We start from the raw sequence: 71,031 nt of genomic DNA on the forward strand, positions 1-71,031 counted from the left end.
ATCAGCTGTAGCCTCACCTGGTTGCACTCGGATCCACCTTCCTCCAAGCCACTTGAACACAAGGCTTGCGAGACTCACTCCAGAGTCCTGCTGACCCCACACTCACATGTTTCCCCTTCATGGCCAGAGAGCCCCAGCTGTTGCCCTGGTAGCTGACCAGGTTGTCTGCATTGTCGACTCCACACACCCTTCCAGCACCAGCATCTATCTGCTTCAGACTGCCAGGCACAGCCCGACACTGCAGGGCTCTAGCCACAGACACTGGGGAGGAGAGGACGCCACTGGATCAATGACCACCAGCCAGATCAGGAAGAAGTAGCCTGGGCTCTTAGTGATCACACATAGGGGAATACTAACAAGGTCTTGCAGAACTTCTATAGTACATGGAAACATCTAAGGCATGGATTTAACACTCAGTCCAGGTATCTTTTAAGCAACATCTATACTCAAGACCCAACCAGATACAAAGAAACCCATAACTATTAGCAGCATGCAATTACTACATCTCCATCTGTCCTTCCCCTACTACTTTGGCTTAAATCAGTATATCCAAACCTTACCTAGAAGGCATCCCACAAGCAAACACCCTCTCCCTTCCATGTTGATAAGTGATCCCACAAACCTCATGCATACTATTAGCACCAGCAGTGGCCTTTATATAGTCAAGACTGCTGAGCTTCAGCTCCTACACACACCTGTCTAACCAGGTGTTAAATTGAACCATAATGAGCTGCTGATTGAATCACTCAAGTTTCAATTATAGAAGACATGAATTACATTCGTCCACAGAGCTCATCCTCAGGGTGTAGTAATCGTGGCGACAGAAAACGTTGTAATTGTTGAATGCAAAAAATAACTGAATTAGATAATTAGTTGTATCAAGACTTCCTCTGAAACATATTGCAAAGCTGAATATCTTGTTACAGACCTCTGCAGTCTTTGTCCTCTAACATTTTTTTCATCTGATTCAATTTTTCTGAGCACTCAGAGGATAATACCTGGGCCCTGATTTGAAATCTTCCAGATCCTGTCTTGTTTTCTCAATTAATCTGATACAAGTAAGGGATAAATGATAACAAACATTTATGAAAGCACAAGTTCCTGCATTCAGAATGGGGAATTAATGATATTGTAGCTCTTACAGCTCCTAATTCACGAGTGACCATTTAGACAGCACAGTGGTGTGGATTGAGGACTGCTGCCTCACAGTTCCTGGGGTTGATGTCCAGCTGGATTTCCTGCTGTGTGGAGCTTGCATGTCTTCCATGTGGATTTTCTCTGTGGGACCAGATTGCTCCCACTTTAGAAAGGCTTGTGTGTGAATTCCATAAATCACAGCCGCTGGTCGTTTCTTGACTGCAGATTGGAGGGTGTTTGTCTGTGAGGATATTAAAGACAAGGTAGATGTCATTACTACATACATTTTTGTGTTGAAATGTGATTCCATCTAAACAGATACAAAGGAAATGATATATAATGGAGGAAAGTGATTCAAAGGAAGACACAGAAAGAATTAAAACAGCTGAAGATACAAGATGTGAAGAAGGGGTTAACTGATTCCTTTCTGCGTGAGGACTGGACTTCTAAGTATCAGACTTGAGTTATGGCAGGAAAGGGGGATAACTGATAAGGATTCCAGATGCCAGCTATGAAACCCCCCAGGGACGGAAAACTAACACTGACCATTTGGCCAAAGTCTGTAAACTGTCCAAACACCGTGACCTCCCCCCCTTTACCATAGTAATGAGCTATGTCAGAAGCGGCAGGAAAGGGCTATATAACCCGAAAGCTTTGTACCAGCACTTTGAACAATCCTTCGGTTTTGTTGTTCCTTGCGGGAACAAGACTTTGGTTCTACTGTTCCTTGCATGTGTAGTGATTCATAGCCGTTCAGGGACGCCAAATATGTAATGTAGTGGCTCTCTGAAGGCACCAGTTCTGTAGGGTTTGGGCATTTACTGAGACAATTATTAATTGTAGCAGTAAATCACAAAGTTGATTCTTTTGATGGCTTTAGAATCCAACCATGCGACATAACTCAAACAACGCACACACGCAGGTACTAATACACGAGGATACATTTATTAATACATAGAATATCCATATAAACCTAACAGATCTTATCGAGAGGGTTATCAGAATACAAAATGTATATATTCAATCAGTTACAAAGTGTTACACATATCAAGAGGACATACGTTCAGTATATCATTCATTTAGACCGTTTCATAAATGAACTTGGTTATAACTTCTACATTAGATACTCGAAACAAGTACATAACTCTTAGGAATTAAATTGATATCAACTGGTTGGGATAACAATTGAATTCTCGAGCTGTAATGCATTGAAGTTGAATACTCTTCCAATTTCTGGGGATTCAGATCTCCTGCGGGCACAAAGAAACAGTTGCAGGCTTGTTGCTGTCCAATCCGCGCTCTCTGGCTCGGTGCCAGGCTGTGCTGTGCGGCTTGCGACGGTGCGCTGCTGATGCTCACTGGCCTGCTAGTTAGTGTTGGCTTTAACTAGCAAAGTTTGCGCACAGGAGAAAAGATGACTGTGGGTCCCAGCAAGTCAGGAAGAGGACCGGTTCGTTCCTGATGAAGAGCTAGTTCTGAATAGTGATTCAGCTGTCCACAGTTCCGACCTGTTCACGAGGCCTGCTGCTGGTGCTAACCTCGGGTGGATCCTCTAGTTACTCTCTGGCAACCTCCGCTCTAGACTCTTAGAACAAAAGAAAGTTCTGGCACTCGGACACACTGGCCGTTCTGTGGTTGTCCGGGCTGAGTCTCAGGATGGTCAGGAGGCGCGCTGCGAGAATGTCCTGCCCTTGGGAGCCTTCTGCTCCTGGGCCGTCCTGGCCTGGAATTCTCCTTTGAATTCCCTTAAGTATTGTCCACAGAATTCTCCTGAATCCCTTCTGAATCTCTCAGGCTCTCTGTGTTGCCTGTTTTTACCTGGAGGAACTTCAGCTCATTGATTGGCTGAAAGTTCCATGGGCATCAGAGTCCCATGTGGGTTACTCGGCCCTACCAGTCCCTGATTGGTTGATCAAGGTGAGATATGAGTCAATTACTCCTGACACTTAGTAATGCAGTCCAGATGTCCAACTGGCACTCCCTAGACAGATAGGTGCCAATGGATGACCATTGATCATGATAGCCAGGCTTAGCTAATTGCATCCCCCTTTGGGAGCTGTCTTTTATCAAAGGAACCCTAAATCAGCCTGCATGGTTTCTCTGTGGCTGCACCACAGAGATGAACAGAGAAATGAGGCCTAATTTGGGAAAGCTCAGAAACACTTGATTCTGCCTTATTAATAAGCCTCGCCGCTACACATGCAATAAACTCATCTGTTTAACTTCATTTCGGGATCCAGAACTTTATTCTTTCTGTTACAACACAGCCTAAAAGAGATGAGAAATCCCAGGTGGAGAAATTGATGAATGGAAACAGGACCAGGCCAGACGGCCAAGTCCTCCACAGTAACAGCTTGCTTGAGCCTCACACCTTGGGCCACCATGTAAATGAACTGAATTCTTTCTTAGCTCAGTTTGAGAGCAGTGAACCAGCAGAGGCCATTTTTAACACTGGAATTGGGCCCACTGGTGTCTCTCCCTTGACCAACTCAGTCCTGTATTCTGTAACCTGTTTCAGAAGTCACTTCCCACTCTTACAGGTCTAGGTTTGTGGAAAATAAGTGTTCTCCTGATTTTATTACTGTTTTATTCATTCATAATAATTTCGTACACTTAGATACACTTTTCTGGACACTTCACTCAAAGCAGGGTAAGCACCACCTACTGCTCCTACTAACACCTCTCCTCTCAGCTGCGATTCTGCCCTGGAGGTAAAATGCTCGTCAGTTATGAAAAGGCACGCCCCCTGCTGGGAAGATATTGAAGTGGTCACTGAAATAACATAAATAAAAAATCTTATTTTGTAACACTGTATGTCATCCTCTGTTGGCGTTTTTGTTATAGTGCACAAAGACTGAGTATTTTATGTTGTATTTCTATCACATTGCAAATTAATTAAAGCCCATCAGACTGAGTCTTTTCTCTTTATAAACTACATGTATAAGCTCATTTATGAGTTGAGCAAACTACCCGTTAAGCATCTCCAATCCTGGTCCTGAAGGGCCAGTGTACCTGCGGGTTTTCAGGTGTCTTCAGAAATGGGAGCTGTTCAACTACTGATGAGCTCATTTATGTTAAGAGTCGATCTGGGATAAAACCTGCAGATACACTGACCTTCAGGAACCAGGATTAGTAACCACTGCTACACTGCTACATCATCTTGTCAGGGTTGTGAATGATTTACTGGCTGCATCTGACTCAGGGGCTCTCAGTATTCTTATGCACCTTGATATTAGTGGCCCCTTTAAACACAGTATCATTCATTGTTTCTCAAATGCTTGCAGACATTCATGTCTATTAGTTGTGCTGTTTTTAACTGGTTCCTCTTACATTTGACGGGCAGGCAGCATTTTGTTTCTCATGGTCCTCATAAATCCCTCATGGCCCCAGTCAGTCAAGGTGTGCCTCACGGTTCAGTCTTGGGCCCATTGCTCTCCATTATCTGTATGCCCCTTCCCACTCAGATCATACGCAAATATGGTCTTCAGATTCATTGTTCGGCAGAAGATACGTTTTGCAGATTTACTTTTAAACCTCTTCCCCCTCTGATCTTTCACCTTCATCGCTTATCTCTTGACTATATAGCATGAAGCTCTTGCTGACATCAAATTCCTTGAAACTAAATAGTGACAAAACAGAAATTTAACTGGTTTGCAGCAAATGTCAGCTGGGAACACTTTGGGGAGCTTCACAGTAATGGTGGATGGCTTCTCCATGAAGGCATCAGATAGAGGCAGAAATCTGGAACTCACACTTAATCCTCTTCTTTCTTTTGAGCACCATGTGAAAAACTTGATTCCAGATCTATTTTTTCACCTGAGAAACGTTCCCATATTAGGCAATTTCAATCAATGTCTGATGCCGAGTGCATTCATTGATAACATCGAGGTCTGGTTTCTGCAGCTCCGTGCTCTATAGCACCCCTAATATTCGTCTCAGTAAGTTACAATATGTGCACATTTCTGAGACTAGGACTTCTATCTCACACCAGAACAGGGCAGCGTATCCCTCCTACGCTTAAAGCTATACATTGCATGAAGTCATATTCAATATAAGATCTTATTGACTTTTAATGCTCTAAGGAACCAAACAGAACTGTATTTGCTTCATTTCCATGGAATGCCCTACCTCACACTCTACAAGAGACAAGTTTTCTGAATCTGAACTTTAGCTCAACAAATACCAGGGGAATGTCAGATAGTCTTACAACATACCATAATGCTCTTGTTTAGTTTTATTTTCCTTTGTAAGAATTACATACAGTGTCCTTCCATTTTTAAAAGTGTTTTGTAAATAATTTCAGTATTTTGTGTCATAAAACATTCATGAATCAAAACTGGAACATTCTGGCTTCTCAGTAGGGCTTGGGTAGATTGTAAATGTAACTAAAACATTTTGTATTTTAATTGAAATTGGAACAGTTTGATGTAAACATGCTGTACAAACAGCATAATTAACTACTCCTACTGTGAGGCATGGCGGAGACAGTATTGTCACTGTTCTGCTTCTCATTGCTGCTCAGCAAGCACTGGGTGTGTTGTCAAATAGAGGGCAAAATGGATGAAGCAAAATCCAGGAAAGTAGCAGAGAAATAATCTCAGTTCAAAGCAACACTGGAATGGCATCAGATGAAGAAGTGCAGATCCTTCTGTACACATGTGCACCATTACTACAGAGACTTGCAGCTGTAATTGCTAGGAAAGGAGCTCCTAGCTATCTGAATATGTACAGTCTATATTTTTTTCATTCGTATGAGCTTAACATGCAGAGGTTACATAGTTATATTGTCACAGTCAGGTGCCTCAGCCAGTCGCGGCTGGCATCATCCGAATCGGTCAAGCTGCCGGGGCATCTGAAGCGAGGGCAGGAGTATAGGATGTGGTCGGCCTTCTGCTCCTTGCCATCGCGCGCATTCGCAAATTGGGTCATCAGTGAGACCCCACTTGTGTAGGGTGGCCCGGAAACGGCCACGTCCGGTTCTTAGTCGGTTCAGCTTGACCCAGGCTTGTCTGGGTAGGTCATTTCCAGCGGGTTTGTTAGATACTTTGTCAATAAATTGTTTCAGTCTGTGGTTGTTATTATTCCACGCGTCTTGCCACTTTTTGTTAGCCCAGTTGGTGCCATTGTCGTTGTTTGCTTCTTTCATGAGGCGCCTCATTGTGTTAGAAGGTGAGTGCCGGTTTTCTAGTCGGAGGATCGCGGTGTTCCGGTTGCAGATGGCATCGTGCAGCAGAAGGTTGGAGTCCTCCGAGGCTTTCAGTGCAAGGTTGATGCAACTTGCTTCTCTGCAAAGATTAGGTGGACAGATGCCACTGAGAATCGGTAGCAATTCAGTGGGCGAAGGTCTAATGCACCCGGTGATAATGCGCATACGGTTGTTCAGGGCTGTGTCTACCTTCTTCGTGTGGCTGCTGTTGTGCCGGGCAGGAGAGCAGTACTCAGCTACCGAGAAGGCTAGAGAAAGCACAGAGGTGTGTTAGACGGTGAAATTTGCATCCCAGCTAGTGCCAGCTAGTCTTTGCAGGAGGTTGTTCCTTGCTTGGATTTTTGCTGCTGTTTGTTCGAGATGTTGCTTGAAGGTCAGTGAGCGGTCAAGGACAACTCCTAAATATTTCGGGCTTTTCTCAAATGGAATAGTTTTGTCTTTGCACTTGACGTTGATTGTTATGTTAGCAAGGCGATTGGCGAGGTGGAAAATGCTGCTCACTGTCTTGGTGATGCTAAGTTTTAACCTCCAGAAGTAGCAGTTCAGCTTGTTCAGGTCAATCGATAGTGTAGTTTCTATTGCTTTAATGTCTGTGGAGCAATGCATAATAGTGATGGCGTCTGCATCTATGTACTTTTTGGCAGCTGTACATGGCAGGTCAGCTGTGTAGATGTTAAACAGCATTGGCACCAGCACCAAGCCTTGTGGGACACCCTTCTTAAGGTAAAATTTCCTGGAGCTGTCATTGCCTAGTGTTAAGCTAAATGATCTTCTAGAGATTAGGTCTTGGATAAAAGGGACCATTTTCATGTTTGGGATGATTCGAAGCAGCTTGAGGATGAGTCCTTTATGCCAGACGGTGGCATAAGATACTCTTACGTCCACAAGAACAGCACCCGCTTTCTTTTTTCTTGGAGGCATTGTTCGATATCCTCGACCATACAGCAGACCTGGTCGGTTGTTGATCTATTCGGCCTGAAACCTGCTTGTTCATTTGGAGCTGTGGGTCTATGATAGAGCTTATTCTGTTGTATATTAGCCTTTCCATAAGCTTGAAGGTGATGCGGAGGAGGCTGATTGGCCGGTAGCTTTTTGGGGCCTCAGGTGATTTGTTTGGTTTAAGAACAGCAATGACTTATTCTGTTAATAATAATAGCTTACACTTATATAGCGCTTTTCTGGACAGTCCACTCAAAGCGCTTTACAGGTAATGGGGACTCCCCTCCACCACCACCAATGTGCAGCATCCACCTGGATGATGCGACGGCAGCCATAGTGTGCCAGAACGCTCACCACACATCAGCAATCAGTGGGGAGGAGAGCAGAGTAATGAACCCAATTCATAGAGGGGGATTGTTAGGAGGCCATGATTGATAAAGGCCAATGGGAAATTTGGCCAGGACGCCGGGGTACACCCCTACTCTTTTTGAGAAACGCCCTGGGATTTTGAATGACCACAGAGAGTCAGGACCTCAGTTTCACATCTCATCTGAAGGACGGCCCCTGTTTACAGTATAGTGTCCCCGTCACTACACTGGGGCATTAGGACCCACATGAGCGGCAGGGTGAGCGCCCCCTGCTGGCCCCACTAACCTCCGTTTTTCCCCAGGAGGTCTCCCATCCAGGTACTGACCAGGCTCACAGCTGCTTAGCTTCAGTGGGTTGCCAGTTCTGTTCTCCAGATCTTACACATTTTGTTTAGTAAAAGGCAACTGTTGAAAAATGCTAGTAGCCATTCTAAGGCAAGTAGAGAGAGATGGGTAAGCTGTTCAGGATGCAGGTGGTCAGGTCCTGGAGCTTTCCCTGTCTTGAGGGTGGAAGTTGCTGCAATCAGTTCAGGATGGGTGAAGCTGCTGTGACTGTTATCATCTGCTGAGCTGGCTCACCAACTGTCATGAATAATCTTGTTTAACTTTCCTGGCAAACTGCTTGTCTATGTGGCTTGGCACTGTCAATAAGCACTTACCATGTACAGTATATAAAACATACAGAAACACAATTTCTACTGTCAGAAAACGTAGAAGCACTAACTTGTTATCCTTAGTTCTTGAATTGTAGCAAAAGAGAAACATGAGCAGGAAGAAGCATGGAACAACACTGAGGCTTTCATTGGCACTTTTATTTGGCTCAGAAGACACTTCCACTGCTCTCCTCCCAGGACCAGGCCACACAGGCTGCTCAGACCTGGCACCTCTGGACTCGGCCATCTTTGCACACAACCCAGAGGATCCCTCGGTCATAGGACACATGCCTGGCCACACCAGCTGCCCTTAGAGCCCACCACCTCCTGCCAAAGGCGTTACAGGCATCAATACCAACCCTGCAAGGAAGAAGCACAGGGTTAGAGCAGCCCAGAATTAGAGAATCACGCACCCATGTGTTATCCCTTCCCCCAGTCACCCCCAGCTCACCTCTTGAAGACCACTCCATTCCTGTTCACCCCATACACACTGCCATCTGAGCCCACCTCCACCAGGGACAGGGAGCCCTGAATGGGGTACCACCTGTCGGAGCCTCTGCAGGAATCCCCACTCACATCCAGCTTGACAAAGATCTGGTCCAGCCTGTTCACTCCCCAGCAACCAAAAGGTCCACAGGAATAGTACTTGAGGGAGCCCACAACAGGAATCCAGGGGATGTTGCCCTGGCCAACATACTGCAGCACAGGCCCGCTGTTCAGGCAGAAGATGGAATTGGCAGCATTGACACCAACCACAAACTTGTCTCCACCAGCATCAATCTGGATGAGGGAGCCTGCAGAGGAGAGCAAGAAATACAGCTGTTCTCAGCAGGGGGCAGTGCAGTGCTCATCCCTCAGTTACAAGGGAGTGAAATAGCTGCCTTCAGCCAGAAAACGCATTGACAGGTGGCCTGGCAGAGCCTGGTAGATTCATGGAGAAATCTGAAAGCTACCAGTTCCAACCTCTCTAGATCAGCTGTAGCCTCACCTGGTTGCACTCGGATCCACCTTCCTCCAAGCCACTTGAACACAAGGCTTGCGAGACTCACACTCCAGAGTCCTGCTGACCCCACACTCACATGTTTCCCCTTCATGGCCAGAGAGCCCCAGCTGTTGCCCTGGTAGCTGACCAGGTTGTCTGCATTGTCGACTCCACACACCCTTCCAGCACCAGCATCTATCTGCTTCAGACTGCCAGGCACAGCCCGACACTGCAGGGCTCCAGCCACAGACACTGGGGAGGAGAGGACGCCACTGGATCAATGACCACCAGCCAGATCAGGAAGAAGTAGCCTGGGCTCTTAGTGATCACACATAGGGGAATACTAACAAGGTCTTGCAGAACTTCTATAGTACATGGAAACATCTAAGGCATGGATTTAACACTCAGTCCAGGTATCTTTTAAGCAACATCTATACTCAAGACCCAACCAGATACACTGAAACCCATAACTATTAGCAGCATGCAATTACTACATCTCCATCTGTCCTTCCCCTACTACTTTTGCTTAAATCAGTATATCCAAACCTTACCTAGAAGGCATCCCACAAGCAAACACAACAAACACCCTCTCCCTTCCATGTTGATAAGTGATCCCACAAACCTCATGCATACTATTAGCCCCAGCAGTGGCCTTTATATAGTCAAGACTGCTGAGCTTCAGCTCCTACACACACCTGTCTAACCAGGTGTTAAATTGAACCATAACGAGCTGCTGATTGAATCACTCAAGTTTCAATTATAGAAGACATGAATTACATTCGTCCACAGAGCTCATCCTCAGGGTGTAGTAATCGTGGCGACAGAAAACGTTGTAATTGTTGAATGCAAAAAATAACTGAATTAGATAATTAGTTGTATCAAGACTTCCTCTGAAACATATTGCAAAGCTGAATATCTTGTTACAGACCTCTGCAGTCTTTGTCCTCAAACATTTTTTTCATCTGATTCAATTTTTCTGAGCACTCAGAGGATAATACCTGGGCCCTGATTTGAAATCTTCCAGATCCTGTCTTGTTTTCTCAATTAATCTGATACAAGTAAGGGATAAATGATAACTAACATTTATGAAAGCACAAGTTCCTGCATTCAGAATGGGGAATTAATGATATTGTAGCTCTTACAGCTCCTAATTCACGAGTGACCATTTAGACAGCACAGTGGTGTGGATTGAGGACTGCTGCCTCACAGTTCCTGGGGTTGATGTCCAGCTGGATTTCCTGCTGTGTGGAGCTTGCATGTCTTCCATGTGGATTTTCTCTGTGGGACCAGATTGCTCCCACTTTAGAAAGGCGACCGGGCTTGTGTGTGAATTCCATAAATCCTCCCCTTGTGCTTGTGTTCACAGCCGCTGGTCGTTTCTTGACTGCAGATTGGAGGGTGTTTGTCTGTGAGGATATTAAAGACAAGGTAGATGTCATTACTACGTACATTTTTGTGTTGAAATGTGATTCCATCTAAACAGATACAAAGGAAATGATATATAATGGAGGAAAGTGATTCAAAGGAAGACACAGAAAGAATTAAAACAGCTGAAGAAAGATACAAGATGTGAAGAAGGGGTTAACTGTGAAGTAAGAGACAAGATGTTAAAAGGGTTAATAACTTAAGTCAGTTCTGCCTGAAAATTAGACTTCTAAGCAACAGGGGTTTATGGCAGGAAAGGGGGTTAACTGATAAGGATTCCAGATGCGAGCAGGGAACCCCCTGGGGGCATAATCTTAAACTGACCATTTGGCCAGGGCCTTTTAACTGGCCAAATACCATGACCCCCCCGCCCTTACCATAACATCGAATGACGTCTGAAGCAGCAAGCAAGGACTATATAACCTAAAAGTTTGTACCGGCACATCAAACAATACTTCGGTTTTGTTGTTTCTTGCGGGAAACAAAACTTCGGCTTTATTGTTCCTTGCATGCAATAAACTCATCTGTTTTACTTCATCTCGGGATCAAGAACCTTATTCCTTCTGTTACAACAAATTTGGCGTAGTCGGCGGATGCTCCAGAAGGCGCAGAACTTCCCATCGGCAGGAGAGACGGTCAGCGCTCACATTACTAAGAGGTAAGGACTCCTCTTTTTTTAAAAAAAGTCCCGACTCTCTCTGACCGATTGGGAAGTCTCTGCTCCCTGCGAGAATCGCCCGAGATGACAGAGTAAACATGAGTTCCCGAATTCCTCTGGTCCAGGGAAGACACCGGTGTATGTAATGGGTTGTTTGCTGTAAGCCCAGAATTTGGTCTGGCAGACGGTCCGCGGTATTGTGTACAGGCGTTCGAAGCTGGTGTATGCCTTAATTGCACGTGGAGTTTTTGAACGGGTTTTGGACCTTTACCGCGAAGTTCAGGACTGGTGTGGGCCTTAATTGCGCCCGGAGTTCTGAAGGTCAGAACTAGTTTGGGCCTTAATTGCGCCCGGAGTTCTGAGGCTCAGGATCGGTGTGGGCCTTAATTGCGCCCGGGGTTCTAGAGCAAGTGGTGCATTAAATGCATGTAGTTCAGGACTGGTGTGGGCCTTAATTGCGCCCGGAGTTCTGAGGCTCATGATCGTTGTGGGCCTTTATTGCGCCCGGGGTTCTGGAGCTGAGTGGTACATTAAATGCACGTATAATCCAGGATTGGTGTGGGCCTAAATTGCGCCCGGGGTCCTGAGATTAGCTACACCTTGATCGTGCACGGATTGGCGTGGCGTGGTTTTTTGTTTTAAAGGAAACAGAAGTAGGATATATATATATATGTTTTTGGTGTTTTCCTTGTTTGTGAAATACATATACATACACACGCACGACACTAACATAAACACACCTCATAATAAAAGAGCAAAGCATTAAGTAGCAGGATTTAAAGGACGTTGAGACCCGAGAATCGTCCTTGCCACCCCGGGGCAAAAGCAGCGATGCTGGCGTTCTGGGGATGGTGAATTACTGATCAAGAAAGGGGGTTTTCGAGGTCTCGTTCCTTACCTGTGAACAGTGAGGTGTAAGTCCTCTCTAAAGTCTCTGAGAGGCATTTAGATCTGGAGGTAACAGACGCCCTTGGCTGAATGAGTGCAGGAATGCACAGGTTTGTCAAGTGAAAGCATCTCCTTACTGTATGAGCTGTTACCTCACACACGACAAAAGTAAAAGAGACCGAACATGTGTACTAACTGATGGTTTGAGAAAGTGGTGGAAGGGTCCGTTTATATATTGGAAAAGTGTAAGTTGACGGAATAGAAGGAGAAAAATATGGGAAAAGCTGAGTTTGTCAGAGGGAGTTTGGGGCAAAGACGCCTGTAAAGAAAGCATATGTGTATTGATTGGCAAAAGCACAAGCATTTAGCTCCCACCCTGGTGCACGGCCGGCACCAGTGGTGGCAGATACATGAGAGAAAAAAAAAGAAATTGGGATGTGACTTCAAAGTGTGTTTATGGGGAAAACAAAAACCCGGAAGAAAAGATACTTTACTCGCTACGAAAGAGTATAAACAAAAGCGAAAAGAGGCAGTGCAGGAGAATCAGAAACTAAAAGAAGAATTAGTTCCTGGTCGCACTGCACTAGTTAATGTGTTATATCCTGCTCTCCCATAGGGGAACAGAAAGGCAGGAAATGAAAATAATTGGGATCAATTCCCACAGTGACCATATGGAGACGGGGGGTCTGAGTGGGATGACACCTGGTACGAGTGTGATAGAGACGGAACAGGAACTCCCTTCTTAAACAGAGGGCGCCCGCAGACCTGTACTCTCACCCTAAGTGGGAGAGGGCCTGATGTAGCGGGGGCTGGCGCTGTTGATGACAGCGTCACTCTAAGTGTCTCGCACCCCGTCGAGGGGGTCTGCACTCGCACCTACCTTCCCTGATTCCCCCATACGATCAAATCCAAAACCGGAAGATATTGACCGGTGGGTTAAAGTACCGCACCCGAAATTAGGAACGCAGCGAACCCGGAGTGCGCTTCAGGAATTAAAAGGATTCATGTAGAAGTAAAACAAGAATACAGCACATTGTAGTACGAAGAGAAAAATATATTCTCGATGTGTATGTGTGTTTTATGAATTTGTGTGCCGGCATGTATGTGTGTAACTGTGAGTTTTTGTATACTAAATGACGGTGTGAGTGTGTTTAGCCAGCGGGACTGGCTAGAGACGTAACTAAAGAGACTTGAGGAAAATCAACTTAAGGAGATTGGAAAATATAAGAGCGTCTGAAACTTATAAGTACAGTACAGGTGGACGTCAAAGTAGTTAGATAAACAGTTTTTGTATTTTTTATACAATTAGTTGCAATAGTGGAAACAATTTGGGTTTATTCGAATGTCTCGAAACCAGACATGCTGAAACGCTGTAGGTTTAGAATCGAGACTGGGGAGACTAACGTCTTGTGAGAAGATCTGTTTACCTAACGATTAGATCCTGTAAATCCCTTGTAGCCTCCCTAAGTCTGTCCCAGTCCAGTGGATAAAAATGTACTGTTAATGGTGTGTTGGTTTCTCTGTTAGGGGATACTGGAGCACTACTGTCATGCTTGTTTCACTCCTCTGTTCAACAGTGTGCTGTAGAGTAATGTATATGGGGAGACGGCAGGAAGCCACAGGAGTATTGGGGCAGCAAGTTTTACTTGCCGAGTACCAGATTTTAATGGGTGGTTTTATCCCAGATCTATTGGGTTGGAATATTATGCATTACAAAGAATGACGATCCAGAACAGGGTATCACGTGGCTTCAACTGACTGTGATCACTCAGTATGTTGATGGTATTCTGAGTGCTTCCCCTGACGAGGAAACCCACAAGTCTGAGTTGCTTCAGCTTTAGAGCGTCTAATAGAAGCAGTTATGATAAGGCCCTTTTGAGTCTAGCATTGTGAAATTTTAACAGGGCCTGGGTGAAATGTTTTTACGGGGTAAACTTTTAACAGATCTGCTTAAGGGGGGAGTGCAGTACAAGGACAAGATTGCCTTGGTTCCAGCAGCAAAAGCCGCCTGTAATAATGTGAAACAAGCTCTCTTACAGGTGCTGAGACTGGGGTTTCCTCAGATGGATCAACCATTCTTTGTATTTACAGTAGGCCACAATTCTGGATGGCTATGGAGAAATAGGATTCTCTCACAACGGCAGGGACTCCAGTTAAGAATACCGGGCTTGTCTCTGAACTGATTTGTAGTTTTACAGCTACCGACAGAAGCAGCTTGAGTAAGGTGTAAATACCACAATAAATAAAGAATTCCAGTAACTCAAGGTAACAACCATGCAGATGCAGATGCCAGACGAGCGGCACTGGGAGAGCGGGAGTCTGAGACCCCTGTGAATCCTCTATTGGGGAAAAGGGAGAATTCAGGTTGAGGCCTTTAATAGATGTTTAATAGTGGTTAGAACAAAGGTGTAAAGAATGTGGGGTTGTATAATGATGGGATGTGGGCTGGCGCATACCCAAGTGTATGACAAAGATGATCCCGTGGTACGGACTGCCCTGCCCCTTGGATACTGACCTAGGGGCATACTACACTGGGAAGGTGTGCCAGGCTGTAATTGCCTCAATAGAGGTAAGTTGGAAGTCACATTGACACCATCACCCACAGTCTGAAAGACCAACTAAGGAAATATCAACTGAAGGAACACCGTGGGTAGATGCTCTACCTGCAGTCCTGTGCGGTTTGCGTGCTGGAGCAAACGGAACTGTGAGACTGAGCCCATTTGAGATCATCACGGGCAGCCAAAGAAACTCCCTGGAGGCCAAGTTTGGCTAACGCACTGATGAATTAACTAACTCTCTATTAAAGTATTGTAGGTTTGTTAACTGAAGCGGTGCACAGGGGTCGTGAACAGGTGCCGGACGCTTGGGGACCTCCAGCAGAGGGGAGACACGACCGGATACCTGGCGAGTGGGTGTAGGTGAAGACGAGATACCCTGCCAGACGTTGCAATCCTGCTGGGAGGGACCATATCAAGTGCCACTAACTACTGACTGTGCCATCTGAGTGACAGGATGGATCCGCGCATCGCACTTTCACCGACCTACGGCACCAGAGACTGAGTGAACAGAAAGAAGGATGTTGTTACCGTTTCTGTGTCTGATGCTTCCTAAGACCAACAGTGTGCTTGTTAGGCCTGAGGAGCATTACTGGGGATATGGTATCAATACATTCCGGGTGTTGGCATATCTATCAGCCAAAAAAAATTATAATCGGAGTTGGGTCAATATTGCTATTCCAAGATACTGACGATAGATCTCCACGTGGCTGAGGTCTGCGTTTGGGTCCTGGAGTAGGACTTTATGTATTTGTGGGATTAGGGTTGTTTATATGTATAATTGTAACTATCACTTGTACAAAAACATCAATAACATCTTGTAACCGTGGAACGCACAATGTCATGGTAATGCATGCCTGTACATCTAAAAAGGAAAGATCTGCCCTGACATTGTATGTGTAAAAAAAGGCAGTCCTGACGTATGCCATATTTTATAAGGGGGGAATGAAGTAAGAGACAAGATGTTAGAAGGGTTAATAACTTAAGTCAGTTCTGCCTGAAAATTAGACTTCTAAGCAACAGGGGTTTATGGCAGGAAAGGGGGTTAACTGATAAGGATTCCAGATGCGAGCAAGGAACCCCCTGGGGGCATAATCTTAAACTGACCATTTGGCCAGGGCCTTTTAACTGGCCAAATACCATGACCCCCCCCCCCCCCCCCTTACCATAACATCGAATGACGTCTGAAGCAGCAAGCAAGGACTATATAACCTAAAAGTTTGTACCGGCACATCAAACAATACTTTGGTTTTGTTTTTTCTTGCGGGAAACAAGACTTCGGCTTTATTGTTCCTTGCATGCAATAAACTCATCTGTTTTACTTCATCTCGGGATCAAGAACCTTATTCCTTCTGTTACAACAACTGATTCCTTTCTGCGTGAGGACTGGACTTCTAAGTAACAGACTTGAGTTATGGCATGAAAGGGGGATAACTGATAAGGATCCAGATGCCAGCTAGGAAACCCCCCAGGGACGGAAAACTAACACTGACCATTTGGCCAAAGTCTGTAAACTGTCCAAACACCGTGACCTCCCCCCCTTTACCATAGTAATGAGCTACATCAGAAGCGGCAGGAAAGGGCTATATAACCCGAAAGCTTTGTACCGGCACTTTGAACAATCCTTCGGTTTTGTTGTTCCTTGCGGGAACAAGACTTTGGTTCTACTGTTCCTTGCATGCAATAAACTCATCTGTTTAACTTCATTTCGGGATCCAGAACTTTATTCTTTCTGTTACAACACAGCCTACAAGAGATGAGAAATCCCAGGTGGAGAAATTGATGAATGGAAACAGGACCAGGCCAGACGGCCAAGTCCTCCACAGTAACAGCTTGCTTGAGCCTCACACCTTGGGCCACCATGTAAATGAACTGAATTCTTTCTTATCTCAGTTTGAGAGCAGTGAACCAGCAGAGGCCATTTTTAACACTGGAATTGGGCCCACTGGTGTCTCTCCCTTGACCAACTCAGTCCTGTATTCTGTAACCTGTTTCAGAAGTCACTTCCCACTCTTACAGGTCTAGGTTTGTGGAAAATAAGTGTTCTCCTGATTTTATTACTGTTTTATTAATTCATAATAATTTCGTACACTTAAATACACTTTTCTGGACACTTCACTCAAAGCAGGGTAAGCACCCCCTACTGCTCCTACTAACACCTCTCCTCTCAGCTGCGATTCTGCCCTGGAGGTGAAATGCTCGTCAGTTATGAAAAGGCACGCCCCCTGCTGGGAAGATATTGAAGTGGTCACTGAAATAACATAAATAAAAAATCTTATTTTGTAGCACTGTATGTCATCCTCTGTTGGCGTTTTTGTTATAGTGCACAAAGACTGAGTATTTTATGTTGTATTTCTATCACATTGCAAATTAATTAAAGCCCATCAGACTGAGTCTTTTCTCTTTATAAACTACATGTATAAGCTCATTTATGAGTTGAGCAAACTACCCGTTAAGCATCTCCAATCCTGGTCCTGAAGGGCCAGTGTACCTGCGGGTTTTCAGGTGTCTTCAGAAATGGGAGCTGTTCAACTACTGATGAGCTCATTTATGTTAAGAGTCGATCTGGGATAAAACCTGCAGATACACTGACCTTCAGGAACCAGGATTAGTAACCACTGCTACACTGCTACATCATCTTGTCAGGGTTGTGAATGATTTACTGGCTGCATCTGACTCAGGGGCTCTCAGTATTCTTATGCACCTTGATATTAGTGGCCCCTTTAAACACAGTATCATTCATTGTTTCTCAAATGCTTGCAGACATTCATGTCTATTAGTTGTGCTGTTTTTAACTGGTTCCTCTTACATTTGACGGGCAGGCAGCATTTTGTTTCTCATGGTCCTCATAAATCCCTCATGGCCCCAGTCAATCGAGGTGTGCCTCACGGTTCAGTCTTGGGCCCATTGCTCTTCATTATCTGTATGCCCCTTCCCACTCAGATCATACGCAAATATGGTCTTCAGATTCATTGTTAGGCAGAAGATACGTTTTGCAGATTTACATTTAAACCTCTTCCCCCTCTGATCTTTCACCTTCATCGCTTATCTCTTGACTATATAGCATGAAGCTCTTGCTGACATCAAATTCCTTGAAACTAAATAGTGACAAAACAGAAATTTAACTGGTTTGCAGCAAATGTCAGCTGGGAACACTTTGGGGAGCTTCACAGTAATGGTGGATGGCTTCTCCATGAAGGCATCAGATAGAGGCAGAAATCTGGAAGTCACACTTAATCCTCTCCTTTCTTTTGAGCACCATGTGAAAAACTTGATTCAAGATCTATTTTTTCACCAGAGAAACGTTCCCATATTAGGCAATTTCAATCAATGTCTGATGCCGAGTGCATTCATTGATAACATCGAGGTCTGGTTTCTGCAGCTCCGTGCTCTATAGCACCCCTAATATTCGTCTCAGTAAGTTACAATATGTGCACATTTCTGAGGCTAGGACTTCTATCTCACACCAGAACAGGGCAGCGTATCCCTCCTACACTTAAAGCTATACATTGCATGAAGTCATATTCAATATAAGATCTTATTGACTTTTAATGCTCTAAGGAACCAAACAGAACTGTATTTGCTCCATTTCCATGGAATGCCCTACCTCACACTCTACAAGAGACAAGTTTTCTGAATCTGAACTTTAGCTCAACAAATACCAGGGGAATGTCAGAGAGTCTTACAATATACCATAAAGCTCTTGTTTAGTTTTATTTTCCTTTGTAAGAATTACATACAGTGTCCTTCCATTTTTAAAAGTGTTTTGTACATGCAGTATTTTGTGTCATAAAACATTCATGAATCAAAACTGGAACATTCTGGCTTCTCAGTAGGGCTTGGGTAGATTGTAAATGTAACTAAAACATTTTGTATTTTAATTGAAATTGGAACAGTTTGATGTAAACATGCTGTACAAACAGCATAATCAACTACTCCTACTGTGAGGCATGGCGGAGACAGTATTGTCACTGTTCTGCTTCTCATTGCTGCTCAGCAAGCACTGGGTGTGTTGTCAAATAGAGGGCAAAATGGATGAAGCAAAATCCAGGAAAGTAGCAGAGAAATAATCTCAATTCAAAGCAACACTGGAATGGCATCAGATGAAGAAGTGCAGATCCTTCTGTACACATGTGCACCATTACTACAGAGACTTGCAGCTGTAATTGCTAGGAAAGGAGCTCCTAGCTATCTGAATATGTACAGTCTATATTTTTTTCATTCGTATGAGCTTAACATGCAGAGGTTACATAGTTATATTGTCACAGTCAGGTGCCTCAGCCAGTCGCGGCTGGCATCATCCGAATCGGTCAAGCTGCCGGGGCATCTGAAGCGAGGGCAGGAGTATAGGATGTGGTCGGCCTTCTGCTCCTTGCCATCGCGCGCATTCGCAAATTGGGTCATCAGTGAGACCCCACTTGTGTAGGGTGGCCCGGAAACGGCCACGTCCGGTTCTTAGTCGGTTCAGCTTGACCCAGGCTTGTCTGGGTAGGTCATTTCCAGCGGGTTTGTTAGATACTTTGTCAATAAATTGTTTCAGTCTGTGGTTGTTATTATTCCACGCGTCTTGCCACTTTTTGTTAGCCCAGTTGGTGCCATTGTCGTTGTTTGCTTCTTTCATGAGGCGCCTCATTGTGTTAGAAGGTGAGTGCCGGTTTTCTAGTCAGAGGATCGCGGTGTTCCGGTTGCAGATGGCATCGTGCAGCAGAAGGTTGGAGTCCTCCGAGGCTTTCAGTGCAAGGTTGATGCAACTTGCTTCTCTGCAAAGATTAGGTGGACAGATGCCGCTGAGAATCGGTAGCAATTCAGTGGGCGAAGGTCTAATGCACCCGGTGATAATGCGCATACGGTTGTTCAGGGCTGTGTCTACCTTCTTCGTGTGGCTGCTGTTGTGCCGGGCAGGAGAGTGTCACGACCACCAAGCAGACAAGACCAAATCGTAAGCGAGCTAATCAGCCCCAGCAGCGGGTGAATATTAACAAACGCCGCCGCACGAGTTAAACCACCTGCGCACACTCACTGTGCGGTGCGCACTGCTATTTATACCATCTTCACCTTCTTCCCGCTGCTCGGTATTGAGTCTACTCCTTGAGAGCTCTACCTGGCGTTTTTCCCCTTCTGCCTTTTCGACTTTGCACCTCGCCTCTCGCTTCGGACTTTTTGCTACCGGAGATCTTCCTGGATTACGATTTGCCTTTCGCCTTTTGACTACGACCTTGCCTCTCGTTTTGGTTTGTTCGCCTGCCTCATCTATTACCCGTGCCTGCGTCTGCACAGGATCCTTGTATCTTCCCACCAGGGATTCCTAACAGAATACCGAGCCCAAAGATGGATCCCGCGGACGCACAAGCTTTTTGCTCACTTTTCAATCGCCATTCCCAAGCTCTCACCCAGCTTCAATCTTCGCTCCACATTCTCTCCAATCATGTCGCTAGCCTTCCGCCCTCCCCTGTCCCTTCGCCTCCAGCACAGACCACTGCTCCAATCCCTGTGACCCCGCCCACCTCTCCCGTAGCCTCACCGTTTGTTCTCCCGGAAAGATATGACGGCAACACCGCGGGCTGTAGGGGTTTTATTGCGCAATGCTCCTTGGCTTTCCAGTTGCATCCTGAGCATTTTTTTTCTCCCCGGGAGCAGATCGGTTTCGCCCTTTCCTTGCTCACTGGCAAGGCTCTGGACTGGGCAGCTGTGTTGCTTGCTAGGGGAGATTTTCAGTTTGCTGAGTTCCAGCTTTTTGTTGACCAGCTCCAGGCACGTTTTTCTCCAGTCAACCCGGACCTGACTCATCTCCGGCTCGCCTCGCTTCGTCAGGGTGATGGATCTCTGAATGATTATGTGGCTGACTTCCAAGCCCTCGCCACGGAGTCTGACTGGAACCCTGAAGCCCTGATTTGCCTTTTTTATAAGGGTCTCTCTGAAGATCTAAAGGACCACCTGGTGCTTTCGCCACTTCACAACCGCTCTCTCGAATCGGCAATCGCTCAGGTGGTTGAACTGGACACCCGCATTCGGCTGCGGAGAGCAGAGAGTCATGATGGAAGCAGTCCTGGCCGTCCTGAAGGTACTACCCCCACGGTGCCCACTCGGCCTCATGCACCCCTTTCCTCGGAGGAAAAGGAAAGGCGCCGTCGGGAGGGACTGTGTCTCTATTGCTCTGCACCTGATCACCTTCTCTCTGCTTGTCCCTTGAGACCCCCTTATCCCTCTCGAACCCTTCCGCAGCCTACTGTTAGAGTCAGTAGTACTGTTTTTTCTCAAACCTCGTCAGGCCCTTTATTCCCAGCTGAAATTTCTTGGACTGACGCACAACTTCCCCTTTTGGTTTTTGTTGACTCGGGGGCAGCGGGGAACTTTATAGACGTCACTTTTGCTAAGAAGTGGGATATTCCCCTGGCTCCGGTCTCACCCCCGATCTGTATTCAAGCTCTGGATGGATCCCCGATTGCACCTGGACGGATTACATGGCAGACCGTCCCTCTCTCTCTATCAGTTGGTGCTACTCATGTTGAGGAAATCTCACTCCTTCTCCTGGACTCGCCTGCCTACCCGGTAATCCTGGGTCTTCCCTGGCTCAAGAAGCACGATCCCCACATCTCCTGGGACAAGAACGAGCTCATTGCCTGGAGCCACTCCTGTCATGTCAACTGTTGTCGTCAGCCGGTTAAGGTTGCTGCTGCAGTAACCTCTATGGAGGAGCACTCTACCATCCCGCCCCAATACAGGCATCTGAAACAAGCCTTTGATAAGCAGAAGGCTCTTTCGCTTCCACCTCACCGTACCTGTGACTGTGCTATAGAGTTGCTCCCTGGAACCCTTCCACCCAAAGGACGGATCTACCCTCTCACTCAGGCAGAGAATCAGGCTTTGCAAGATTATATTAAGGAGGCTCTGGAGTCAGGATTCATTCGTCCCTCCTCTTCTCCGGCCTGTGCGGGTTTTTTCTTTATTGGGAAGAAGGACGGCTCCTTGCGGCCGTGTATTGATTACAGAGGACTGAACTCCATTACGGTTAAACATCATTACCCCCTGCCTTTAATTCCAGCCGCTTTGGAGTCCATACGGGGAGCCTCCATCTTCTTAAAATTAGATCTACGGGGGGCTTACAACCTAATCAGGATACGTGAAGGGGATGAGTGGAAGACGGCCTTTATGACCACCAATGGACATTATGAATATCAGGTGATGCCTTTTGGTCTTGTTAATGCCCCGGTTGTCTTCCAGTCATTCATGAATGACATCTTTAGGGACATTATTGGGAATTTTGTTTTGGTTTACCTGGATGATATCCTCATCTTTTCTGCCAACCCTAGGGATCATGTCCACCACGTCCAGGAGGTCCTGACTAGACTCATTAACAACAAACTCTACGCCAAGCTTGAGAAGTGCGTTTTCCACGCCTCTAAAGTTCAATTTCTGGGTTACATCATTTCCTTATTTGGTGTAGAGATGGACTCTGCTAAGGTGGCGGCCATCAATGACTGGCCAGCCCCTCGTAACTTAAAGCAAATTCAACGTTTTCTAGGTTTTGCCAACTTCTATAGACGTTTCATCCGGAACTTTAGCTCCGTCGTGGCGCCTATCACCGCACTAACCCACAATCGACCAGGCTTGGGTAAATGGAACCCGGAGGCTAACCAGGCTTTTTTACGCTTAAAACAACTCTTCAGTTCGGCACCACTTCTACGACACCCGGATCCCTCTCAGCCATTCATTGTGGAGGTTGACGCCTCAGCCTATGGGGTTGGGGCAGTCCTCTCCCAGCGCCACGGGGATAAGCACATTCCACATCCCTGTGCCTTCTTTTCGAGGAAACTCTCCCCTGCCGAGGTTAATTATGATGTCGGTAATCGTGAACTCTTAGCTATCAAGCTGGCCCTGGAGGAATGGAGACACTGGTTGGAGGGGGCTCATCACCCCTTTGTCATTATCACGGACCATAAGAACCTGGCCTACATTCAGTCGGCCAAACGCCTCAATTCCCGTCAGGCCCGTTGGTCTCTTTTCTTTTCTCGATTTAATTTTGTGATCACCTATACGCCTGGCTCGAAGAATGGGAGGGCTGATGCTCTCTCTCGGCTCCATGATCCCCCGGATCTGGACTACACACCGGAACCAATCATTTCATCTAACAGAATCCTCGATCCACTGCTCTATTGAAGATCAGATCAGACGTGCCCTCAAGGGAGCTATAGTTCCTTTGTGCTGCCCCCCGGATAAGCTTTTTGTACCGGACAACTTGCGTTCTGCTGTCCTGCAATGGGGGCATGACTCTCGGTTTGCAGGCCATCCCGGGTGCAGACGCACTCTGGACTTACTCACCACAGATTTCTGGTGGCCTTCCATGCGATCAGATGCTGCAGAGTACGTCCGAGCTTGCCCGGTCTGTGCCAGGATCAAGACTCCGCGTGCCAAGAAGACCGGTCTCCTTCACCCTCTTCCGATCCCACACCGCCCTTGGTCCCACATAGCTGTGGACTTCATTACGGACCTTTCTAGCAGTCAAGGTCATACGGTAATCTTGGTGATATCTGATCGTTTTTCCAAGGCAGCCCATTTCGTCCCCCTCCCAGCATTGCCCACAGCCCAGGAAATGGCGTTACTGTTTGTGCAACAGGTCGTTAGGATACATAGGTTGCCCGACGATGTGGTCTCAGACAGGGGACCTCAATATGTCTCGGCCTTTTGGAAGGCGTTCTGCCAAGCTTTAGGGACCCATGTATCTCTGACTTCGGGTTATCATCCTGAGGCCAATGGTCAGGTGGAACGGACCAACTAAAGCCTCCTTACCTTTTTGAGAGCCTTCACCTCCAACTCGCAGGATGACTGGTCATCGCTACTTCCCTGGGCAGAGTATGCCCATAATTCTCTTACCTCCTCCTCCACAGGTCTCTCTCCCTTCCTCTGTTCACTAGGTTATCAACCCACTCTCATTCCTGCCACCCCTCCGGACACGGCTGTGCCGTCGGTGCGTCAATATATTTCCAAGCTGCGCAGGACCTGGAGAATGGCGAGGACAGCTCTCACCAAGTCAACCCAGCGCCAGGCCAAATTCGCAAACCGACACCGCAGACCAGCCCCCCGTTTTCGCAGAGGACAGTTTGTTTGGCTATCAACAAGGAACCTACCTCTACACCTGCCTTCCAAGAAGCTCGGGCCTAGGTATATCGGCCCCTTCAGGATACTCTCCCGGATCACCCCAGTTACCTTCCGTCTTGCACTTCCCCCCACCCTTAAAATCCACCCGTCTTTCCACGTCTCCCTCCTGAAACCCTTCTACCGCTCACCTCTTGCGGCTCCCCAACGTCGCCCGCCACCCCCGCGTCGCATTCTGGGGCACCAGGCATATACAGTCCACAAGATCCTCGACTCTAGATGGAACCGCGGTACCCTTCAGTATCTGGTTGACTGGGAGGGTTATGCCCCTGAAGAAAGATCGTGGGTTCCGGAGAGGGATATTTTGGACCCTACGCTAATCGGAGACTTCCACAGGGACTATCCCGATCGGCCGTCTCAGGCGTCGGGAGCCGCCCGTGAAGGGGGGGGGTACTGTCACGACCACCAGGCAGTCAAGACCAAATCGTAAGCGAGCTAATCAGCCCCAGCAGCGGGTGATTATTAACAAACGCCGCCGCACGAGTTAAACCACCTGCGCACACTCACTGTGCGGTGCGCACTGTTATTTATACCATCTTCACCTGCATCCCGCTGCTCTGTATTGAGTCTACTCCTTGAGAGCTCTACCTGGCGTTTTTCCCCGTACCTCGTTTATTCTGGATTTTGGATTTCCCTTCTGCCTTTTCGACTTTGCACCTCGCCTCTCGCCTCGGACTGTTTGCTATTGGAGATCTTCCTGGATTACGATTTGCCTTTCGCCTTTTGACTACGACCTTGCCTCTCGTTTTGGTTTGTTCGCCTGCCTCATCTATTACCCGTGCCTGCGTCTGCACAGGATCCTTGTATCTTCCCACCAGGGATTCCTAACAGAGAGCAGTACTCAGCTACCGAGAAGGCTAGAGAAAGCACAGAGGTGTGTTAGACGGTGAAATTTGCACCCCAGCTAGTGCCAGCTAGTCTTTGCAGGAGGTTGTTCCTTGCTTGGATTTTTGCTGCTGTTTGTTCGAGATGTTGCTTGAAGGTCAGTGAGCGGTCAAGGACAACTCCTAGATATTTCGGGCTTTTCTCAAATGGAATAGTTTTGTCTTTGCACTTGACGTTGATTGTTATGTTAGCAAGGCGATTGGCGAGGTGGAAAATGCTGCTCACTGTCTTGGTGATGCTAAGTTTTAACCTCCAGAAGTAGCAGTTCAGCTTGTTCAGGTCAATCGATAGTGCAGTTTCTATTGCTTTGATGTCTGTGGAGCAATGCATAATAGTGATGGCGTCTGCATCTATGTACTTTTTGGCAGCTGTACATGGCAGGTCAGCTGTGTAGATGTTAAACAGCATTGGCACCAGCACCAAGCCTTGTGGGACACCCTTCTTAAGGTAAAATTTCCTGGAGCTGTCATTGCCCAGTGTTAAGGTAAATGATCTGTTAGAGATTAGGTCTTGATAAAAGGGACCATTTTCATGTTTGGGATGATTCGAAGCAGCTTGAGTATGAGTCCTTTATGCCAGACGGTGGCATAAGATACTCTTACGTCCACAAGAACAGCACCCGCTTTCTTTTTTCTTGGAGGCATTGTTCGATATCCTCGACCATACAGCAGACCTGGTCGGTTGTTGATCTAGTCGGCCTGAAACCTGCTTGTTCATTTGGACTGTGGGTCTATGATAGAGCTTATTCTGTTGTATATTAGCCTTTCCATAAGCTTGAAGGTGATGCGGAGGAGGCTGATTGGCCGGTAGCTTTTTGGGGCCTCAGGTGATTTGCTTGGTTTAAGAACAGCAATGACTTTTTCTGTTAATAATAATAGCTTTCACTTATAGAGCGCTTTTCTGGACAGTCCACTCAAAGCGCTTTACAGGTAATGGGGACTCCCCTCCACCACCACCAATGTGCAGCATCCACCTGGATGATGCGACGGCAGCCATAGTGTGCCAGAACGCTCATTGCAATCAGTGGGGAGGAGAGCGGAGTAATGAAGCCAATTCATAGAGGGGGATTGTTAGGAGGCCATGATTGATAAGGGCCAATGGGAAATTTGGCCAGGACACCGGGGTACACCCCTACTCTTTTTGAGAAACGCCCTGGGATTTTGAATGACCACAGAGAGTCAGGACCTCAGTTTCACATCTCATCTGAAGGACGGCGCCTGTTTACAGTATAGTGTCCCCATCACTACACTGGGGCATTAGGACCCACATGAGCCGCAGGGTGAGCGCCCCCTGCTGGCCCCACTGTTCTCCAGATCTTACACATTTTGTTTAGTAAAAGGCAACTGTTGAAAAATGCTAGTAGCCATTCTAAGGCAAGTACAGAGAGATGGGTAAGCTGTTCAGGATGCAGGTGGTCAGGTCCTGGAGCTTTCCCTGTTTTGAGGGTGGAAGTTGCTGCAATCAGTTCAGGATGGGTGAAGCTGCTGTGACTGTTATCAGCTGCTGAGCTGGCTCACCAACTGTCATGAATAATCTTGTTTAACTTTCCTGGCAAACTGCTTGTCTATGTGGCTTGGCTTGCCACTGTCAATAAGCACTTACCATGCACAGTATATAAAACATACAGAAACAATTTCTACTGTCAGAAAACGTAGAAGCACTAACTTGTTACCCTTAGTTCTTGAATTGTAGCAAAAGAGAAACATGAGCAGGAAGAAGCATGGAACAACACTGAGGCTTTCATTGGCACTTTTATTTGGCTCAGAAGACACTTCCACTGCTCTCCTCCCAGGACCAGGCCACACAGGCTGCTCAGACCTGGCACCTCTGGACTCGGCCATCTTTGCACACAACCCAGAGGATCCCTCGGTCATAGGACACATGCCTGGCCACACCAGCTGCCCTTAGAGCCCACCACCTCCTGCCAAAGGCGTTACAGGCATCAATACCAACCCTGCAAGGAAGAAGCACAGGGTTAGAGCAGCCCAGAATTAGAGAATCACGCACCCATGTGTTATCCCTTCCCCCAGTCACCCCCAGCTCACCTCTTGAAGACCACTCCATTCCTGTTCACCCCATACACACTGCCATCTGAGCCCACCTCCACCAGGGACAGGGAGCCCTGAATGGGGTACCACCTGTCGGAGCCTCTGCAGGAATCCCCACTCACATCCAGCTTGACAAAGATCTGGTCCAGCCTGTTCACTCCCCAGCAACCAAAAGGTCCACAGGAATAGTACTTGAGGGAGCCCACGACAGGAATCCAGGAGATGTTGCCCTGGCCAGCATACTGCAGCACAGGCCCGCTGTTCAGGCAGAAGATGGAATTGGCAGCATTGACACCAACCACGAACTTGTCTCCACCAGCATCAATCTGGATGAGGGAGCCTGCAGAGGAGAGCAAGAACTACAGCTGTTCTCAGCAGGGGGCAGTGCAGTGCTCATCCCTCAGTTACAAGGGAGTGAAATAGCTGCCTTCAGCCAGAAAACACATTGACAGGTGGCCTGGCAGAGCCTGGTGGATTCATGGAGAAATCTGAAAGCTACCATTTCCAACCTCTCTAGATCAGCTGTAGCCTCACCTGGTTGCACTCGGATCCACCTTCCTCCAAGCCACTTGAACACAAGGCTTGCGACACTCACACTCCAGAGTCCTGCTGGCCCCACACTCACATGTTTCCCCTTCATGGCCAGAGAGACCCAGCTGTTGCCCTGGTAGCTGACCAGGTTGTCTGCATTGTCGACACCACACACCCTTCCAGCACCAGCATCTATCTGCTTCAGACTGCCAGGCACAGCCCGACACTGCAGGGCTCCAGCCACAGACACTGGGGAGGAGAGGATGCCACTGGATCAATGACCACCAGCCAGATCAGGAAGAAGTAGCCTGGGCACTTAGTGATCACACATAGGGGAATACTAACAAGGTCTTGCAGAACTTCTATAGTACATGGAAACATCTAAGGCATGGATTTAACACTCAGTCCAGGTATCTTTTAAGCAACATCTATACTCAAGACCCAACCAGATACACTGAAACCCATAACTATAAGCAGCATGCAATTACTACATCTCCATCTGTCCTTCCCCTACTACTTTTGCTTAAATCAGTATACCCAAACCTTACCTAGAAGGCATCCCACAAGCAAACACAACACACAGCCTCTCCCTTCCATGTTGATAAGTGATCCCACAAACCTCATGCATACTATTAGCCCCAGCAGTGGCCTTTATATAGTCAGGACTGCTGAGCTTCAGCTCCTACACACACCTGTCTAACCAGGTGTTAAATTGAACCATAACGAGCTGCTGATTGAATCACTCAAGTTTCAATTATAGAAGACATGAATTACATTCGTCCACAGAGCTCATCCTCAGGGTGTAGTAATCGTGGCGACAGAAAACGTTGTAATTGTTTAATGCAAAAAATAACTGAATTAGATAATTAGTTGTCTCAAGACTTCCTCTGAAACATATTGCAAAGCTGAATATCTTGTTACAGACCTCTGCAGTCTTTGTCCTCAAACATTTTTTTCATCTGATTCAATTTTTCTGAGCACTCAGAGGATAATACCTGGGCCCTGATTTGAAATCTTCCAGATCCTGTCTTGTTTTCTCAATTAATCTGATACAAGTAAGGGATAAATGATAACTAACATTTATGAAAGCACAAGTTCCTGCATTCAGAATGGGGAATTAATGATATTGTAGCTCTTACAGCTCCTAATTCACGAGTGACCATTTAGACAGCACAGTGGTGTGGATTGAGGACTGCTGCCTCACAGTTCCTGGGGTTGATGTCCAGCTGGATTTCCTGCTGTGTGGAGCTTGCATGTCTTCCATGTGGATTTTCTCTGTGGGACCAGATTGCTCCCACTTTAGAAAGGCGACCGGGCTTGTGTGTGAATTCCATAAATCCTCCCCTTGTGCTTGTGTTCACAGCCGCTGGTCGTTTCTTGACTGCAGATTGGAGGGTGTTTGTCTGTGAGGATATTAAAGACAAGGTAGATGTCATTACTACGTACATTTTTGTGTTGAAATGTGATTCCATCTAAACAGATACAAAGGAAATGATATATAATGGAGGAAAGTGATTCAAAGGAAGACACAGAAAGAATTAAAACAGCTGAAGAAAGATACAAGATGTGAAGAAGGGGTTAACTGTGAAGTAAGAGACAAGATGTTAAAAGGGTTAATAACTTAAGTCAGTTCTGCCTGAAAATTAGACTTCTAAGCAACAGGGGTTTATGGCAGGAAAGGGGGTTAACTGATAAGGATTCCAGATGCGAGCAGGGAACCCCCTGGGGGCATAATCTTAAACTGACCATTTGGCCAGGGCCTTTTAACTGGCCAAATACCATGACCCCCCCCCCTTACCATAACATCGAATGACGTCTGAAGCAGCAAGCAAGGACTATATAACCTAAAAGTTTGTACCGGCACATCAAACAATACTTCGGTTTTGTTGTTTCTTGCGGGAAACAAAACTTCGGCTTTATTGTTCCTTGCATGCAATAAACTCATCTGTTTTACTTCATCTCGGGATCAAGAACCTTATTCCTTCTGTTACAACAAATTTGGCGTAGTCGGCGGATGCTCCAGAAGGCGCAGAACTTCCCATCGGCAGGAGAGACGGTCAGCGCTCACATTACTAAGAGGTAAGGACTCCTCTTTTTTTAAAAAAAGTCCCGACTCTCTCTGACCGATTGGGAAGTCTCTGCTCCCTGCGAGAATCGCCCGAGATGACAGAGTAAACGTGAGTTCCCGAATTCCTCTGGTCCAGGGAAGACACCGGTGTATGTAATGGGTTGTTTGCTGTAAGCCCAGAATTTGGTCTGGCAGACGGTCCGCGGTATTGTGTACAGGCGTTCAAGCTGGTGTATGCCTTAATTGCACGTGGAGTTTTTGAACGGGTTTTGGACCTTTACCGCGAAGTTCAGGACTGGTGTGGGCCTTAATTGCGCCCGGAGTTCTGAAGGTCAGAACTAGTTTGGGCCTTAATTGCGCCCGGAGTTCTGAGGCTCAGGATCGGTGTGGGCCTTAATTGCGCCCGGGGTTCTAGAGCAAGTGGTGCATTAAATGCATGTAGTTCAGGACTGGTGTGGGCCTTAATTGCGCCCGGAGTTCTGAGGCTCATGATCGTTGTGGGCCTTTATTGCGCCCGGGGTTCTGGAGCTGAGTGGTACATTAAATGCACGTATAATCCAGGATTGGTGTGGGCCTAAATTGCGCCCGGGGTCCTGAGATTAGCTACACCTTGATCGTGCACGGATTGGCGTGGCGTGGTTTTTTGTTTTAAAGGAAACAGAAGTAGGATATATATATATATGTTTTTGGTGTTTTCCTTGTTTGTGAAATACATATACACACGCACGACACTAACATAAACACACCTCATAATAAAAGAGCAAAGCATTAAGTAGCAGGATTTAAAGGACGTTGAGACCCGAGAATCGCCCTTGCCACCCCGGGGCAAAAGCAGCGATGCTGGCGTTCTGGGGATGGTGAATTACTGATCAAGAAAGGGGGTTTTCGAGGTCTCGTTCCTTACCTGTGAACAGTGCGGTGTAAGTCCTCTCTAAAGTCTCTGAGAGGCATTTAGATCTGGAGGTAACAGACGCCCTTGGCTGAATGAGTGCAGGAATGCACAGGTTTGTCAAGTGAAAGCATCCCCTTACTGTATGAGCTGTTACCTCACACACGACAAAAGTAAAAGAGACCGAACATGTGTACTAACTGATGGTTTGAGAAAGTGGTGGAAGGATCCGTTTATATATCGGAAAAGTGTAAGTTGACGGAAAAGAAGGAGAAAAATATGGGAAAAGCTGAGTTTGTCAGAGGGAGTTTGGGGCAAAGACGCCTGTAAAGAAAGCATATGCGTATTGATTGGCAAAAGCACAAGCATTTAGCTCCCACCCTGGTGCACGGCCGGCACCAGTGGTGGCAGATACATGAGAGAAAAAAAAAGAAATTGGGATGTGACTTCAAAGTGTGTTTACGGGGAAAACAAAAACCCGGAAGAAAAGATACTTTACTCGCTACGAAAGAGTATAAACAAAAGCGAAAAGAGGCAGTGCAGGAGAATCAGAAACTAAAAGAAGAATTAGTTCCTGGTCGCACTGCACTAGTTAATGTGTTATATCCTGCTCTCCCATAGGGGAACAGAAAGGCAGGAAATGAAAATAATTGGGATCAATTCCCACAGTGACCATATGGAGACGGGGGGTCTGAGTGGGATGACACCTGGTACGAGTGTGATAGAGACGGAACAGGAACTCCCTTCTTAAACAGAGGGCGCCCGCAGACCTGTACTCTCACCCTAAGTGGGAGAGGGCCTGATGTAGCGGGGGCTGGCGCTGTTGATGACAGCGTCACTCTAAGTGTCTCGCACCCCGTCGAGGGGGTCTGCACTCGCACCTACCTTCCCTGATTCCCCCATACGATCAAAACCAAAACCGGAAGATATTGACCGGTGGGTTAAAGTACCGCACCCGAAATTAGGAACGCAGCGAACCTGGAGTGCGCTTCAGGAATTAAAAGGATTCATGTAGAAGTAAAACAAGAATACAGCACATTGTAGTACGAAGAGAAAAATATATTCTCGATGTGTATGTGTGTTTTATGAATTTGTGTGCCGGCATGTATGTGTGTAACTGTGAGTTTTTGTATACTAAATGACGGTATGAGTGTGTTTAGCCAGCTGGACTGGCTAGAGACGTAACTAAAGAGACTTGAGGAAAATCAACTTAAGGAGATTGGAAAATATAAGAGCGTCTGAAACGTATAAGTACAGTACAGGTGGTCGTCAAAGTAGTTAGATAAACAGTTTTTGTATTTTTTACACAATTAGTTGCAATAGTGGAAACAATTTGGGTTTATTCGAATGTCTCGAAACCAGACATGCTGAAACGCTGTAGGTTTAGAATCGAGACTGGGGAGACTAACGTCTTGTGAGAAGATCTGTTTACCTAACGATTAGATCCTGTAAATCCCTTGTAGCCTCCCTAAGTCTGTCCCAGTCCAGTGGATAAAAATGTACTGTTAATGGAGTGTTGGTTTCTTTGTTAGGGGATACTGGAGCACTACTGTCATGCTTGTTTCACTCCTCTGTTCAACAGTGTGCTGTAGAGTAATGTACAGTATATGGGGAGACGGCAGGAAGCCACAGGAGTATTGGGGCAGCAAGTTTTACTTGCCAAGTACCAGATTTTAATGGGTGGTTTGATCCCAGATCTATTGGGTTGGAATATTATGCATTACAAAGAATGACGATCCATAACAGGGTATCACGTGGCTTCAACTGACTGTGATCACTCAGTATGTTGATGGTATTCTGAGTGCTTCCCCTGACGAGGAAACCCACAAGTCTGAGTTGCTTCAGCTTTAGAGCGTCTAATAGAAGCAGTTATGATAAGGCCCTTTTGAGTCTAGCATTGTGAAATTTTAACAGGGCCTGGGTGCAATGTTTTTACAGGGTGAGCACAACTTTTAACAGATCTGCTTAAGGGGGGAGTGCAGTGCAAGGACACGATTGCCTTGGTTCCAGCAGCAAAAGCCGCCTTTAATAATGTGAAACAAGTTCTCTTACAGGTGCTGAGACTGGGGTTTCCTCAGATGGATCAACCATTCTTTGTATGTAGGCCACAATTCTGGATGGCTATGGAGAAATAGGATTCTCTCACAACGGCAGAGACTCCAGTTAAGAATACCGAGCTTGTCTCTGAACTGATTTGTAGTTTTACAGCTACCGACAGAAGCAGCTTGAGTAAGGTGTAAATAACACAATAAATAAAGAATTCCAGTAACTCAAGGTAACAACCATGCAGATGCAGATGCCAGACGAGCGGCACTGGGAGAGCGGGAGTCTGAGACCCCTGTGAATCCTCTATTGGGGAAAAGGGAGAATTCAGGTTGAGGCCTTTAATAGATGTTTAATAGTGGTTAGAACAAATGTGTAAAGAATGTGGGGTTGTATAATGATGGGATGTGGGCTGGCGCATACCCAAGTGTATGACAAAGATGATCCCGTGGTACGGACTGCCCTGCCCCTTGGATACTGATCTAGGGGCATACTACACTGGGAAGGTGTGCCAGGCTGTAATTGCCTCAATAGAGGTAAGTTGGAAGTCACATTGACACCATCACCCACAGTCTGAAAGACCAACTAAGGAAATATCAACTGAAGGAACACCGTGGGTAGATGCTCTACCTGCAGTCCTGTGCGGTTTGCGGGCTGGAGCAAACGGAACTGTGAGACTGAGTGTAACGAACAGTTCTTTCCGGACCCTATGCGGACGACACAATCCAACGAAGTGGGGAAACACTGGGGAAACGTCATGCAGGAATACGGGGATGAAGACAGGGGGGCGTGTCCAAGGTGCGCTGGTGCACGGGGGAGGTGTGGCCGAGGCGAACAATCCCAAAGAGTAATCCTTAGAGTATCCAAAAACACACGAGTAAGTCCAAAACCAGGAGATCCATCAAAACTCGGAATTAAAACACGAAGGCCCGGTCGGAACTGGCGGACAGGGAACAGGAACGGGAACTGAGATTAAAAACTTAACGGGACCAGGCGCTTCCAGGTCCCGGACTCACATGATACGGAAATCAGTTGCAGAGCCCGGATGAGCGTCAGCGCCTGGCTTTTAAGGTGGGCTGGGAATAGGAAACAGGTGCACAGAATAAAGTCTCACGTGAAAGGGCTGGAGCACCCTTAAGGAGGGGTGGCTATAATCGTGACAGTACGCCCCTCCTTTTCAGGGCGGCTCCGAAGCCCTAAGAAAAAAAGGGGGAAAAAAAAAACGATGGAATCCAGGCTGCCAGGGTGCCGTCCGCGGGGTCCAGGTGTTGGCTCTGCATTCTGTAACGAACAGTTCTTTCCGGACCCTATGCGGACGACACAGTCCGATGAAGTGGGGAAACACTGGGGAAACGTCATGCAGGAATACGGGGATGAAGACAGGGGGGCGTGTCCAAGGTGCGCTGGTGCACGGGGGAGGTGTGGCCGAGGCAAACAATCCAAAAGAATAATCCTTAGAGGGTATCCAAATCACAAGGGTAAGTCCAAAACCAGGAGATCCATCAAAACTCTGAATTAAAACACGAAGGCCGGGTCGGAACCGGCGGACAGGGAACAGGAACGGGAACCGAGATTAAAACCTTAACGGGACCAGGCGCTTCCAGGTCCCGGACTCGCACGATACGGAAATCAGTTGCAGAGCCCGGATGAGCGTCAGCGCCTGGCTTTTAAGGTGGGCTGGGAATAGGAAACAGGTGCACAGAATGAAGTCTCACGTGAAAGGGCTGGAGCACCCTTAAGGAGGGGGGACTATAATCGTGACACTGAGCCCATTTGAGATCATCACGGGCAGCCAAAGAAACTCCCTGGAGGCCAAGTTTGGCTAACGCACTGATGAATTAACTAACTCTCTATTAAAGTATTGTAGAGTTGTTAACTGAAGCGGTGCACAGGGGTCGTGAACAGGTGCCGGACGCTTGGGGACCTCCAGCAGAGGGGAGACACGACCGGATACCTGGCGAGTGGGTGTAGGTGAAGACGAGATACCCTGCCAGACGTTGCAATCCTGCTGGGAGGGACCATATCAAGTGTCACTAACTACTGACTGTGCCATCTGAGTTACAGGATGAGATCACTGGATCCGCGCATCGCACTTTCACCGACCCACGGCACCAGAGACTGAGTGAACAGCAAGAAGGATGTTGTTACCGTTTCTGTGTCTGATGCTTCCTAAGACCAACAGTGTGCTTGTTAGGCCTGAGGAGCATTACTGAGGATATGGTATCAATACATTCCGGGTGTTGGCATATCTATCAGCAAAAAAAATTATAATCGGAGTTGGGTCAATATTGCTATTCCAAGATCCTGACGATAGATCTCCACGTGGCTGAGGTCTGCGTTTGGGTCCTGGAGTAGGACTTTATGTATTTGTAGGATTAGGGTTGTTTATATGTATAATTGTAACTATCACTTGTACAAAAACATCAATAACATCTTGTAACCTTGGAACGCACAATGTCATGGTAATGCATGCCTGTACATCTAAAAAGGAAAGATCTGCCCTGACATTGTATGTGTAAAAATAGGCAGTCCTGACGTATGCCATATTTTATAAGGGGGGAATGAAGTAAGAGACAAGATGTTAAAAGGGTTAATAACTTAAGTCAGTTCTGCCTGAAAATTAGACTTCTAAGCAACAGGGGTTTATGGCAGGAAAGGGGGTTAACTGATAAGGATTCCAGATGCGAGCAGGGAACCCCCTAGGGGCATAATCTTAAACTGACCATTTGGCCAGGGCCTTTTAAGTGGCCAAATACCATGACCCCCCCCCCCCCTTACCATAACATCGAATGACGTCTGAAGCAGCAAGCAAGGACTATATAACCTAAAAGTTTGTACCGGCACATCGAACAATACTTCGGTTTTGTTGTTTCTTGCGGGAAACAAGACTTCGGCTTTATTGTTCCATGCATGCAATAAACTCATCTGTTTTACTTCATCTCGGGATCAAGAACCTTATTCCTTCTGTTACAACAACTGATTCCTTTCTGCGTGAGGACTGGACTTCTAAGTAACAGACTTGAGTTATGGCAGGAACGGGGGATAACTGATAAGGATTCCAGATGCCAGCTAGGAAACCCCCCAGGGACGGAAAACTAACACTGACCATTTGGCCAAAGTCTGTAAACTGTCCAAACACCGTGACCTCCCCCCCTTTACCATAGTAATGAGCTACGTCAGAAGCGGCAGGAAAGGGCTATATAACCCGAAAGCTTTGTACCGGCACTTTGAACGATCCTTCGGTTTTGTTGTTCCTTGCGGGAACAAGACTTTGTTCTACTGTTCCTTGCATGCAATAAACTCATCTGTTTAACTTCATTTCGGGATCCAGAACTTTATTCTTTCTGTTACAACACAGCCTAAAAGAGATGAGAAATCCCAGGTGGAGAAATTGATGAATGGAAACAGGACCAGGCCAGACGGCCAAGTCCTCCACAGTAACAGCTTGCTTGAGCCTCACACCTTGGGCCACCATGTAAATGAACTGAATTCTTTCTTAGCTCAGTTTGAGAGCAGTGAACCAGCAGAGGCCATTTTTAACACTGGAATTGGGCCCACTGGTGTCTCTCCCTTGACCAACTCAGTCCTGTATTCTGTAACCTGTTTCAGAAGTCACTTCCCACTCTTACAGGTCTAGGTTTGTGGAAAATAAGTGTTCTCCTGATTTTATTACTGTTTTATTCATTCATAATAATTTCGTACACTTAAATACACTTTTCTGGACACTTCACTCAAAGCAGGGTAAGCACCCCCTACTGCTCCAACTAACACCTCTCCTCTCAGCTGCGATTCTGCCCTGGAGGTAAAATGCTCGTCAGTTATGAAAAGGCACGCCCCCTGCTGGGAAGATATTGAAGTGGTCACTGAAATAACATAAATAAAAAATCTTATTTTGTAGCACTGTATGTCATCCTCTGTTGGCGTTTTTGTTATAGTGCACAAAGACTGAGTATTTTATGTTGTATTTCTATCACATTGCAAATTAATTAAAGCCCATCAGACTGAGTCTTTTCTCTTTATAAACTACATGTATAAGCTCATTTATGAGTTGAGCAAACTACCCGTTAAGCATCTCCAATCCTGGTCCTGAAGGGCCAGTGTACCTGCGGGTTTTCAGGTGTCTTCAGAAATGGGAGCTGTTCAACTACTGATGAGCTCATTTATGTTAAGAGTCGATCTGGGATAAAACCTGCAGATACACTGACCTTCAGGAACCAGGATTAGTAACCACTGCTACACTGCTACATCATCTTGTCAGGGTTGTGAATGATTTACTGGCTGCATCTGACTCAGGGGCTCTCAGTATTCTTATGCACCTTGATATTAGTGGCCCCTTTAAACACAGTATCATTCATTGTTTCTCAAATGCTTGCAGACATTCATGTCTATTAGTTGTGCTGTTTTTAACTGGTTCCTCTTACATTTGACGGGCAGGCAGCATTTTGTTTCTCATGGTCCTCATAAATCCCTCATGGCCCCAGTCAATCGAGGTGTGCCTCACGGTTCAGTCTTGGGCCCATTGCTCTTCATTATCTGTATGCCCCTTCCCACTCAGATCATACGCAAATATGGTCTTCAGATTCATTGTTAGGTAGAAGATACGTTTTGCAGATTTACATTTAAACCTCTTCCCCCTCTGATCTTTCACCTTCATCGCTTATCTCTTGACTATATAGCATGAAGCTCTTGCTGACATCAAATTCCTTGAAACTAAATAGTGACAAAACAGAAATTTAACTGGTTTGCAGCAAATGTCAGCTGGGAACACTTTGGGGAGCTTCACAGTAATGGTGGATGGCTTCTCCATGAAGGCATCAGATAGAGGCAGAAATCTGAAAGTCACACTTAATCCTCTCCTTTCTTTTGAGCACCATGTGAAAAACTTGATTCAAGATCTATTTTTTCACCTGAGAAACGTTCCCATATTAGGCAATTTCAATCAATGTCTGATGCCGAGTGCATTCATTGATAACATCGAGGTCTGGTTTCTGCAGCTCCGTGCTCTATAGCACCCCTAATATTCGTCTCAGTAAGTTACAATATGTGCACATTTCTGAGACTAGGACTTCTATCTCACACCAGAACAGGGCAGCGTATCCCTCCTACACTTAAAGCTATACATTGCATGAAGTCATATTCAATATAAGATCTTATTGACTTTTAATGCTCTAAGGAACCAAACAGAACTGTATTTGCTCCATTTCCATGGAATGCCCTACCTCACACTCTACAAGAGACAAATTTTCTGAATCTGAAATCTTTTTAGTTTTATTTTCCTTTGTAAGAATTACATACAGTGTCCTTCCATTTTTAAAAGTGTTTTGTAAATAATTTCAGTATTTTGTGTCATAAAACATTCATGAATCAAAACTGGAACAGTTTGATGTAAACAGGCTGTACAAACAGCATAATCAACTACTCCTACTGTGAGGCATGGCGGAGACAGGATTGTCACTGTTCTGCTTCTCATTGCTGCTCAGCAAGCACTGGGTGTGTTGTCAAATAGAGGGCAAAATGGATGAAGCAAAATCCAGGAAAGTAGCAGAGAAATAATCTCAGTTCAAAGCAACACTGGAATGGCATCAGATGAAGAAGTGCAGATCCTTCTGTACACATGTGCACCATTACTACAGAGACTTGCAGCTGTAATTGCTAGGAAACGAGCTCCTAGCTATCTGAATATGTACAGTCTATATTTTTTTCATTCGTATGAGCTTAACATGCAGAGGTTACATAGTTATATTGTCACAGTCAGGTGCCTCAGCCAGTCGCGGCTGGCATCATCCGAATCGGTCAAGCTGCCGGGGCATCTGAAGCGAGGGCAGGAGTATAGGATGTGGTCGGCCTTCTGCTCCTTGCCATCGCGCGCATTCGCAAATTGGGTCATCAGTGAGACCCCACTTGTGTAGGGTGGCCCGGAAACGGCCATGTCCGGTTCTTAGTCGGTTCAGCTTGACTCAGGCTTGTCTGGGTAGGTCATTTCCAGCGGGTTTGTTAGATACTTTGTCAATAAATTGTTTCAGTCTGTGGTTGTTATTATTCCACGCGTCTTGCCACTTTTTGTTAGCCCAATTGGTGCCATTGTCGTTGTTTGCTTCTTTCATGAGGCGCCTCATTGTGTTAGAAGGTGAGTGCCGGTTTTCTAGTCGGAGGATCGCGGTGTTCCGGTTGCAGATGGCATCGTGCAGCAGAAGGTTGGAGTCCTCCGAGGCTTTCAGTGCAAGGTTGATGCAACTTGCTTCTCTGCAAAGATTAGGTGGACAGATGCCACTGAGAATCGGTAGCAATTCAGTGGGCAAAGGTCTAATGCACCCGGTGATAATGCGCATACGGTTGTTCAGGGCTGTGTCTACCTTCTTCGTGTGGCTGCTGTTGTGCCGGGCAGGAGAGCAGTACTCAGCTACCGAGAAGGCTAGAGAAAGCACAGAGGTTTGTTAGACGGTGAAATTTGCACCCCAGCTAGTGCCAGCTAGTCTTTGCAGGAGGTTGTTCCTTGCTTGGATTTTTGCTGCTGTTTGTTCGAGATGTTGCTTGAAGGTCAGTGAGCAGTCAAGGACAACTCCTAGATATTTCGGGCTTTTCTCAAATGGAATAGTTTTGTATTTGCACTTGACGTTGATTGTTATGTTAGCAAGGCGATTGGCGAGGTGGAAAATGCTGCTCACTGTCTTGGTGATGCTAAGTTTTAACCTCCAGAAGTAGCAGTTCAGCTTGTTCAGGTCAATCGATAGTGCAGTTTCTATTGCTTTGATGTCTGTGGAGCAATGCATAATAGTGATGGCGTCTGCATCTATGTACTTTTTGGCAGCTGTACATGGCAGGTCAGCTGTGTAGATGTTAAACAGCATTGGCACCAGCACCAAGCCTTGTGGGACACCCTTCTTAAGGTAAAATTTCCTGGAGCTGTCATTGCCTAGTGTTAAGCTAAATGATCTTCTAGAGATTAGGTCTTGGATAAAAGGGACCATTTTCATGTTTGGGATGATTCGAAGCAGCTTGAGTATGAGTCCTTTATGCCAGGCGGTGGCATAAGATACTCTTACTTCCACAAGAACAGCACCCGCTTTCTTTTTTCTTGGAGGCATTGTTCGATATCCTCGACCATACAGCAGACCTGGTCGGTTGTTGATCTATTCGTCCTGAAACCTGCTCGTTCATTTGGAGCTGTGGGTCTATGATAGAGCTTATTCTGTTGTATATTAGCCTTTCCATAAGCTTGAAGGTGATGCGGAGGAGGCTGATTGGCCGGTAGCTTTTTGGGGCCTCAGGTGATTTGTTTGGTTTAAGAACAGCAATGACTTATTCTGTTAATAATAATAGCTTACACTTATATAGCGCTTTTCTGGACAGTCCCCTCAAAGCGCTTTACAGGTAATGGGGACTCCCCTCCACCACCACCAGTGTGCAGCCCCACCTGGATGATGCGACGGCAGCCATAGTGTGCCAGAACGCTCACCACACATCAGCAATCAGTGGGGAGGAGAGCAGAGTAATGAAGCCAATTCATAGAGGGGGATTGTTAGGAGGCCATGATTGATAAAGGCCAATGGGAAATTTGGCCAGGACGCCGGAGTACACCCCTACTCTTTTTGAGAAACACCCTGGGATTTTGAATGACCACAGAGAGTCAGGACCTCAGTTTCACATCTCATCTGAAGGACGGCCCCTGTTTACAGTATAGTGTCCCCGTCACTACACTGGGGCATTAGAACCCACATGAGCCGCAGGGTGAGCGCCCCCTGCTGGCCCCACTAACCTCAGTGTTTCCCCAGGAGGTCTCCCATCCAGGTACTGACCAGGCTCACAGCTGCTTAGCTTCAGTGGGTTGCCAGTTCTGTTCTCCAGATCTTACACATTTTGTTTAGTAAAAGGCAACTGTTGAAAAATGCTAGTAGCCATTCTAAGGCAAGTACAGAGAGATGGGTAAGCTGTTCAGGATGCAGGTGGTCAGGTCCTGGAGCTTTCCCTGTCTTGAGGGTGGAAGTTGCTGCAATCAGTTCAGGATGGGTGAAGCTGCTGTGACTGTTATCATCTGCTGAGCTGGCTCACCAACTGTCATGAATAATCTTGCTTAACTTTCCTGGCAAACTGCTTGTCTATGTGGCTTGGCTTGCCACTGTCAATAAGCACTTACCATGTACAGTATATAAAACATACAGAAACACAGTTTCTACTGTCAGAAAACGTAGAAGCACTAACTTGTTACCCTTAGTTCTTGAATTGTAGCAAAAGAGAAACATGAGCAGGAAGAAGCATGGAACACTGAGGCTTTCATTGGCACTTTTATTTGGCTCAGAAGACACTTCCACTGCTCTCCTCCCAGGACCAGGCCACACAGGCTGCTCAGACCTGGCACCTCTGGACTCGGCCATCTTTGCACACAACCCAGAGGATCCCTCGGTCATAGGACACATGCCTGGCCACACCAGCTGCCCTTAGAGCCCACCACCTCCTGCCAAAGGCGTTACAGGCATCAATACCAACCCTGCAAGGAAGAAGCACAGGGTTAGAGCAGCCCAGAATTAGAGAATCACGCACCCATGTGTTATCCCTTCCCCCAGTCACCCCCAGCTCACCTCTTGAAGACCACTCCATTCCTGTTCACCCCATACACACTGCCATCTGAGCCCACCTCCACCAGGGACAGGGAGCCCTGAATGGGGTACCACCTGTCGGAGCCTCTGCAGGAATCCCCACTCACATCCAGCTTGACAAAGATCTGGTCCAGCCTGTTCACTCCCCAGCAACCAAAAGGTCCACAGGAATAGTACTTGAGGGAGCCCACGACAGGAATCCAGGGGATGTTGCCCTGGCCAGCATACTGCAGCACAGGCCCGCTGTTCAGGCAGAAGATGGAATTGGCAGCATTGACACCAACCACAAACTTGTCTCCACCAGCATCAATCTGGATGAGGGAGCCTGCAGAGGAGAGCAAGAAATACAGCTGTTCTCAGCAGGGGGCAGTGCAGTGCTCATCCCTCAGTTACAAGGGAGTGAAATAGCTGCCTTCAGCCAGAAAACGCATTGACAGGTGGCCTGGCAGAGCCTGGTGGATTCATGGAGAAATCTGAAAGCTACCATTTCCAACCTCTCTAGATCAGCTGTAGCCTCACCTGGTTGCACTCGGATCCACCTTCCTCCAAGCCACTTGAACACAAGGCTTGCGAGACTCACACTCCAGAGTCCTGCTGACCCCACACTCACATGTTTCCCCTTCATGGCCAGAGAGCCCCAGCTGTTGCCCTGGTAGCTGACCAGGTTGTCCGCATTGTCGACTCCACACACCCTTCCAGCACCAGCATCTATCTGCTTCAGACTGCCAGGCACAGCCCGACACTGCAGGGCTCCAGCCACAGACACTGGGGAGGAGAGGACGCCACTGGATCAATGACCACCAGCCAGATCAGGAAGAAGTAGCCTGGGCTCTTAGTGATCACACATAGGGGAATACTAACAAGGTCTTGCAGAACGTCTATAGTACATGGAAACATCTAAGGCATGGATTTAACACTCAGTCCAGGTATCTTTTAAGCAACATCTATACTCAAGACCCAACCAGATACACTGAAACCCATAACTATTAGCAGCATGCAATTACTACATCTCCATCTATCCTTCCCCTACTACTTTTGCTTAAATCAGTATATCCAAACCTTACCTAGAAGGCATCCCACAAGCAAACACAACAAACACCCTCTCCCTTCCATGTTGATAAGTGATCCCACAAACCTCATGCATACTATTAGCCCCAGCAGTGGCCTTTATATAGTCAAGACTGCTGAGCTTCAGCTCCTACACACACCTGTCTAACCAGGTGTTAAATTGAACCATAACGAGCTGCTGATTGAATCACTCAAGTTTCAATTATAGAAGACATGAATTACATTCGTCCACAGAGCTCATCCTCAGGGTGTAGTAATCGTGGCGACAGAAAACGTTGTAATTGTTGAATGCAAAAAAAAAACGGATTAGATAATTAGTTGTATCAAGACTTCCTCTGAAACATATTGCAAAGCTGAATATCTTGTTACAGACCTCTGCAGTCTTTGTCCTCAAACATTTTTTTCATCTGATTCAATTTTTCTGAGCACTCAGAGGATAATACCTGGGCCCTGATTTGAAATCTTCCAGATCCTGTCTTGTTTTCTCAATTAATCTGATAAAAGTAAGGGATAAATGATAACTAACATTTATGAAAGCACCAGTTCCTGCATTCAGAATGGGGAATTAATGATATTGTAGCTCTTACAGCTCCTAATTCACGAGTGACCATTTAGACAGCACAGTGGTGTGGATTGAGGACTGCTGCCTCACAGTTCCTGGGGTTGATGTCCAGCTGGATTTCCTGCTGTGTGGAGCTTGCATGTCTTCCATGTGGATTTTCTCTGTGGGACCAGATTGCTCCCACTTTAGAAAGGCTTGTGTGTGAATTCCATAAATCCTCCCCTTGTGCTTGTGTTCACAGCCGCTGGTCGTTTCTTGACTGCAGATTGGAGGGTGTTTGTCTGTGAGGATATTAAAGACAAGGTAGATGTCATTACTACATACATTTTTGTGTTGAAATGTGATTCCATCTAAACAGATACAAAGGAAATGATATATAATGGAGGAAAGTGATTCAAAAGAAGACACAGAAAGAATTAAAACAGCTGAAGATACAAGATGTGAAGAAGGGGTTAACTGATTCCTTTCTGCGTGAGGACTGGACTTCTAAGTATCAGACTTGAGTTATGGCAGGAAAGGGGGATAACTGATAAGGATTCCAGATGCCAGCTAGGAAACCCCCCAGGGACGGAAAACTAACACTGACCATTTGGCCAAAGTCTGTAAACTGTCCAAACACCGTGACCTCCCCCCCTTTACCATAGTAATGAGCTACGTCAGAAGCGGCAGGAAAGGGCTATATAACCCGAAAGCTTTGTACCAGCACTTTGAACAATCCTTCGGTTTTGTTGTTCCTTGCGGGAACAAGACTTTGGTTCTACTGTTCCTTGCATGTGTAGTGAGTCATAGCCGTTCAGGGACGCCAAATATGTAATGTAGTGGCTCTCTGAAGGCACCAGTTCTGTAGGGTTTGGGCATTTACTGAGACAATTATTAATTGTAGCAGTAAATCACAAAGTTGATTCTTTTGATGGCTTTAGAATCCAACCATGCGACATAACTCAAACAACGCACACACACAGGTACTAATACACGAGGATACATTTATTAATACATAGAATATCCATATAAACCTAACAGATCTTATCGAGAGGGTTATCAGAATACAAAAGGTATATATTCAATCAGTTACAAAGTGTTACACATATCAAGAGGACATACGTTCAGTATATCATTCATTTAGACCGTTTCATAAATGAACTTGGTTATAACTTCTACATTAGATACTCGAAACAAGTACATAACTCTTAGGAATTAAATTGATATCAACTGGTTGGGATAACAATTGAATTCTCGAGCTGTAATGCATTGAAGTTGAATACTCTTCCAATTTCTGGGGATTCAGATCTCCTGCGGGCACAAAGAAACAGTTGCAGGCTTGTTGCTGTCCAATCCGCGCTCTCTGGCTCGGTGCCAGGCTGTGCTGTGCGGCTTGCGACGGTGCGCTGCTGATGCTCACTGGCCTGCTAGATAGTGTTGGCTTTAACTAGCAAAGTTTGCGCACAGGAGAAAAGATGACTGTGGGTCCCAGCAAGTCAGGAAGAGGACCGGTTCGTTCCTGATGAAGAGCTAGTTCTGAATAGTGATTCAGCTGTCCACAGTTCCGACCTGTTCACGAGGCCTGCTGCTGGTGCTAACCTCGGGTGGATCCTCTAGTTACTCTCTGGCAACCTCCGCTCTAGACTCTTAGAACAAAGGAAAGTTCTGGCACTCGGACACACTGGCCGTTCCGTGGTTGTCCGGGCTGAGTCTCAGGATGGTCAGGAGGCGCGCTGCGAGAATGTCCTGCCCTTGGGAGCCTTCTGCTCCTGGGCCGTCCTGGCCTGGAATTCTCCTTTGAATTCCCTTAAGTATTGTCCACAGAATTCTCCTGAATCCCTTCTGAATCTCTCAGGCTCTCTGTGTTGCCTGTTTTTACCTGGAGGAACTTCAGCTCATTGATTGGCTGAAAGTTCCATGGGCATCAGAGTCCCACGTGGGTTACTCGGCCCTACCAGTCCCTGATTGGTTGATCAAGGTGAGATATGAGTCACTTACTCCTGACACTTAGTAATGCAGTCCAGATGTCCAACTATCACTCCCTAGACAGATAGGCGCTGAAGAAAGATGTGAAGACGGGGGTTTGAATTTAATCTTTTCTGTAGGGGGTTTAGACTTCCAAGTCACAAGCTGGGGTTTATGGCAGGAAAGGGGGTTAACTGATAAGGATTGCAGATGCCAGCTAGGAACCCCCCTGGGTGTAATGTTAAACTGACCATTTGCCCAGAACATCGTAAACTGGCCAAATACCATGAACCCCCCTCTTTACCATCAGACCGAGTGACGTCAGAAACGGAGAAGAAAACTATATAACCCAAAAGTTTGTACCAGTACGGCGAACAATACTTCGGTTTTGTTGTTTCTTGCGGGAAACAAGACTTCGGCTTTATTGTTCCTTGCATGCAATAAACTTATCTGTTTTACTTCATCTCGGGATCAAGAACCTTATTTCTTCTGTTACAACAAATTTGGCGTAGTCGGCGGATGCTCCAGAAGGCGCAGAACTTCCCATCGGCAGGAGAGACGGTCAGCGCGCACATAACTAAGAGGTAAGGACTCCTCTTTTATTTAAAAGTCCCGACTCTCTCTGACCGATTGGGAAATCTCTGCTCCCTGCGAGAATCGCCCGAGATGACGGAGTAAACGTGAGTTTCTGAATTCCTCTGGCCCGGGGAAGGCACCGGTGTATGTAATGGGTTGTTTGCTGTAAGCCCAGAATTTGGTCTGGCAGGGGTTCCGCGGTATTGTGTACAGGCGTTCGAAGCTGGTGTATGCCTTAATTGCGCGTGGAGTTTTGAACGGGTTTTGGACCCTTACCGTGAAGTTCAGGACTGGTGTGGGTCTTAATTGCACCCGGAGTTCTGAAGGTCAGAACTGGTTTGGGTCTTAATTGCACCCGGAGTTCTGAGGCTCTGAATCGGTGTGGGCCTTAAGTGCGCCCGGGGTTCTAGAGCAAGTGGTGCATTAAATGCACGTAGTTCAGGACTGGTGTGGGTCTTAATTGCACCCGGAGTTCTGAAGGTCAGAACTGGTTTGGGTCTTAATTGCACCCGGAGTTCTGTTTCTCGGGATCGGTGTGGGCCTTAATTGCACCCGGGGTTCTGGAGCTGAGTGGTGCATTAAATGCACGTATAATCCAGGATTGGTGTGGGCTTTAATTACGCCCGGGGTCCTGAGATTAGCTACGCCTTGATCGTGCACAGATTGGAGTGGCGTGGTTTCTGGCGTGGCGTGGTTTTTTTTTGTTTTAAAGGAAGCAGGAGTGGAGGAGATATATGTATGTATGTTTTTGGTGTTTTCCTTGTTTGTGAAATACATATACACACGCGCGACACTGGCATGGGCGCACCTCATAGTGGGGAGCGGGGCATTAAGTGGCAGGATTTGGGGGACGTTGAGACCCGAGAATCGCCCTGATTGAGCTCAGTGCGTAAGTCCACCCCGGGGCAAAAGCAGCGATGCTGGCGTTCTGGGGATGGTGAATTACTGATCAAGAAAGGGGGTTTTCGAGGTCTCGTTTCTTACCTGTGAACAGTGCGGTGTAAGTCCTCTCTAAAGTCTCGGAGAGGCATTTAGATCTGGAGGTAACAGACGCCCTTAGCTGAATGAGTGCAGGAATGCACAGGTTTTTCCAAGTGAAAACATCCCCCTACTGAATGAGCTGTTACCTCACACACGACAAAAGTAAATCTTAAAGAGACCGAACATGTGCGCTAACTGATGGTTTGAGAAAGTGGTGGAAGGGTCCGTTTAAATATCGGAAAAGTGTAAGTTGACGGAAAAGAAGGAGAAAAATATGGAAAAAGCTGAGTTTGTCAGAGGGAATTTGGGGCGAAGACGCCTGTAAAGAAAGCATATATGAGTATTGATTGGCAAAAGCACAAGCATGTAGCTCCCACCCTGGTGCACGGCCGGCACCAGTGGTGGCAGATACATGAGAAAAAAAAAAAGAAATTGGGATGTGACTTAAAAGTGTGTTTACGGGGAAAATAAAACCCGGAAGAAGATATACTTTACTCGCTACGAAAGAGTATAGGAAAAAAAAAAAGCTAAAAGAGGCAGTACAGGAGAATGAGAAACGAATTAGGAATTAACTCCTGGTCACGCTGCACTGGTTAATGTGCTGCAGCCAGCGACTAAGTTATATCCTGCTCTCCCACAGGGGAACAAACAGGCAGGAAACGAAAATAATTGGGATCAATTCCCTCAGTGGCCATATGGAGAAGGGGGGTCTGATTGGGATAACACTTGGTATGAGTGTGATAAAGACGGATCAGGGTCTCCCCTGTTAGAGGGAGGGTGCCCGCAGATCTGTACTCTCACTCGAAGTGGGAAAGGACTTGATGTAGCAGGGGCTGGCGCCGTTGATGACAGCGCCACTCTAACACTGTCTCGCACCCCGTCGAGGGGGTCTGCAATCGCACCTACCTTCCCTGATTTCCCCCATACGATCAAATCCAAAACCGTAAGATATTGACCGGTGGGCTAAAGTACCGCACCCGAAATTAGAAATGCAGCGAACCTGGAGTGCGCTTCAGGAATTAAAAGGATTCATGTAGAAGTAAAACAAGAATACAGCACATTGTATTACGAAGAGAAAAATATATTCTCGATGTGTATGTGTGTTTTATGAATTTGTGTGCCGGCATGTATGTGTGTAACTGTGAGTTTTGGTATACTAAATGACGGTGTGAGTGTGTTTAGCCAGCGGGACTGGCTAGAGACGTAACTAAAGAGACTTGACGAAAATCAACTTAAGGAGATTGGAAAATATAAGAGCGTCTGAAACGTATAAGTACAGTACAGGTGGACGTAAAAGTAGTTAAACAGTTTTTGTATTTTTATACAATTAGTTGCAATAATGGAAACAATTTGGTTTTATTCGAATGTCTCGAAACCAGACATGCTGAAACGCTGTAGGTTTAGAATCGAGACTGGGGAGAATAACGTCTTGTGAGAAAATCTGTTTACCTAACGATTAGATCCTGTAAATCCCTTGTAGCCTCCCTAAGTCTGTCCCAGTCCAGTGGTTAAAAATGTACTGTTAATGGAGTGATGGTTTCTCTGTTAGGGGATACTGGAGCACTACTGTCATGCTTGTTTCACTCCTCTGTTCAACAGTGTGCTATAGAGTAATGTATATGGGAAGACGGCAGGAGGCCACAGGAGTATTGGGACAGCAAGTTTTACTTGCCGAGTACCAGATTTTAATGGGTGGTTTTATTCCAGATCTATTGGGTTGGAATATTATGCATTACAAAGAATGACTATGCAGAACAGGGTATCACGTGGCTTCAACTGGCTGTGATCACTCAGTATGTTGATGGTATTCTGAGTGCTTCCCCTGACAAGGAAACCCACAAGTCTGAGTTGCTTCAGCTTTTGAGTGTCTAATAGAAGCAGTTATGATAAGGCCCTTTTGTGTCTAGCATTGTGAAATTTTAACAGGGCCTGGGTGCAATGTTTTTTACAGGGTGAGCACAACTCTTAACAGATCTGCTTAAGGGGGGAGTGCAGTACAAGGACAAGATTGCCTTGGTTCCTGCAGCAAAAGCCGCCTTTAATAATTTGAAACAAGTTCTCTTACAGGTGCTGAGACTGGGGTTTCCTCAGATGGATCAACCATTCCTTTGTATTATTGCAAGTAGCTGACAGAGGCCACCCAAGGAGCCCGCGAGCAGGTCCTGGAGGCGTGGGGACCACCACCTGAAGGAGGGCACAACCTCATCCCAGGAGAGTGGGTGTGGATCAGGAAATTTCCTTCACAGGTTCTCCAGCCCAGGTGGGACGGACCCCACCAGATCCTGTTGACAACCGAGTCTGCGGTTCGAGTGGAAGGAAAAGATCGCTGGATCCACGCGCCACACTGCCGACGAGCCTCATCCCCATTTACAGACTCAGAATGAAATAATTTCTGTTTATAACAATAATTGTTGCTGTAGGACTATGTTCCGCAGGAATTAATGATCATCTCTCCCACAAAGGAGAACATGGAATTAATTCCTTTTTAGGCCTCTCCTATCTGACAGCTAAGAAAACCAACCAAAGTGCCTGCTGGGTGTGTGCCGCATTACCCAAATATGTACAGGGAGGACTTCCTATGGGAGCCATTCCTTTGGCGTCTCGAGGAAGTCATAGGCATGATCATTTGGAGGGATAATTTAGGAGATTTTAATATGACAAACTATGGGGGGTTGCCATAACACGACTTTAACCTGCACAACATTACAATATCTACAGGAGCAAGGCTTAGAGCCCACGAGTTTCACAGGCTCTTACGCTCCTAAATATAACAGAAGCCATACACCACCATACCTGACTCTCAATAAGGAACGTGAGGGAAACATATGTTTTCAGCACACTAATTGGTCTGCACTTGGTTGGATGGAGTCGTTGCAACCTTACCATCGCTGCAAATATATCCACCTCTACCTTCCAAATTCCAGGATGGGATCGGCACACCCCACAATTCGGTATAAGTTTCTTATTTTCAGAGGCATGGGGAGCGCCAAACGGAACATATTTCATTTGTGGAAAACGAGCCTACCCATGGTTGCCAGCCCAGTGGTCTGGCTCATGTTATTTAGGATATGTGGTTCCTCATATCCGTGTTCAAACCCACACCCCCTTCGGACCTAACCACAGACCACAAAGAAAATTGGCTGATTGGGAATATTATTTAGGTATAATATTTCCACAAGCTGGCATGAACTTTCTGAGTCGAGAGTTAATTCAAATGGCCTCGACTTTAGAAGAATTAGCAAATTCTACCTCATCTAGTCTGAAGGCTGTTAATGATGAGATGGTAGCCCTCAGAACAGTGGCCATGCAGAACCGACTAGCTTTAGATTATGTACTGGCGGCCCAAGGAGGAACTTGTGCAGTAATTGGCACTGAATGCTGCACATATATTCCTGATAATTCTGAGCACATCTCAGATCTGGCCCAACACATTTACAATGAGAGACAGAAATATCAGGACTATTATACTGAAAATTGGGGAATTGGGTCTTGGGTAAAGTCTGTGTTTGGGGCCTGGGGTGGAACCTTTTTATAGTGTTTATCTGTAGGAGTAGTATTGTTTATATGTATAATTGTAATCATCACATTCACAAAAACATGTATCACATCTTGCCATAACCGTGGAACGTACAATGTCATGGCAATACATACCTGTTCGCCAAGAAAGGAAAGATCTGCCCTGACATTGTATGTATAAAAATAGGCTACACTGACGTATGCCATATTTTATAAGGGGGGAATGAAGAAAGATGTGAAGACGGGGGTTTGAATTTAATCTTTTCTGTAGGGGGTTTAGACTTCCAAGTCACAAGCTGGGGTTTATGGCAGGAAAGGGGGTTAACTGATAAGGATTGCAGATGCCAGCTAGGAACCCCCCTGGGTGTAATGTTAAACTGACCATTTGCCCAGAACATCGTAAACTGGCCAAATACCATGAACCCCCCTCTTTACCATCAGACCGAGTGACGTCAGAAACGGAGAAGAAAACTGTATACAGATGCAGCCATTCAAAGTGCGCGGTAAAGACACCGCAGTACAGATACCGCAGGTAAGATGACACGCGATACCGCGGTGCGTGATTGGTTGACCGACAGGGGCACTCGTGGTCCGTTGGTCTGTCGTAGAAAGACTTACTGTACTGTAAACGTCTTTACTGTGCCCGTTGTAGATATTGAATTTTACCACTGAAGGGAAATCTTAGTAGCTGAGCATAAAAAGAATAGGAGCATACTGTAACGCGTGTGAAGGCCATAAACGATATTAATTTTGGAACGTAAACATACAGTATATGGCTGGTCTTGGTACTTTAAAGAAAAAAATACGCACCAGTATTCCATTTCTCCCTAAACATTGTAAGCTTCGAAGTCTTTAACTAACGTGATACCGGAGTCAACAAGCATACTTTTAGAATTTGATTAAAAGGGAATATAATATGGAATCGCGTATCTCAATAATTTAATAACGGTATGATTATATCCGTGTACTGCGGCAGAGCTATGTAGGGGTGTTTCGCCTGCCTGATCATGTGAGCTCTCTTGTAGCCTACTGGTCTAGGTGCGTGCACACCAGCTGGTAGGTTGGGTGTTCGAATCCAGCTGGTACTGGACTTTTCATTTTTATTTATTTATTTTTTAATCGCGTAACATAAACATATTACCGTATGCAAACTGTACTGTATACAGTATGTATATGTATATTTAATGTCTTAACTGTGCCCGTTTAATTGAATTTAAAAAACATATTTAACACGAACATTAAGCTGCTTACATCTTCCGCCTGAGAACAGTCACCCGTTGCTACCCAACGCAGAATGGTGATTGGCTGACACCATCTGACACCCCTCTGATTGGAGAAAAAAGACGTGCTGGTGTGCTATACCAGGAAGAGGATTTCTTTCCATTCAAAACGTGTATTTTAAAAGTTTAAGAAGTAAAAACCTTACAGCGTACACAGATTTCTAAACTGATCAGGATCGTTATCTTTGTCTCATGCATAATAATGTTCACCGCTCTGTCCAGCAAATTAATAATAAACTTTATTTTATATAGCTTTTTAAACGAATAAGTAATTAGATTGCTCATAAACCTAATCACTTGCTTTTTCTTTTTATTTAGGCTCAGATTTCAACTATAGATCGTATTATTAATAACCATAATAACAACCAACCAACAAAAACAACCATATAAACATAATACCAACCAAAAACATAGATAACAACCACAATACAAAATCAAATAATCAAACCATTTTACACTCGCAAAGTCATCCAATTATCATAATCCCGCCCCTTATGCAAAACCAAACCTTCCTCCCATCCCAGTTTATCCTGTTTATCATAAACAAAATCCACCTCAATTTTCAACATAAAGCATTACACAAAATCAATACCTCAACACTCCATACTCAACAACGATAATTCACAAACAGCCAGAACATGTAACTACACATTCCCAAACATACCTACTTTCCATAGCCCCGCCCCTTATGCAAAACCAACATCCCTCCCCTGTTCTCTCTCTCCCCTGGCGGTTGTAATTGTTTTTATTTTCAAATAAATTTTAGCAAAGTCATGTATTTTAAAAATCTTAAGATTTTTCTATTTATGTCTTTATTTAGTGGTTTCATTAGTGACAAAGGCTAAACTTTCTTGGAAAAATGTCTTTTATGTAAACCATGTTTGCTATTAATTCATTCAGGGCTAAAATATGTTCATTGTCTTCTAATGAAAGAAGGGTTCCTTTCGCCGTAGTCGAGAGCCTAGCCTTTAACTAGTAAGTACTGTATTTACTGGGTTTTTGAGGGGGGGGGGGGGGGTGTCTTTCGCTGGAAATCTCGCCTCCTACTTTGAAAATACCCGTGAAACCGGTTCAATTCGTCACAGCCAGCACTCCTGCAGAGAGTTGGGTTGTACTTGCAGTGTATACAGTACACGCGTTATGCTCTTCGTTAATGTCTGTGAAGTTTTATTTAATCTCTGAGCCATACTGATTCTTCTGGAAGCACACCAGTATTCCACTTTCTCCCTAAACATTTTTAGGATCAGAGTCTTACATGTGGTTATTTCGAAAACGTTTGTACGTGCTCCTTCTTACCATGTTACTGTTTACCGTTACTGACCATATTAAGTTTAAGTGCCTGTGGGCACTTTTCCTGTCCGTGGGGGGTGGACCGTCTTTCATTAGAAGGTTAGTCTGTTCTACTCTGAGAATGTAGGGGGGGGGGGGGGGTGGGAAGTGCCCGCGGTCATTTAATTAGTATTAAAATCTTAGTTATCTTTCTAGTTCACAGGTTTGCATGCATAATTTAATTTTGAAAGCCACTGAGACATCAGGTACTACTGTTGTATTTATGAAAAAGAAACAAAACAAAAAACATACTAACAACTGTGCCATCCTACTCCTTAGTTAATACATTTTATTATTCATAAACAGTTAACATTGTTAGCAAAATATTTTGAATTATATTTAACCCTATTTTTTCTTTAGTTTTGTATTTAACTTATTATATGATAGACTTAATGTATATTAATGTATATTTGAACAATGAAAATATATTTTTACAAGATTTTACATTAAGCACTTAAAATTAATATGGTTAATAATAGTAAACTGTAACATGCTGTAACAAGATCGGTTAAACTTCGAAGAAAATCCTTTCAGAGAAAATGTTTCAGGTGTGAAGAACAAACCTGTTCCCACACACCCTGCCCCCACTACCATTAGAATATACACAAACATTTTATTTTTAGCGTTTCATTCTGAGCAGAAGACCCTCACACCTGAAGAGTGCTGGCTGTGACGAATTAAACCGGTTTTACAGGTTTCAATCACAGATTGGGACTCAGTAAAGTAACACACAGCGCCAGTGGATTTGATAATACTGTACCTAACCAAAATCCGCAATATGGAAACAGAACCTGTGTAATTGTTGATAGATGATGTACTCGTAACATTTTTTCAAGACGAACTACAACATTTAAAAAATGACTTGTATGTACTTGATATCTCTAATCAATCCACGGGTCCCAGCACAAAACGAAAGTAAAACGCATACCGTTTCGCGCTTCTTATTAGTTGCTCAAAAGTAATTTGACCGTATGAAATGCATAATATAAACCTAGAAACATATACGTGAGCAGTACTTAAGCACTGTAGTATCGGTGTTAAGACATACCTCTCAAATACTGTAAATCAAGTTAAAAATATCTCAAGAACGATTCTGGTCGTAATGAAACCATGTTTCGTGTATGTTTTCTTTTTCATCTTGAAATAACTCATTTCTAAATACCTTTTTCACTGTTAACATCTTGTAGCAACTTTGCGACAAAATATACACTCTGACAGTTCATCCTGCTACCAACATTAAATAAAACAAATCTTAAGATTTCTATATTTATGTCTTTATTTAGTGGTTTCATTCGAAGCTTACAATGTTTAGGGAGAAATGGAATACTGGTGCGTATTTTTTTCTTTAAAGTACCGAGACCAGCCATATACTGTATGTTTATGTTAAGATTTCCCTTCAGTGGTAAAATTAGATATGAATATTCAATACTTAAACGGGCACAGTTAAGACATTAAATATACATATACATATTGTATACAGTACAGTTTGCATACGGTAATATGTTTATGTTACGCGATTAAAAAATAAATAAATAAAACTGGAAGGTCCAGCACCACCATTATGTTTATATGGTTGTTTTTGTTGGTTGGTTGTTATTATGGTTATTAATAATACGATCTATAGTTGAAATCTGAGCCTAAATAAAAAGAAAAAGCAAGTGATTAGGTTTATGAGCAATCTAATTTCTTATTCGTTTAAAACGCTATATAAAATAAAGTTTATTATTAATTTGCTGGACAGAGCGGTGAACATTATTATGCATAAGACAAAGATAACGATCCTGATCAGTTTAGAAATCTGTGTACGCTGTAAGGTTTTTACTTCTTAAACTTTTAAAATACACGTTTTGAATGGAAAGAAATCCTCTTCCTGGTATAGCACACCAGCACGTCTTTTTTCTCCAATCAGAGGGGTGTCAGATGGTGTCAGCCAATCACCATTCTGCGTTGGGTAGCAACGGGTGACTGTTCTCAGGCGGAAGATGTAAGCAGCTTAATGTTCGTGTTAAATATGTTTTTTAAATTCAATTAAACGGGCACAGTTAAGACATTAAATATACATATACATACTGTATACAGTACAGTTTGCATACGGTAATATGTTTATGTTACGCGATTAAAAAATAAATAAATAAAAATGAAAAGTCCAGAACCAGCTGGATTCGAACACCCAACCTACCAGCTGGTGGTCACGCACCTAGACCAGTAGGCTACAAGAGAGCTCACATGATCAGGCAGGCGAAACAGCCCTACATAGCTCTGCCGCAGTACACGGATATAATCATACCGTTATTAAATTATTGAGATATGCGATTCCATATTATATTCCCTTTTAATCAAATTCTAAAAGTATGCTTGTTGACTCCGGTTTCACGTTAGTTAAAGACTTCGAAGCTTACAATGTTTAGGGAGAAATGGAATACCGGTGTGTATTTTTCCTTGTGATATTTTAAGCTCTAGTTGAATGATAGGTGTCGCATTTTAAATCATTTTCGTAGCTAGAAATTATGAAACGCCCTGTTAAAAGCAAGGAAGTTTTTATGCCCCGTTGAAGTAAAACAAAATGCCTGACAAAGTATGGCTTGGACAGATTCCAAGTGCTTGTACAAATGTGCTAAAGAAATTATACTTTGAGTATACAGCTTGTCCAAAGTCATCCATTATTAATACTATTAGTAATATCTTCAGTAAAGGCTTTGATGCATAAATATTTCTGATAAAGGTAGGTTGTGTACTTCTGTCCAACTGAGCAATCTTGCTTTCATAATATATACCAACATTTTAATGACTGATGATTAACATGCTGTAATACACAGTTCCAAATTAAAGGCTCAAATGCTGTACATGAGAGGTTAAGCTCCCCCTGGCGGTTTTACAAGGCGACGCCGGATAGTTAGTCACGTGACACACGTGACACACGTGATACCGCGTGATACTGCGTGATACTGTGACACGCCCACCGGGGTATGCCGCGAAATACCTCACCCATTTTGAATGGCTGCATCTGTATAACCCAAAAGTTTGTACCAGTACGGCGAACAATACTTCGGTTTTGTTGTTTCTTGCGGGAAACAAGACTTCGGCTTTATTGTTCCTTGCATGCAATAAACTTATCTGTTTTACTTCATCTCGGGATCAAGAACCTTATTTCTTCTGTTACAACAGCGCCAATGGATGACCATTGATCATGATAGCCAGGCTTAGCTAAGTGCATCCCCCTTTGGGAGCTGTCTTTTATCAAAGGAACCCTAAATCAGCCTGCATGGTTTCTCTGTGGCTGCACCACAGAGATGAACAGAGAAATGAGGCCTAATTTGGGAAAGCTCAGTACACTTAATTCTGCCTTATTAATAAGCCTCGCCGCTACACATGCAATAAACTCATCTGTTTAACTTCATTTTGGGATCCAGAACTTTATTCTTTCTGTTACAACACAGCCTAAAAGAGATGAGAAATCCCAGGTGGAGAAATTGATAAATGGAAACAGGACCAGGCCAGACGGCCAAGTCCTCCACAGTAACAGCTTGCTTGAGCCTCACACCTTGGGCCACCATGTAAATGAACTGAATTCTTTCTTAGCTCAGTTTGAGAGCAGTGAACCAGCAGAGGCCATTTTTAACACTGGAATTGGGCCCACTGGTGTCTCTCCCTTGACCAACTCAGTCCTGTATTCTGTAACATGTTTCAGAAGTCACTTCCCACTCTTACAGGTCTAGGTTTGTGGAAAATAAGTGTTCTCCTGATTTTATTACTGTTTTATTCATTCATAATAATTTCGTACACTTAGATACACTTTTCTGGACACTTCACTCAAAGCAGGGTAAGCACCCCCTACTGCTCCTACTAACACCTCTCCTCTCAGCTGCGATTCTGCCCTGGAGGTAAAATGCTCGTCAGTTATGAAAAGACATGCCCCCTGCTGGGAAGATATTGAAGTGGTCACTGAAATAACATAAATAAAAAATCTTATTTTGTAGCACTGTATGTCATCCTCTGTTGGCGTTTTTGTTATAGTGCACAAAGACTGAGTATTTTATGTTGTATTTCTATCACATTGCAAATTAATTAAAGCCCATCAGACTGAGTCTTTTCTCTTTATAAACTACATGTATAAGCTCATTTATGAGTTGAGCAAACTACCCGTTAAGCATCTCCAATCCTGGTCCTGAAGGGCCAGTGTACCTGCGGGTTTTCAGGTGTCTTCAGAAATGGGAGCTGTTCAACTACTGATGAGCTCATTTATGTTAAGAGTCGATCTGGGATAAAACCTGCAGATACACTGACCTTCAGGAACCAGGATTAGTAACCACTGCTACACTGCTACATCATCTTGTCAGGGTTGTGAATGATTTACTGGCTGCATCTGACTCAGGGGCTCTCAGTATTCTTATGCACCTTGATATTAGTGGCCCCTTTAAACACAGTATCATTCATTGTTTCTCAAATGCTTGCAGACATTCATGTCTATTAGTTGTGCTGTTTTTAACTGGTTCCTCTTACATTTGACGGGCAGGCAGCATTTTGTTTCTCATGGTCCTAATAAATCCCTCATGGCCCCAGTCAATCGAGGTGTGCCTCACGGTTCAGTCTTGGGCCCATTGCTCTTCATTATCTGTATGCCCCTTCCCACTCAGATCATACGCAAATATGGTCTTCAGATTCATTGTTAGGCAGAAGATACGTTTTGCAGATTTACATTTAAACCTCTTCCACCTCTGATCTTTCACCTTCATCGCTTATCTCTTGACTATATAGCATGAAGCTCTTGCTGACATCAAATTCCTTGAAACTACTGTAAATAGTGACAAAACAGAAATTTAACTGGTTTGCAGCAAATGTCAGCTGGGAACACTTTGGGGAGCTTCACAGTAATGGTGGATGGCTTCTCCATGAAGGCATCAGATAGAGGCAGAAATCTGAAAGTCACACTTAATCCTCTCCTTTCTTTTGAGCACCATGTGAAAAACTTGATTCAAGATCTATTTTTTCACCTGAGAAACGTTCCCATATTAGGCAATTTCAATCAATGTCTGATGCCGAGTGCATTCATTGCTAACATCGAGGTCTGGTTTCTGCAGCTCCGTGCTCTATACCACCCCTAATATTCGTCTCAGTAAGTTACAATATGTGCACATTTCTGAGACTAGGACTTCTATCTCACACCAGAACAGGGCAGCGTATCCCTCCTACACTTAAAGCTATACATTGCATGAAGTCATATTCAATATAAGATCTTATTGACTTTTAATGCTCTAAGGAACCAAACAGAACTGTATTTGCTCCATTTCCATGGAATGCCCTACCTCACACTCTACAAGAGACAAGTTTTCTGAATCTGAAATCTTTTTAGTTTTATTTTCCTTTGTAAGAATTACATACAGTGTCCTTCCATTTTTAAAAGTGTTTTGTAAATAATTTCAGTATTTTGTGTCATAAAACATTCATGAATCAAAACTGGAACATTATGGCTTCTCAGTAGGGCATGGGTAGATTGTAAATGTAACTAAAACATTTTGTATTTTAATTGAAATTGGAACAGTTTGATGTAAACATGCTGTACAAACAGCATAATCAACTACTCCTACTGTGAGGCATGGCGGAGACAGGATTGTCACTGTTCTGCTTCTCATTGCTGCTCAGCAAGCACTGGGTGTGTTGTCAAATAGAGGGCAAAATGGATGAAGCAAAATCCAGGAAAGTAGCAGAGAAATAATCTCAGTTCAAAGCAACACTGGAATGGCATCAGATGAAGAAGTGCAGATCCTTCTGTACACATGTGCACCATTACAACAGAGACTTGCAGCTGTAATTGCTAGGAAAGGAGCTCCTAGCTATCTGAATATGTACAGTCTATATTTTTTTCATTCGTATGAGCTTAACATGCAGAGGTAACATAGTTATATTGTCACAGTCAGGTGCCTCAGCCAGTCGCGGCTGGCATCATCCGAATCGGTCAAGCTGCCGGGGCATCTGAAGCGAGGGCAGGAGTATAGGATGTGGTCGGCCTTCTGCTCCTTGCCATCGCGCGCATTCGCAAATTGGGTCATCAGTGAGACCCCACTTGTGTAGGGTGGCCCGGAAACGGCCACGTCCGGTTCTTAGTCGGTTCAGCTTGACCCAGGCTTGTCTGGGTAGGTCATTTCCAGCGGGTTTGTTAGATACTTTGTCAATAAATTGTTTCAGTCTGTGGTTGTTATTATTCCAAGCGTCTTGCCACTTTTTGTTAGCCCAGTTGGTGCCATTGTCGTTGTTTGCTTCTTTCATGAGGCGCCTCATTGTGTTAGAAGGTGAGTGCCGGTTTTCTAGTCGGAGGATCGCGGTGTTCCGGGTGCAGATGGCATCGTGCAGCAGAAGGTTGGAGTCCTCCGAGGCTTTCAGTGCAAGGTTGATGCAACTTGCCTCTCTGCAAAGATTAGGTGGACAGATGCCACTGAGAATCGGTAGCAATTCAGTGGGCGAAGGTCTAATGCACCCGGTGATAATGCGCATACGGTTGTTCAGGGCTGTGTCTACCTTCTTCGTGTGGCTGCTGTTGTGCCGGGCAGGAGAGCAGTACTCAGCTACCGAGAAGGCTAGAGAAAGCACAGAGGTGTGTTAGACGGTGAAATTTGCATCCCAGCTAGTGCCAGCTAGTCTTTGCAGGAGGTTGTTCCTTGCTTGGATTTTTGCTGCTGTTTGTTCGAGATGTTGCTTGAAGGTCAGTGAGCGGTCAAGGACAACTCCTAGATATTTCGGGCTTTTCTCAAATGGAATAGTTTTGTCTTTGCACTTGACGTTGATTGTTATGTTAGCAAGGCGATTGGCGAGGTGGAAAATGCTGCTCACTGTCTTGGTGATGCTAAGTTTTAACCTCCAGAAGTAGCAGTTCAGCTTGTTCAGGTCAATCGATAGTGTAGTTTCTATTGCTTTGATGTCTGTGGAGCAATGCATAATAGTGATGGCGTCTGCATCTATGTACTTTTTGGCAGCTGTACATGGCAGGTCAGCTGTGTAGATGTTAAACAGCATTGGCACCAGCACCAAGCCTTGTGGGACACCCTTCTTAAGGTAAAATTTCCTGGAGCTGTCATTGCCTAGTGTTAAGCTAAATGATCTTCTAGAGATTAGGTCTTGGATAAAAGGGACCATTTTCATGTTTGGGATGATTCGAAGCAGCTTGAGTACGAGTCCTTTATGCCAGACGGTGGCATAAGATACTCTTACGTCCACAAGAACAGCACCCGCTTTCTTTTTTCTTGGAGGCATTGTTCGATATCCTCGACCATACAGCAGACCTGGTCGGTTGTTGATCTTTTCGGCCTGAAACCTGCTCGTTCATTTAGAGCTGTGGGTCTATGATAGAGCTTATTCTGTTGTATATTAGCCTTTCCATAAGCTTGAAGGTGATGCGGAGGAGGCTGATTGGCCGGTAGCTTTTTGGGGCCTCAGGTGATTTGTTTGGTTTAAGAACAGCAATGACTTTTTCTGTTAATAATAATGGCTTACACTTATAGAGCGCTTTTCTGGACAGTCCACTCAAAGCGCTTTACAGGTAATGGGGACTCCCCTCCACCACCACCAATGTGCAGCATCCACCTGGATGATGCGACGGCAGCCATAGTGTGCCAGAACGCTCACCACACATCAGCAATCAGTGGGGAGGAGAGCAGAGTAATGAAGCCAATTCATAGAGGGGGATTGTTAGGAGGCCATGATTGATAAAGGCCAATGGGAAATTTGGCCAGGACGCCGGGGTACACCCCTACTCTTTTTGAGAAACGCCCTGGGATTTTGAATGACCACAGAGAGTCAGGACCTCAGTTTCACATCTCATCTGAAGGACGGCCCGTTTACAGTATAGTGTCCCCGTCACTACACTGGGGCATTAGGACCCACATGAGCCGCAGGGTGAGCGCCCCCTGCTGGCCCCACTAACCTCCGTTTTTCCCCAGGAGGTCTCCCATCCAGGTACTGACCAGGCTCACAGCTGCTTAGCTTCAGTGGGTTGCCAGTTCTGTTCTCCAGATCTTACACATTTTGTTTAGTAAAAGGCAACTGTTGAAAAATGCTAGTAACCATTCTAAGGCAAGTACAGAGAGATGGGTAAGCTGTTCAGGATGCAGGTGGTCAGGTCCTGGAGCTTTCCCTGTCTTGAGGGTGGAAGTTGCTGCAATCAGTTCAGGATGGGTGAAGCTGCTGTGACTGTTATCATCTGCTGAGTCAAGTCATCACCAACTGTCATGAATAATTTTGTTTAACTTTCCTGGCAAACCGCTTGTCTATGTGGCTTGGCTTGCCACTGTCAATAAGCACTTACCATGTACAGTATATAAAACATACAGAAACAATTTCTACTGTCAGAAAACGTAGAAGCACTAACTTGTTACCCTTAGTTCTTGAATTGTAGCAAAAGAGAAACATGAGCAGGAAGAAGCATGGAACAACACTGAGGCTTTCATTGGCACTTTTATTTGGCTCAGAAGACACTTCCACTGCTCTCCTCCCAGGACCAGGCCACACAGGCTGCTCAGACCTGGCACCTCTGGACTCGGCCATCTTTGCACACAACCCAGAGGATCCCTCGGTCATAGGACACATGCCTGGCCACACCAGCTGCCCTTAGAGCCCACCACCTCCTGCCAAAGGCGTTACAGGCATCAATACCAACCCTGCAAGGAAGAAGCACAGGGTTAGAGCAGCCCAGAATTAGAGAATCACGCACCCATGTGTTATCCCTTCCCCCAGTCACCCCCAGCTCACCTCTTGAAGACCACTCCATTCCTGTTCACCCCATACACACTGCCATCTGAGCCCACCTCCACCAGGGACAGGGAGCCCTGAATGGGGTACCACCTGTCGGAGCCTCTGCAGGAATCCCCACTCACATCCAGCTTGACAAAGATCTGGTCCAGCCTGTTCACTCCCCAGCAACCAAAAGGTCCACAGGAATAGTACTTGAGGGAGCCCACGACAGGAATCCAGGGGATGTTGCCCTGGCCAGCATACTGCAGCACAGGCCCGCTGTTCAGGCAGAAGATGGAATTGGCAGCATTGACACCAACCACAAACTTGTCTCCACCAGCATCAATCTGGATGAGGGAGCCTGCAGAGGAGAGCAAGAAATACAGCTGTTCTCAGCAGGGGGCAGTGCAGTGCTCATCCCTCAGTTACAAGGGAGTGAAATAGCTGCCTTCAGCCAGAAAACGCATTGACAGGTGGCCTGGCAGAGCCTGGTGGATTCATGGAGAAATCTGAAAGCTACTATTTCCAACCTCTCTAGATCAGCTGTAGCCTCACCTGGTTGCACTCAGATCCACCTTCCTCCAAGCCACTTGAACACAAGGCTTGCGAGACTCACACTCCAGAGTCCTGCTGACCCCACACTCACATGTTTCCCCTTCATGGCCAGAGAGCCCCAGCTGTTGCCCTGGTAGCTGACCAGGTTGTCTGCATTGTCGACTCCACACACCCTTCCAGCACCAGCATCTATCTGCTTCAGACTGCCAGGCACAGCCCGACACTGCAGGGCTCCAGCCACAGACACTGGGGAGGAGAGGACACCACTGGGTCAGGGACCACCAGCCAGATCAGGAAGAAGTAGCCTGGGCTCTTAGTGATCACACATAGGGGAATACTAACAAGGTCTTGCAGAACTTCTATAGTACATGGAAACATCTAAGGCATGGATTTAACACTCAGTCCAGGTATCTTTTAAGCAACATCTATACTCAAGACCCAACCAGATACACTGAAACCCATAACTATTAGCAGCATGCAATTACTACATCTCCATCTGTCCTTCCCCTACTACTTTTGCTTAAATCAGTATATCCAAACCTTACCTAGAAGGCATCCCACAAGCAAACACAACAAACACCCTCTCCCTTCCATGTTGATAAGTGATCCCACAAACCTCATGCATACTATTAGCCCCAGCAGTGGCCTTTATATAGTCAAGACTGCTGAGCTTCAGCTCCTACACACACCTGTCTAACCAGGTGTTAAATTGAACCATAACGAGCTGCTGATTGAATCACTCAAGTTTCAATTATAGAAGACATGAATTACATTCGTCCACAGAGCTCATCCTCAGGGTGTAGTAATCGTGGCGACAGAAAACGTTGTAATTGTTAAATGCAAAAAATAACTGAATTAGATAATTAGTTGTATCAAGACTTCCTCTGAAACATATTGCAAAGCTGAATATCTTGTTACAGACCTCTGCAGTCTTTGTCCTCAAACATTTTTTTCATCTGATTCAATTTTTCTGAGCACTCAGAGGATAATACCTGGGCCCTGATTTGAAATCTTCCAGATCCTGTCTTGTTTTCTCAATTAATCTGATACAAGTAAGGGATAAATGATAACTAACATTTATGAAAGCACCAGTTCCTGCATTCAGAATGGGGAATTAATGATATTGTAGCTCTTACAGCTCCTAATTCACGAGTGACCATTTAGACAGCACAGTGGTGTGGATTGAGGACTGCTGCCTCACAGTTCCTGGGGTTGATGTCCAGCTGGATTTCCTGCTGTGTGGAGCTTGCATGTCTTCCATGTGGATTTTCTCTGTGGGACCAGATTGCTCCCACTTTAGAAAGGCTTGTGTGTGAATTCCATAAATCCTCCCCTTGTGCTTGTGTTCACAGCCGCTGGTCGTTTCTTGACTGCAGATTGGAGGGTGTTTGTCTGTGAGGATATTAAAGACAAGGTAGATGTCATTACTACATACATTTTTGTGTTGAAATGTGATTCCATCTAAACAGATACAAAGGAAATGATATATAATGGAGGAAAGTGATTCAAAAGAAGACACAGAAAGAATTAAAACAGCTGAAGATACAAGATTTGAAGAAGGGGTTAACTGATTCCTTTCTGCGTGAGGACTGGACTTCTAAGTATCAGACTTGAGTTATGGCAGGAAAGGGGGATAACTGATAAGGATTCCAGATGCCAGCTAGGAAACCCCCCAGGGACGGAAAACTAACACTGACCATTTGGCCAAAGTCTGTAAACTGTCCAAACACCGTGACCTCCCCCCCTTTACCATAGTAATGAGCTATGTCAGAAGCGGCAGGAAAGGGCTATATAACCCGAAAGCTTTGTACCAGCACTTTGAACAATCCTTCGGTTTTGTTGTTCCTTGCAGGAACAAGACTTTGGTTCTACTGTTCCTTGCATGTGTAGTGAGTCATAGCCGTTCAGGGACGCCAAATATGTAATGTAGTGGCTCTCTGAAGGCACCAGTTCTGTAGGGTTTGGGCATTTACTGAGACAATTATTAATTGTAGCAGTAAATCACAAAGTTGATTCTTTTGATGGCTTTAGAATCCAACCATGCGACATAACTCAAACAACGCACACACACAGGTACTAATACACGAGGATACATTTATTAATACATAGAATATCCATATAAACCTAACAGATCTTATCGAGAGGGTTATCAGAATACAAAAGGTATATATTCAATCAGTTACAAAGTGTTACACATATCAAGAGGACATACTTTCAGTATATCATTCATTTAGACCGTTTCATAAATGAACTTGGTTATAACTTCTACATTAGATACTCGAAACAAGTACATAACTCTTAGGAATTAAATTGATATCAACTGGTTGGGATAACAATTGAATTCTCGAGCTGTAATGCATTGAAGTTGAATACTCATCCAATTTCTGGGGATTCAGATCTCCTGCGGGCACAAAGAAACAGTTGCAGGCTTGTTGCTGTCCAAGCCGCGCTCTCTGGCTCGGTGCCAGGCTGTGCTGTGCGGCTTGGGACGGTGCGCTGCTGATGCTCACTGGCCTGCTAGTTAGTGTTGGCTTTAACTAGCAAAGTTTGCGCACAGGAGAAAAGATGACTGTGGGTCCCAGCAAGTCAGGAAGAGGACCGGTTCGTTCCTGATGAAGAGCTAGTTCTGAATAGTGATTCAGCTGTCCACAGTTCCGACCTGTTCACGAGGCCTGCTGCTGGTGCTAACCTCGGGTGGATCCTCTAGTTACTCTCTGGCAACCTCCGCTCTAGACTCTTAGAACAAAGGAAAGTTCTGGCACTCGGACACACTGGCCGTTCCGTGGTTGTCCGGGCTGAGTCTCAGGATGGTCAGGAGGTGCGCTGCGAGAATGTCCTGCCCTTGGGAGCCTTCTGCTCCTGGGCCGTCCTGGCCTGGAATTCTCCTTTGAATTCCCTTAAGTATTGTCCACAGAATTCTCCTGAATCCCTTCTGAATCTCTCAGGCTCTCTGTGTTGCCTGTTTTTACCTGGAGGAACTTCAGCTCATTGATTGGCTGAAAGTTCCATGGGCATCAGAGTCCCACGTGGGTTACTCGGCCCTACCAGTCCCTGATTGGTTGATCAAGGTGAGATATGAGTCACTTACTCCTGACACTTAGTAATGCAGTCCAGATGTCTAACTGGCACTCCCTAGACAGATAGGTGCCAATGGATGACCATTGATCATGATAGCCAGGCTTAGCTAAATGCATCCCCCTTTGGGAGCTGTCTTTTATCAAAGGAACCCTAAATCAGCCTGCATGGTTTCTCTGTGGCTGCACCACAGAGATGAACAGAGAAATGAGGCCTAATTTGGGAAAGCTCAGAAACACTTGATTCTGCCTTATTAATAAGCCTCGCCGCTACATATCCCCCCTTTTTGAAGGTCACGAGGTCCTGAGGCCTTGTTGCCTTCAAAACAAAACAGAGTTAAGTGATGTCCCTTGCCATTAGAACATTAATCTTAAATGTCCACATTACTCCTTGAGAATTCATACCGGAACCAGCATTGGATACAAACAGGATGAATAACATCTGGAGTATGTATAAACACGGTAGGAGACATTATCTAAGTCTAGGAATTACACATCAGGAAGTTCACTGTCAATATCTGATACCTCTGTGGTAGATATCTGGGGAGAAGTCACTTCCTTTCTTTTGGCATGCTACCTTTGACTCATTCATGCTACCCAGAGTACATCTTGATCTAAGACTACAGCATTCAGAGTACACTGTCAGTCATGATCCAGCTTCCCGGCAGTAGTGTTACAATAACAACAGTTCCTGTTCCCAGCCCCCTGATAAACCACAACACCTGTGTTGGGTATCTGCTAGGGTCGTTTGGAGGTTTGTTCCATTAAAGCAAAGTCAACTACCTGTACCTCCTCAGGGCTTACTGTTTCTTGGATTTCTATCCAATTCAATAGTGTGGCACCTGAAGGCATCCACGACCTCAAGTTTGGTCTTATGTTGTCTGGTTCTAGACAGTACAGTGTTAAGTTCAAGCTGTACTATGGCCTCCTCGGGAACTTGCAGGAAAACTGTTTGATTAGGTAGCTGCATTGCAGTAGCTGTATCATGCCTGTCACAAGTCACAGTGTCTGTTAAATGTGGTGTGCTGACCAGCCATTTACTTCCCACCTGCTCTTCATGGGGTTCATTAACCTCCCTCTGCTCGTTAGTAGCTTTACACCCTTCATTGGTGAATCATTTAGACACAGCCAATGGATAGCTTTGGTAGCCATACCCATCTCAAGATTTGGAACCGAATTCAATCTTGGATTGCCTTCTGGGTGAGCTATGAGCGATGGGGTTAATGTCACATACTCCTCTACTGAGAAGAGTGGAATCAAGTGGGTTGGGATTTGTGCCGTGGTTAGACTGGTTACAGTGGCACTAAGCACCCTTAACAGGTCTTGTGTCAACATTCTGGCCTGTTGCACACAAGCATAAACCCACCGTATAACACCAACAATCATGTCCACTGGTTGGGGAATAAGGTTTAACCCTGTTGCATAGGAAGTTGCCTGTAGGGTTTTCCCTAAGCTTTCCAACTTTTGCTGCTGTCGATACAGTCTGTCACTACCCTCTGGCATCTCTGACCCCTGCCTTCTTTTGGCAGTCAGGGTGAGAGTGCCAGTAGCACACAAACCTACCAGAAAAAGAAAACGTGCAACAGTGGCGGCAGCAATCAGTCCTCCCAAAAGTCTTTGCGGGTGGCTGATCCCAGTCATCTCCTTCTGAGTGACTGTTGCCTTTCTAAGCTGGCGCAGCGTGTACATGGTGTCTTTCTCAGTATGCCATGTGGCATCTTGGGCACCAACATCCTGGAAATCTGGGGAGATCTGACGCAGCGGCTGATGCTGCTCCTCCTTTTCCAGGGCATCTGCTTTTTCGATTTGTCCATGCCTGTGCTCTAGGAACCCTGCAGGGGGCGGTGCAGCGGTGGAGCATGCCTGACCCTCGGCTGAGTGGTCATCTGGAGCACCTGAGTGATCTGGGATTGTTGCCCCATTCTCACTGTTCCGGTCCACCGTGCACACCTCCTGATTGAGGAATCCCTCTATCGGCATGTTTACAATCGTTCGCTGGGGGTAGGTGTAGGACACCTGCTCGCTCCCCCCTTCCCTCGATAGGGGTTCAGGGAGCTGCCCCAGCACTGGGATAGCTAGTTCACTGTCTTTGAACTCACTATCACTCACCAGGCCCATGTCAGTGCAGGCGGGGATTCTGACATCCCTCTTTGCGATGTCCTGCACTGGCAGGCGGGTGGCTTGACCATCCAGCTCCAGTCTGGCTGAACCACTGTTGGTCAGACTCAGACTGACAGACTGAGCTGGTGGCTGTAAGAAAACCGGCTCGGCTTTCATTCCCTGTCCCTTCTGGGGGACTGGGTGTGTTGGAAACCCTGCCGTTGAGGCAGGAACAATCAGGTCAGTCTCACTCACTACCTGGTAGTTGTGAGAAATAATGTTACCTGACTGCAGGTTCCCTGGGTCACAGCAGAGGGAATCGGCATCTGGGATCAGGTGTGTCCACAGCGCAGTAGTCTCAGCGTCCAGCTGGACCTCCTGTCTAACCTGTGAATGTTGCACCAGGGGCACCTGGTGGTGGCCCCGTGACAGCTGCTCAAGCAGATCCTCACTAATAGAGGACCTGTCAGGGCTAAGGGTGAGAGCTACATCACCAACCTGCTCTCCTGCCATCTGGATCCCTTCCACCACTGCAGGGTGGTGGTCCTGACCCCTCTTGGGTGCCAGGGTGCACAGGGAAAGCTCCTTTTCATCGCCAGGTGGGGTGATCTGCTCCTCTTTAGGGATGTAAAAGGTGTGTGCTTTACCTGGTGGATCAGGCGGCTGCTTGGAGCACCGCTCCTGTGGCATGGAGGCTGTTGTGACCTCAGCCGGGACACGACTTCCCTGTATATACGGGGAACAAGATAATATTTTTTTTTCTTGTCCAGAGGGAACAGAAGGAATCTCCACATAGGCTACTGTGTTCGGTGGGCACTGTGTGAGCACAGTCTGCCTCTTGGCCCCCCTTTCCTTCTGTACAGAAGGCTTAGGAGCCTTGACCTGTTTCCACACTTTGCCTTTCTGGCGATCCACCAAAGGTTCCTCTCTGAGTCGCATGCCCTTTTCTTTTTCTACCCGTTTGAGCTTGCCGTGTGACATCAAACACCTTTCAACCTCAGTGTCAATCAGTGTCTCACTGGGTAAGACATCTCCCATGGCAGCCTTGAGGTAAAAGCTTCTTGCTTTTCCTCTGTGTTTTACTGCCTGCTCTGTGACTTCAGGGGTGGAGTCAGCACTCGCTTGGGAGTGACTGACCTCATCCAGGCAGGAACCCTTCCGCTCAATCAGATAGACTGAGGGAGGGAGAGGGGGCGGGTCTCCGCCTCCTCCAGTGGAGAGTATCAGCTCATTCACGCTTCCGGCAGCCTTGGGGAGCGGTTGTCCCTGTCTTAATAAAGCTTGTTCAAGCCTGGCCAGGCGGGCGGCTACTGAATCCTTTTGTTCAGCTTTATCTAGCCCTTTCCCTCCCCCGGTGTTCTCATGGCACTTAGGACGCTGGGTGCGGTCCTGTGTGAGTGCTTTGGAACGGGGCTTAGCCAGCTCAGGACCCTGTGCTCCTTCGAGCAGGAGGGAGTTAACACAGCGAACACAGTCGCTTTAACAGCTTTTTGCTCAGAGCGACTTTGGACATCATACTCCCAGGCTTTCTGCACGAATCTCTTAATATCAGTCATTTTCATGGTCTGTGCATCTGTATGCATTAAGATCATCTTTCTGACTGACGGGTGGAGATTCGCAATGAATAAACCCTTGAAATGTGTGTTCTCTTCGCAACCCTCATCATTTCGCCCTGCAAAATAAGTTCGTCTACTGTAAGTCTCTTGTAATATTCGCGAGGGGACTCTGCTCCCTCGTGCTTAATGTGAAGAGCGGCGGCTATCGCGTAAGTCGGGTCAATAAACGCACTGTATTCTTCGATAAGTGCTTGACATAGCTGCTCAAAGTCATTACAGACTTCTTTCATCTGCCTAGCCATCCACTCATGTACAGCTCTGCTGGTAGTTTTCCTGACCAGAAACACTTTCTCCTGTTCTGTGGCGTTTGGCAGGTACTGCAGGTTATACCTGAGGTCCTGAATATAACTCTCGATATTATTCTCTGACACTGCGGGGTCAAATCTCTCTATGTCCTTCGCTAGCTCTCTCAGAGAATGGAGATTTATTCTTCTAGCTTCTCCGCTGACGGAGATATGGAAGAGATCGTGGTCAGACCTGTCGCTGCTAGAGAGAGTGCTTAATAGCGACTCGAATTCAGACCTTTTAGCAACCATCGTTAAACTTAAAGAGTATTACTTTTAAGTACGAAATCACAGTTTTACCACAGAAAACCACAAGATCAAGTATGCAATCAACCCGGTAGATCGCAAAAGATCACAAAACAATCAAGCACTGCTTAAAGAGCAAGGGGAACTTTTTTCCTTTCGGCTTTCAGCACACTGTGTTGTCGTGTATGAAACACGAGGCGTTTTATATGAATTATTCCGCTTGGTTGACCCATTTCAGTCTTGCCACGCTCGTCCCAGGTACGCCAAATATGTAGTGATTCATAGCCGTTCAGGGACGCCAAATATGTAATGTTGTAGTGGCTCTCTGAAGGCACCAGTTCTGTAGGGTTTGGGCATTTACTGAGACAATTATTAATTGTAGCAGTAAATCACAAAGTTGATTCTTTTGATGGCTTTAGAATCCAACCATGCGACATAACTCAAACAACGCACACACACAGGTACTAATACACGAGGATACATTTATTAATACATAGAATATCCATATAAACCTAACAGATCTTATCGAGAGGGTTATCAGAATACAAAAGGTATATATTCAATCAGTTACAAAGTGTTACACATATCAAGAGGACATACGTTCAGTATATCATTCATTTAGACTGTTTCATAAATGAACTTGGTTATAACTTCTACATTAGATACTCGAAACAAGTACATAACTCTTAGGAATTAAATTGATATCAACTGGTTGGGATAACAATTGAGTTCTCGAGCTGTAATGCATTGAAGTTGAATACTCATCCAATTTCTGGGGATTCAGATCTCCTGCGGGCACAAAGAAACAGTTGCAGGCTTGTTGCTGTCCAATCCGCGCTCTCTGGCTCGGTGCCAGGCTGTGCTGTGCGGCTTGCGACGGTGCGCTGCTGATGCTCACTGGCCTGCTAGTTAGTGTTGGCTTTAACTAGCAAAGTTTGCGCACAGGAGAAAAGATGACTGTGGGTCCCAGCAAGTCAGGAAGAGGACCGGTTCGTTCCTGATGAAGAGCTAGTTCTGAATAGTGATTCAGCTGTCCACAGTTCCGACCTGTTCACGGGGCCAGCTGCTAGTGCTAACCTCGGGTGGATCCTCTAGTTACTCTCTGGCAACCTCCGCTCTAGACTCTTAGAACAAAGGAAAGTTCTGGCACTCGGACACACTGGCAGTTCCGTGGTTGTCCGGGCTGAGTCTCAGGATGGTCAGGAGGCGCGCTGCGAGAATGTCCTGCCCTTGGGAGCCTTCTGCTCCTGGGCTGTCCTGGCCTGGAATTCTCCTTTGAATTCCCTTAAGTATTGTCCACAGAATTCTCCTGAATCCCTTCTGAATCTCTCAGGCTCTCTGTGTTGCCTGTTTTTACCTGGAGGAACTTCAGCTCATTGATTGGCTGAAAGTTCCATGGGCATCAGAGTCCCACGTGGGTTACTCGGCCCTACCAGTCCCTGATTGGTTGATCAAGGTGAGATATGAGTCACTTACTCCTGACACTTAGTAATGCAGTCCAGATGTCCAACTGGCACTCCCTAGAAAGATAGGCGCCAATGGATGACCATTAATCATGATAGCCAGGCTTAGCTAAGTGCATCCCCCTTTGGGAGCTATCTTTTATCAAAGGAACCCTAAATCAGCCTGCATGGTTTCTCTGTGGCTGCACCACAGAGATGAACAGAGAAATGAGGCCTAATTTGGGAAAGCTCAGAAACACTTAATTCTGCCTTATTAATAAGCCTCGCCGCTACACATGCAATAAACTCATCTGTTTAACTTCATTTCGGGATCCAGAACTTTATTCTTTCTGTTACAACACAGCCTAAAAGAGATGAGAAATCCCAGGTGGAGAAATTGATGAATGGAAACAGGACCAGGCCAGACGGCCAAGTCCTCCACAGTAACAGCTTGCTTGAGCCTCACACCTTGGGCCACCATGTAAATGAACTGAATTCTTTCTTAGCTCAGTTTGAGAGCAGTGAACCAGCAGAGGCCATTTTTAACACTGGAATTGGGCCCACTGGTGTCTCTCCCTTGACCAACTCAGTCCTGTATTCTGTAACATGTTTCAGAAGTCACTTCCCACTCTTACAGGTCTAGGTTTGTAGAAAATAAGTGTTCTCCTGATTTTATTACTGTTTTATTCATTCATAATAATTTCGTACACTTAGA

The 71,031-nt window shown here is 45.7% G+C and overlaps 4 protein-coding genes and 1 long non-coding RNA gene across 5 annotated transcripts in view; all 5 read right to left on the reverse strand.

The window, feature by feature from the left end:
• Window positions 1–6,066, reverse strand: part of LOC148639822 (fish-egg lectin-like) — a 6,899-nt gene extending 833 nt beyond the window's left edge. Inside the window, exons 1-2 of the mRNA XM_088621601.1 lie at window positions 5,929–6,066; window positions 18–87 (exon numbers count right to left, since the gene is read on the reverse strand). Coding sequence (XP_088477727.1) covers window positions 18–87; window positions 5,929–6,066 — 208 coding nt within the window. The remainder of the gene's footprint in view (window positions 1–17; window positions 88–5,928) is intronic.
• Window positions 6,067–8,441: 2,375 nt separating this feature from the next.
• Window positions 8,442–9,943, reverse strand: LOC148639823 (fish-egg lectin-like). The gene is made up of 4 exons (XM_088620482.1): window positions 9,837–9,943; window positions 9,292–9,537; window positions 8,755–9,097; window positions 8,442–8,663 (listed from the first exon to the last, which is right to left on the reverse strand). Exons 1-4 carry the CDS (start codon window positions 9,910–9,912, stop codon window positions 8,522–8,524), a joined length of 807 nt encoding a protein of 268 aa, XP_088476608.1. The 5' UTR covers window positions 9,913–9,943; the 3' UTR covers window positions 8,442–8,521.
• A 16,638-nt stretch (window positions 9,944–26,581) lies between these two features.
• On the reverse strand, window positions 26,582–28,052 carry LOC148639824 (fish-egg lectin-like). Its single transcript, XM_088620483.1, has 4 exons — window positions 27,977–28,052; window positions 27,432–27,677; window positions 26,895–27,237; window positions 26,582–26,803 (listed from the first exon to the last, which is right to left on the reverse strand). The coding sequence occupies exons 1-4, from the start codon at window positions 28,050–28,052 to the stop codon at window positions 26,662–26,664; spliced, it is 807 nt and encodes a 268-aa protein (XP_088476609.1). The 3' UTR covers window positions 26,582–26,661.
• Window positions 28,053–40,691: 12,639 nt separating this feature from the next.
• LOC148639825 (fish-egg lectin-like) lies at window positions 40,692–42,192 on the reverse strand. Its single transcript, XM_088620475.1, has 4 exons — window positions 42,087–42,192; window positions 41,542–41,787; window positions 41,005–41,347; window positions 40,692–40,913 (listed from the first exon to the last, which is right to left on the reverse strand). Exons 1-4 carry the CDS (start codon window positions 42,160–42,162, stop codon window positions 40,772–40,774), a joined length of 807 nt encoding a protein of 268 aa, XP_088476601.1. The 5' UTR covers window positions 42,163–42,192; the 3' UTR covers window positions 40,692–40,771.
• An 18,512-nt stretch (window positions 42,193–60,704) lies between these two features.
• Window positions 60,705–62,206, reverse strand: LOC148639826 (uncharacterized). Its single transcript, XR_015930586.1, has 4 exons — window positions 62,100–62,206; window positions 61,555–61,800; window positions 61,018–61,360; window positions 60,705–60,926 (listed from the first exon to the last, which is right to left on the reverse strand). It is a non-coding gene; the product is annotated as an uncharacterized LOC148639826 (long non-coding RNA).
• Between the last annotated feature and the right edge of the window lie 8,825 nt (window positions 62,207–71,031).

Source organism: Lepisosteus platostomus, chromosome 26 (assembly GCF_059453375.1).
Source record: "Lepisosteus platostomus isolate fLepPlt1 chromosome 26, fLepPlt1.hap1, whole genome shotgun sequence".
Taxonomy (NCBI): domain Eukaryota; kingdom Metazoa; phylum Chordata; class Actinopteri; order Semionotiformes; family Lepisosteidae; genus Lepisosteus; species Lepisosteus platostomus.

What these genes read in the sequence shown, in the direction of transcription:
- LOC148639825 (XM_088620475.1), bottom strand. Translation starts at nt 42,162, where the DNA reads ATGAGGTTTGTGGGATCACTTATCAACATGGAAGGGAGAGGGTGTTTG. An exon ending in GCTTGTGGGATGCCTTCTAG is followed by an intron (nt 41,788 to 42,086) that starts GTAAGGTTTGGA and finishes TCTCCTCCCCAG; the next exon opens with TGTCTGTGGCTGGAGCCCTG. An exon ending in GTGGATCCGAGTGCAACCAG is followed by an intron (nt 41,348 to 41,541) that starts GTGAGGCTACAG and finishes TCTCCTCTGCAG; the next exon opens with GCTCCCTCATCCAGATTGAT.
- LOC148639824 (XM_088620483.1), bottom strand. Translation starts at nt 28,052, where the DNA reads ATGAGGTTTGTGGGATCACTTATCAACATGGAAGGGAGAGGCTGTGTG. An exon ending in GCTTGTGGGATGCCTTCTAG is followed by an intron (nt 27,678 to 27,976) that starts GTAAGGTTTGGG and finishes TCTCCTCCCCAG; the next exon opens with TGTCTGTGGCTGGAGCCCTG. An exon ending in GTGGATCCGAGTGCAACCAG is followed by an intron (nt 27,238 to 27,431) that starts GTGAGGCTACAG and finishes TCTCCTCTGCAG; the next exon opens with GCTCCCTCATCCAGATTGAT.
- LOC148639823 (XM_088620482.1), bottom strand. Translation starts at nt 9,912, where the DNA reads ATGAGGTTTGTGGGATCACTTATCAACATGGAAGGGAGAGGGTGTTTG. An exon ending in GCTTGTGGGATGCCTTCTAG is followed by an intron (nt 9,538 to 9,836) that starts GTAAGGTTTGGA and finishes TCTCCTCCCCAG; the next exon opens with TGTCTGTGGCTGGAGCCCTG. An exon ending in AATGGAGTGGTCTTCAAGAG is followed by an intron (nt 8,664 to 8,754) that starts GTGAGCTGGGGG and finishes TCTTCCTTGCAG; the next exon opens with GGTTGGTATTGATGCCTGTA.